Source organism: Ylistrum balloti, unplaced genomic scaffold (genome assembly GCF_031769215.1).
Source record: "Ylistrum balloti isolate Yb309-2 unplaced genomic scaffold, AGI_CSIRO_Ybal_v1 Utg369874, whole genome shotgun sequence".
NCBI lineage: Eukaryota > Metazoa > Mollusca > Bivalvia > Pectinida > Pectinidae > Ylistrum > Ylistrum balloti.
In genome coordinates this window covers 2075153-2147241 of record NW_026782015.1, presented here as the reverse complement: position 1 = coordinate 2147241, position 72089 = coordinate 2075153, and the positions used below count along the sequence as shown (strand labels likewise).

The following is a 72089-nucleotide window of genomic DNA, read 5'->3' as shown; positions in this document are numbered from 1 at the left end:
AACAGCAGTAAGAATAAATTGTGGAATGTACACAAAGGGAAACAATAAACTTCCTCTGCACCAAAATGACAACATGTAATTGTCTACATACATGGACAACATATACTACGCTGGAAGCAAAATGATCATCGTGCTGACAGGGGTAACACATATCATACTGGCAACAAATGGCAACAAATGACAACAATCATTGTAAAATAAAACACGTCAGAAGGTCTAATGTGACCTAAACCTTGTCCACTGAATAAGGCTTAATTAGATTGATTTAAGTCGTGAAACTTATCTGTCACATTATCATCAATGTTCTATGAAGTGTATGTCCAAAATGATGACGTGACATGGTTACTTTTCATGGAATTAATAGTGAGTATTGCCACTTTCGTGTCAGTTTTCTTTTCTGTTCGATATTGAGGTATCCCACCCATAACAATTACATGATGACCCTGTAAAGTATGGGAGTCTGGGGTTGACATGAGGGAATTCTTCTGTAATGACCATGCTATCACAGCAAAAATTTATCGCCGTTATGTCTACGATTCAAGGCCCTTTAAACACTGGGCCTACAAAACATACATGATAAGGCCAGCTGGGTTCGAGAGTAAAATATTCTTAGGATGAGAAGCTTCAAACAGTCGTCAATACAACATCAGCAACACTGACACCAAACTGACAACAGTGCAGACTGTCTACGAACAGGGACAGCATTGGTCATAACGACAAAAGGCAACAATGTAGACGGGATACACGCAACATATACTGTTAAATCGGAAGGGCAAAATCTAAAAATGGGTAGGAATGATATTGATAACATATATACCAGTGTCCTAACCAGATGAGAAAGACGTTTTGTTTTTAATTTTGAAGCCGTACACAATAACACACAGACATATATAAAATCTGGGGCCAAACAACAGAGAGGTAAAATGCGGTAAGGGCTGCGTACGGCCCCAACAAGTTGGTCAAAATAAGGTCAACCAGCTTTGTTGCTATTTTAAACCTCAGTGTAGACGAATTAAATGAAGATCATATCACAACTTCGCAACTTAATCGAATATGATGGAACAGGTTGAAATTAAACCAAAATACCAAATTACTCTATCTTACCCACCCAATCCAACCATACAACATGTTATTTAAAGACTTGACGTCATCAATAAACCTGAAAATAAAACGACAGGATTTTGGGCGGTCTTTATTACATTTTTTGAAAGATTCTCCGATAAATTCAGCCTCGTATGAAAACATAAATAAATCAATCGTCAACAGGATAGAGGTAGTTCTTATAGGTATGTCAAAAGTATTTTGTGAGATTTTACTCGACAAGGAAGATATTGCCGACCGGAGACTCATCAGTTTTAGGATTTCTTCCTCCATATATTTCTTTTTTTGTTTTGCTTTTTATCACGAAAAACGCTACATTATAGTACGCAGTCATATATTTTGTACTGCCATTTACCTTCCTATGCAAAAAGAAAGATCGAAGGTGTTCTTTTAGTTTAGAATGGGGTATGATGTTGTACAGAGTGGTTAAATCAAATGTACTTATTGAAGAATTGATTTGAGACGCGGGTGTTGGAAATTCTCTTAACGATCTTTGGAGTGCTTTTAAATCCCCATGCCATTTATTCCACTTGTTTGGTAAACAGTATCACAATAAGAAAAAACTCCAATTTAATAAAAGTAAGGCAAAATATAAACAAAAGAAAGATTTACACGTAGACGCCTGAAAACGTACCAGGATAATAAATTAAGATGTAACCAGACTGTAACCATGATTTGATAGTTATAAGAAGATTAGTAAGATGTTTAGACAAAGGTTTTGTTGAACAACTAGACGAGACGAGCCGGCAATAAAAGGGCAATGATTGTAATACCGAAACATGAACAACCCAGTATTTCTTCTATAGAAACATATGATTCCATAATGTAAAGGCGAGACTTTCTATTTTTTATCAAACAAACCCAGTTCTTTTTTGCAAGAAATGTAATAATGTCTGCAGACAAAGACCAATTTATTGGACGCCTTTTCTGCCGGCACAATAACATGCCTGTCATGTAAATCTTACAGTGTTTGAATTAATATCAGGATGGAGAAACAACAATTTGTTTTGAATCCAACGCAGCATGATCTCGTTTCACCCACTCTGTGGCATAGATTTAAAAAATGGATATTTTTTTTTATAACAATTGAAAGAAAACCAATTCCTTGTCATTATACTGAAGGTGATATATTAATACACATAGACATCATGGAAATTTTCGGTGGAAAGAGTTGACGTCCTGGTTATATACGACTAACATTAGTCAACTACGGGTTTCTCTCAGCACAGACGACACCTAGTACTAAAGTAGCAAAGGACTGTTAAAGATAAATGTTTTCTCAAATATAAACTTACGTAAATATTTTACCTGCAAAAAATATACTTAAGTTTTATATCAACGTGGATTTATTGGTTTAAGAGCCCTTGTGATAGAGATTAAAGAAGAATAAATCCTACAATATTACGGATCTATATTGCTGAACGCCTCATCCCGAATGTGCACTAGTCTAGAATAAAGTTGTGTCCTGTCAGGTTTACTACCGCCTTCTCCTGTGTGATTGACGACCTATCCATTGACAACACCCCTAGCTGTATTAAACACATCCTATTGCAATCTTAACAATTAAGCTACGGGCTCTGAAGTTTTGTGAGATTTGTGTTGATATATTTTTTTTTCTATTTTTCTATCCATATAAAGGAGTTGACTCTTTTATGGCTGAAATATGCAATATTTCAATGACATTCAGCAGGAACTCGTTTTGAAAGTTTATACAATATAGAAGTATGTTTGTTTTGACGATAAACAAATTGCTTTGTAGAAAGTAAACAAAATCAAACCAATATAACGTGGAGAGATTGCTGACAACGTTCCATGAAGGGAAAACATTAATTCCATGGGCTGGTATTAAGATAGCGCCATGTCGTCACCGTTGTCTGCAACATTTTTTATTTCGAAGCACAACATCGAATTTATTACATATTTGTTAAATATTGAATATTAACTACCACGATGTGATATTTGCTGTTTTATATTCATGCAGGACTCAAATTATCTTATGACATACTTACTGGTACTGGCAGTCTTTGAGTGAAGCGGGTTTTTAATCAAACCGAGAGAAAAAACTTTCATCAAATTTAGTTGTTTATATACATTTTATTTGAGAAATGCTTTTCTTTCGTTTCATTAAGCGTGTATGTTTAACACTACTACATAACATCCGTGACTATATTGAGGTACACGTTTCGAAAACGGAAAGCAAAGTTATAGATGCGCTCCTAAAGTCGAAATAATTGACTAAAATCGAGACATCAAACCATGTAAACACCAACACAACCTCAGAGATCAATAGCTCTATCAACCCCGATATCTAGACTTCTAATTTGTATACTATGAACATTAATATTATTGTAATCAGAAATCTGTTAAGTCAAGTATCCAACCGTACGTTATGTACAGAAATACCCCTGTGATTTCCTACTCCAAGACAATTCCATCAAAACTGTCGACTTCAAACAAAAGTCTGAGTAACAGAATGCAGATCACCAAAGAAAAGTCAGTTCATATTCTACCAATCCTTATAAGTAGGAGTAGAACAGAGGCAAGCTGATGGAGAGGTACTTCATAGGTTATCTACATTCAGTTGCTGTAGCGTTTGTTTGTAATAGAAAAGTTTGTATGCAATTGGCTTGAAGTAACTTCAGAAACCCACAGGGATATATGCTTTGAAATTATGATGGAACAGACTTCTGGTGTAAAAAATATTGCTGATGTTAATAATATCTTCTCCCTAACTTGCAGACTAAACCATCATAGATTGTTAACGATATATCTACATATCTAACCTAAGAAGACATTATCAAAATACGTGTTACAGGCTAACACGCACACCGAGAATAAGACCAGATGTGCCGCCAGGGTAAGCGTCTTCTACTTACTTCATCGACCGATAATCGTCATAAAAAAATCGATCAATCCAAGTACGTAATGTCATTTACAAATAAAAACATCTGTAGCAACATTGTAACGGGCATCAAACATGTCCAAGACCAGTTTGTACAAGGAAATCTCCTAATGACGTCATTATGTCGACAGTAAAACTTCCACGTAATCTTCATCAACCTGCATCTCTCTAAATGATGTATCGTGCATTTATCTGTCAACAACAAACCAACTGCGACTTGTTAAAGTACCACTAACTGTAAAACAGAAATTCGATCAAAGTAACATTGATTTGATTGTTTTTTTCCCTAATAGTTCGTAGTTGTCACAGTTGGGGTTAAACGCGAAGCAATAGCGAACAATTTACAGATTTCTCTGTTGAATTTATGAACTCGATAACTAAGCGAAATAAAATGTTAATACTTATGATTGCAATGTTTCAGCAAAATCACCGTTCAAAGTGTCAGGTACATATGTAAACAATATACAACGTCAGATTCATCCATAGGAAACGGCCATTCACAAAAATCATTGACCGATAGTCGAAACGCGCCCATTTTCTCAATGGCAACAACAGAAAAAAATTGTCCATATAAAATATCCATATTATAATTTTCACAATCTTTTTCTAATTGTATAATTAGGTTATGAAATAAATAATTCTATGTTGATATGAAATTGGTATTTGAGCAAAATACTAATTAGAAAACATGTTTGTTGGGTGATTTATTTCGCGCCATCTTTAATGACCATGAACATATGACGAAATAAAATCTGCCGTAATGTAACCAATTAGTAAACTGTATATAATCGCCATAGTGGCGTGACTTCACCACTTCATTAACAAAGTAACATAAGCCCAATGCATCGTAATACATACCTACATGTCCCAATTACAGTGACTGTATCAAATAAACACAACAATAAAATACGTACGTGTGTACGTAACTGGTATGACATGGATTAATGAACTCTATCGGTACACAATTGATTTATCGTCAGTTTAAACAAAATAGATCAAAACAATACATGGATAAACAAACAATGTATACATTACAAAAACTATCAATTAAATTCATGTGTTATTCTATCAATGCCAATTATAAAATAAAAAACGATTAATGCCGCGTAAAGCCTTGCTTCCACCTAAAAGCTATCAAAATTTTGAAACCTGATTTATTGCAAGGTTTTTTCACAACAACTGCGACGTTGGCACTTGTCAAATTTGAGACTCCTGAATGTTTTCATAAAGCCAACATGTAACGCGTTACAGGTATGCGCCGATAAGCTTATACTTTGAAAAAGAGTTCTTGTAAACGGTCTTAAAATATGAGGCCATGATAATCATAAACAATTGCCAAGTCATTAGGGGAGACCGCTTTGCTGGCTGATATACATTTGTTGTATTCCATAATAAATTACATGATAAAGCAGACGAAGTACAAAGGATTTGGAAACTAGAAATTATAATGTTTTATACAATATTATTTCTAATTAAATATCTCATTAATTTAGGCATGATGACTTAAATCCGTGAAAGAAAATATAAATATAGGTACATACATCATACACTAACTAATTTATGGAGTATGGAGGTAGTTTGAAGGAACAAGGCAAACACACTAAATATGGGTAATCGGTAGGAGGGAAGGGAATGGAAGATGTTTGTGCCAATCAGAATAGAACTAAAAAGGAAAGCCACATGGCTGTGTAATGAATCTTTTTACATTCCTTTACACGAATAAATCATTATGATTGGATGGGTTGCGTTAAAAATTCATAGACTAATTTGGAGGAAAAAGACAACTGAGCAATAAATAGTTGTCGTTGGTATCATCTACCTCATATAAGAACACAGAAGTCTATCAATAAGATTCCGTTGTTTCAGCGGTACCATAAAATCCCTTTACTTTAATTTAATTGCTCTGTTTTGTCGCCCTGGAAGTCTATTAAATTTTCGTAAGATTTTAAGTGGTCTGGGACCCCTAGTGTGAAAAAAGATTTCATAAAAAATTAATTTTGCCTATAATTTCAAATAATCCGATAAAAAGTATCACCGAAATGTAAAGTCTAAGAAACATTGTCAGGATACCTAGAAATGCTAAATATACGTTTTCCGATGTCAGTTATTGTTTGTGTCCCGATACTGTCTATATATCGAACTCTGAGTCAAAAACCAGGGATTGCATGTGCAACCGCACCTTTTACAGACACTTACGGACATTTGTACACATTTTTTTCTGTTGAATAGTCAAACTTATCTCCGTATTATTAAAATGTACAAGCAGAATAAACCATGTGTTCCAAAAGAATAAGAGACTTCTGCTTCGTCGATAGTCAATCCAAGAAAGTAATGTCACGTTCACAAATGAGAACAAGGTATACAACAACGGAGCCAACAGGCAAACTAACGAGCATCAAACACATCCAACTTCATATCGCACAAAAAATAGAATATCTCTGACCGAGGTCACTATAACCGTAAAACATTGTCATATTTTTTCATCACGTAAAACTTTTTTGTCCACATACATCTTTTGAAATCCTGTGTTTGTCCGTAAGTTGACGACTTTTTGAGCGAAAATTGTGATAATGGAACAGGCCATTGAATATCGAAATAAAAGGGAACTTGAGATCATCACACCTACCATAAAGCTGTCCATGGTGGTGTCATTGTAGGCAAAGAACGAGATAAGTGGCTGATGTAGAAGAGTATGTTTTGTCTTTGTTTTCCAGTTCTGTTGCCTATGTACGATGGACGTGGTCAATAAACTTCTTGTTATCTGAAGACAAGAAGTCATAAATCTGTGCAATTTTACAAGGTCTTAGTGACCTGTTTAGATAAGCTTTTCGATAAATTCAGCCTCAGATGTCGGTCATCAGAGGGGCGCAATAATTTCACATAGGTATGTCAATAGTCTGTGACCGCCTTATATTCCGAAGGCCCCTATAGTCCGATGGCCAAATAGTCCGAAGACCCGAGAGTCCGAAGGCCGTTTATATATTTTCAGACTATCGGGCCTTCGGAATATAAGGGTGTCACCCAATAGTCTGCTGGACTGTTAACTCCTCCGTATATTTCTTCTTTGAATTGGACGTATTTTCACGAAATACTCTTCAGTATAGTTCACAACAATAAATTTGTATCGCCGTTCATCCTTCTTAGCACAAAAAACTATCAAATTAGGAGAAAGAAAGTGTTCTTTCAGTTTAGAAAGGGGCATGGTGCTGTGCACATTGAAAAAATGAAATGTTTCTAAAGAAGAAATTATTTTAGAAGATGATGTTGAAGATTGTCAAAAACCTCTTTGAAGTTCTTTAAAATCCACATACTATTAATTCTTTCCTCTTCAATAAACAGTATCACAATAAGATTGTAAGCCAAATATGATAGTATAAAGAAAGGTGGTTTAGACAAACGCTTAGTTGAACAGCTACATGTATCTAAGTATGATAAGCCATTATTTCGTCTTTTAAAAGATTGCATAATGTTTATATACTGTGTCCTTTGTTATTAGGCCAACCTAGATTTTTTTTATTGGATCCAGCTGTTGGAGGCCTTACCTGCAGGCCAATAACATACCATTCGTGTAAATCAAGTGTGGATTTAACATCTAAATCGCGGAAAGCTTACATGTGTTTTATTTTCAGTTCAGACTTCAAACTGCAAAATATTTTAAGAATGATCGATCGAATAGATTTATCCCACTCAGAAAGATTGTTTGTGATCGACGCTGCTAGTGGACATTTTGCCTCTGCCATCCCGGTAAGGCCTTAAAATCGCATAACCGTAAGAGGCGGTTAAACATGCGATCTTTACATTTTCTCTCCTTACCAGTGTTTTTTCTTCTTCCTTACTGGAATACCTTACCTTTAGCATTTGGTTCAGCGTGTACTCATGTATGGAGGTTTTTTAGTTATGCCCCCTTGGCCATCCAGGGGGGACGAAGGGACATAATTCGGTAAGGATGGTCGCGGACTAAACGTGGAAGTTATCATTAAGCTTACTTGCTTCACGTTTAGAGGATTACAGAGACTGGTACACCCATTGTCAGTATGTGACCGGGTGTGATGTCTTGCAGGATGTTTTCAGCAATTTCAGTTTAACAGAAAATAAATCGTAATTCTTTGATATTCGCTACGGGACGGTCCGGGTTAGTCAAACATTGATACGACATCGCGAATTTGTAGGTATGGGTCAACCATACTCGTGTGTGAGGCATCCGTCGCGATAATAGCAGAACCATAATCTAGATATTTAGGTATATAATTCCTTGATCTACAACCAGATGTAGTAATAAACAATGATATAGATCGCCTTCACAGATATTACAACTTGAGACACCTGCATCTCTTTTTTCAAGGAGGAAGAATATGAAACCAGTCTATTGTGACATAATATTTCGTTAAAAACCATTGCTTATTTTGGCATGTTAATGTAATTTGTTCGATCCAGGATCTCGGTTAAATTTCATGGTAATGATTTATGCCATAAAAATGTTGTAGTTCTTTTCGCAATTAAAACTATTTCTCTGATAAAATGTCAACTTGCTCTAAAGAAATCCCTGTAAATCTCTTTTTCTAATGAGAAAGTCGTGAAGTATTGCGTTTCCAGTAAAATGCAACAAAAATCGACTCATTTGTCAGTTGATATCTGAAATGAAAAGACAGGCCTGATATTAAACAGAAATATTACCTTGATGATATATATAAATCTATGTTAGTTAGTACAAATCACTTAGTGTCAAGTAATACGTTTGTTTCCGTGTCATTAGGATAGTCCCAGAGGAGTCAGTAATTATTCATCAGCTGATCCCTCCGAGCTTTCAGTAGTGAAAGTTAATTCACGGATAAGACTACTTATGTTAAAACAATATATTTCCGTGTTTTACATGCTGAAATCATTCATAGGTTGCCTGAAAAATCACTTTAATCATCTTTACTTCTATCAAATCGATGCTGAGTATAATAACTCTTGGTCAATATGAGATATCAGCATTGCAAATCTGCACATGTCACCTGTCTTTATATGAGGACATGATTTTACCACGAGGAACGGGGAAGCACTGGTTGTTCTTATGATACTTTGTGTTCCAGCAGTCACTACCTTGTGTATTGGGCAAATAAAGAGCAGTTCCAGATTATTGAATCTCCTGCTCGTTCGAGTTGGAGTAGAATTCGGGAATGTCTACCGGATGGGGGTTTTCTGAAATATCAACAATTCGAAATGGGGGCCACACACAGAAAGCTGCGAACATTAATTTGTCACCAAGAGTCACAACGAAAATATTGCTGTATAATATGGCACTTCTCCTGCCATTGATAACACAGTTCGTGTATTATAAAACCTGTACTACAAAATCACCAGCATTTGAAACCGAGTAAAACACCAGATATTAGCGAACACTACAGATATGTGTGACAAACCCCTAATGTTTCTCTGCCTGATATAAGGACGGAACACCAGAAGACACTGAGGAACCACATAGTATGTAGTAAAAAGACTATCACTATATGGAGAATATTCATTGTTAGCTGAAACTGAGCATAAACTGAAATTTTATACCTTTTTTAGGGTCATTACTATAAAAACAAGTCATTTGATGTAGATGCGTTTAGAAATGCTGGTGTAGACAAGTTGTTTCCCGCCACCATCCCGAGAGTGTAATTTTCATCATTTCCACGGCTTACAATTTGTCGTCAAACGTGACTCTCGCTGGTGACCTTTTCGGGTTAGATGACTACACCATAAATCTGACATAGGTACATTTTATATCTCAAATGTAGCAAGTTTTGATGCCATTATAGATTCTCGAATCAAATCTTGGCTGCCGAATCTAAATTTTTTTATCTGTAATGGAGTTTGAGAATTACTTATGCATTTCAAATCAATCAGGTGTTCAACCGGAAATTGTCCATTGATCATACATAAGCTTGGCAGTTTTTTTGTAAAAAAAAAAATAAATAAAAATGAAAGGATTTATTAAACCTATTTTAATTTAGTAAATGTATAATCACCTTTGATAATACCACTGTCACCACGTGTACAGCTTCTATTGCATGTTAATATACAATCTAATTGAGGATCTATTTTAATATCAGCTATAAACACACCCTTCCTACATGTTATGATGGTTTATGGTGAGAAAGGTTTTTATTTTCTTATTTTCTTAAATGTGATAAAAAGAAGAAAAAAAGCCAAATAGTTACGGGTTGTGAACGAAAATACCATTGAGGAGTAGTACTCATATCGCAAAAACATTGCACCTTGAGCTAGATTCAAGAAACTTTATTTGGTGGCGTATATTTAAATTTAAAAACAACTTCACTTCAGCTAGAGTAAAAATCGTCTGAAAATAATCAGATGTTATCTTTTTAAGGCATGAATTAAATTTAGTTTTACATGAATTACTTTTATGCTAACACGACAAGAATCTTGTCATTCGTCCACCAGACTGCGCATCTTCCGTCGACGGGTAGTCGGCGCAATATGTAGTCCATTCAAGTAGCTTGCCCACTACTAATAGCAACCAATACTACCGGCTTATTCGCCGAAGGACGAGTCGAGCAGAATCGTTGTCAATGAAGTATGAACCTAGTGCATGAGAAACGTGAATCATTTCCTATTTGAATGTCAGGAGTGAAACAAGCCAAGGAGCTTTGGAGGCTATCCGGGAGATCGGACCGGAGCCATCGTCAATAAAAACCAAACTCTATATTGATGTATTCAGCCAGACATGGCAAGGACTTTTATAGATAAGAACAATAAAATATAGATGTTCGTTGGCTCTCCAGGCCCATATTAATGTAATACATTATAAATATTCAATGGTTTATGAAATAGAGAGTATCGATTTCACAGCGCCATATCTATATAACACTTAACAGTATTAGTGCCTGTTTCTGTGCACTTTATGGACTCCAGTCACACAGCGTCGTATACGTCATGCATAAATCATATCTATATATGTCATGTTTGTTACTTACATGGAGCGTTGATATGCGTCAGTTGACGACTTCTTGAACGAAAATCGTGATAATGGGAACAGGCAGTTGTATATCGAATCACTGTGACATGTAAATACCATAAGTTTGAGATGCAAGTATATTGTTACCCAGAGATGGAAAATTCACATTAGAGAAATTGAAATCATACAGTTTGATGGGAAAATGTCCATGTTGGTTTCGTTGTAGGGAAAGATCGAAATAAGCAGGTAATGTAGAACAGTCTGTTGTATCTTTGATTTCCAGTTGTGGTGGATGTATAAAATGGACGTAATCAACAAATGTCGTGTTATTTAAAGACAAGACGTCATCAATACATCTGAAGGTCAAATTAAATGACTTTGCAAGGTCTTTGTGACCTGTGACTTTAAACCACAAAATGGCCGGACTATTCGGTCTTAAGACATCGCTATCCCATTTGAAGATCTTAGATAGTAAGTTCAATATCACTATTTCAATATGGATTTACAGATACAGCATATATATTTCAACTATTTAAAATGACTGTCCCTCTTAACAAAATCTTCATTCCAGTTCAAAAAATAAAAATAAAACGAAGACAGATTTACATAGAGATCCCTGAAAAAGTTCAAGGAAATGAGAGCAACATTCTGCAGAAATAAGCGTCCTTTGCTTCATCCACGATGCCTGCAATGTGAATATTGATCAATCCGAAAAAGCTAAATCATTTTCTCATATGAGAATCTATAGCAACGAAACTACCAAGCATGCAACATAGCAACCACAGTGTAGTGAGAAATCGTAATGCCAGGAACAATCCTATATCGGATTGACTGCAAAGATTTTCGTAAACAGCAAAGGCTAGGGAAGCAGATTTGTTGCTAATAAGAAATGGAAAATCCACTCTCAAAAAAAAAATTACTGGAAAACTGTCCTTGCTAGCTGTGTCTGGGTAGTAACAGTATGTTCTGTCCTTGATTTCCAATCCTGGTAGATATGTATTTGTGTGTATGTTTAGATGAATTATGAAAGTCGTGTTACTTAAAGTATATAAAGGTTAAGCTACATGTCTTGGCACTCCCTGTTTTGATTGCCCTAGCCATATATTCAACTTCACATAGAAACAGAACCAAGTCGGCCTAGAGAGGGGTATATCAATTTGTCATAGGTATGCCAATAGTATGTTAAAAGCTCTTACCACCAACAAAAATGTTGTCAACAAGAAATTCGATCATTTTCGCTATTCGATCGTCGGTATTTTATGTACGTATATATACTTTCAAACATACGAAATACACTACAGTATATGCATGTACATGTAGGCAAAAAGCATACATATCATCATGTTTACAAGTAGAGACTGAATATCGTCCTATAGTTTGAAATGAGGTCAAACTTGTTTGAAGCTCTTTAAACATTGACCAATTCTACTGGTAATCTACTATACTGGATACTGAATAATTCTACTGATAATCTACTGTACCTACGATTGCATATGTCTTCTGAAGTTTTTCTTTATTTAACATTTAATAATTCTACAGAAACCCTACAACATTTTACACTGAATAATTCTACTGGTCATCTACTGTCGTAATAACTGCCTAATTCTACTGACAATCTACTTGACCAAATATTGACTATTTCTACTAAATACGATACTAAACATTTACAACGTATCTACTTAACAATATTTAATTCTACTGACCATCTGGCCCCACTTGTATAAAACATCTCAACTTGATATTTCCTCAAGTCGAGATTTTCCTCAGCTGATATCTCCTCAAAAACGGCTTGTATAAAATTTTCTCAAGGAACAGGAGGAAGGCATCGGCTAAGATGTCCTGAAATTCCTTGAGGAATTTTCATACAAGATATTTTCAAGGAGATATTAGCTGAGGAAAATCTGGGCTTGAGGAAATCTCAAGTTGAGATGTTTTATACAAGTGGGGCCTGATGTACTAAAATTGACAATCTACTGTACCAGGTAGGAAATTGACACTGGTGACCAGATACAAGGAGACATAATAAACATGAAAGGTGTCAACTGAATCCTCCGTCTCGATCAATACTACAATAATTAGTGATATTTTTTAATATATGATTTGCCTTGAATGTGGATCACTAATGATGGTTTGTGCGAAAACATATCCCTAATGAGGCGAAAAATTGTCACAGGGTTGACCTCAATGACAATTACTTTACATATAGCCGTAATACATATACAGTAATAACTGTTGATTTCTGTCTAATTATTGGAATATAGGACACTAGGATAATAGGGTGGAAATCCTATTATCAGTAGTTCATTGTGTTAAGAAAAGTGTCGTAGTGCCCATTAATTACCAATGTTCAACCAGGGTAATTATGAGACAGGTTCTCATGTAGTAGCAGTTCTGCTATTAATACCCGGCCCCTTCTGAACAAATTCGTAATATTGTCAGAACTACAAAAGTGCAGTTGTCCTTGCAATAGTTGTTGAATATTTCACTCAACAACATACGGAAGGCTCAATTTCTGTACAAGCTATATATATATTCCTTACCTGGTATAGATGAGGCATTGGACCAAATGGCTAAGTGTAGAGGTTCTCCAGCCTTGATTTGAACCCAGATTATTGGCAAGCAGAAGTTGAGCCAAAGGATGAGTAGAAAATGTCATTCTGCACTGCGACGAGCTTGCACTAGCCTTTTAGATTGAAATCAGATTCAGTTATATTCGAACGACTCTTAAAGACTCACAATAGTTCTATATAGCGTCAGAAAGACGAGTCATGCTGTCTCATTTCCGGAACAGAACACCAGAACACTTAAGGAATGCCAAATCTCTGAAGGGTTAGAAAAGTTAGTAAGGGCCAAATCTTCGAAGAGATATAAAGATTGTACAAGGTGATGACCTATGTAGTATACGGAAGAGCCCTCTGCAAACCAAACGCGTTCCAATACCAAAAGCGGAGAAAGGAGATTCCATGCGAACTTCCAGTTACAGCTCGGCAAGTTTCTGAGGATAAGCAAATCTCGCACTACCCTTTACCATCCGAAATCGGTTGAGATGGTAGAGACGCTCAACAAAACTATTGTAAATACGCTTGGCATGTTTGTCCACACTTACCGAACTAACAGGGAAAGTTATGATGGCAGATTACTCAATGGAGCATGAAACCAAGAACTCTCCTAATTGTCTAATGTTAGGGAGGAACGTGATCACTGCGTGATCAGAGGCAAGGGTATTGTGACGAGCAATGTCTGATCTATCAAGCATTTATACATACATAAGATGTAAAACTCAATTTTTTTTATTATACCTACAATATTACTTATTTTAATCTAGCCTAATATTTATCTCTTGTGTGAAGTATTACGTGCTAAGCAATGTATAATTTCAACAAACCACGTATCTCAAATAGCTCTAAAGAATGGGCTAACAGGTTCTACCACTAATGTAATCAAAAGCGAGATGCTGTCATCTTTAAAATATCATCATATTACACTCTCTAGAGATGTTGGTTTTGCTGTTAATCTTGCATAGAATGCTTTAAGAAGAAACAATCAATATGTTCATTCCCATTGTTAATACGGTGATGTATGACAATGTTGTCAAAAGAACCAAGCAAAAAAATATATAAAAAAAGTACTCATGTTAGGAAGTGTATTCAACTTGGCCAACAAATATCTGTTCTGAGCATAGAAAGTCATTGTTGTTCTTTGAAAGTATCTTTGTTATACCACTTAGTAACATATAGTCCTAGTAATAATTTGTAACTTTGTTGTACTACTAAGTAACATAGTCCCAGTAATTATTTGTTACTTTGTTGTACTACTAAATAACATACATAGTAATAATTTGTAACTTTGTTGTACTACTAAGTAACATAGTCCCAGTAATTATTTGTTACTTTGTTGTACTACTAAGAAACATACATAGTAATTATTTGTAACTTTGTTATACTAAGTAACATAGTCCTAGTAATTATTTGTTACTTCGTTGTACTAAGTAACATACATAGCAATTATTTGTAACTTTGTTATACTACTAAGTAACATACAGTCCTAGTAATTATTTGTTACTTTGTTGTACTAAGTAACATACATAGCAATTATTTGTAATTTTGTTACACTACTAAGTAACATACAGTCCTGGTAATTATTTGTTACTTCGTTGTACTAAGTAACATACATAGCAATTATTTGTAACTTTGTTGTACTACTAAGTAACATACATAGTAATTATTTGTAATTTTGTTGGACTACTAAGTTACATACAATAATAGTAATTATTTGTTACTTTGTTATGCTACTAACTAATTAAATATTAACCAATAAAGTGAACTAATTGCACCTGCTGACCAAGTTTCATCTAAATGGGATTATGTTTTGGGAAGTTAGAGCACGGAAATGAACCAACCAATGAAATTAAAGGATACCTCATTAGTATGCATAATTATTAACAGATGACACTGATAGTCAAACTCCGTCTTAATGACCCCAAGATGCATCTGCTGACCAAGTTTCACCCAAATTGGATGATATTTGGGAAGTTAGAACACGGAAACAGAAGTGTGACAGACGGCAGGACGAACAAACGGACGAACCCAAATTAATATCCAGTTTTGGTGAAAGCGGGGGATAAAAATCTTTCACACAGAAGGTGTTAACTTTTCAAGACATAGCCCTCCCTCTTCCAGTCAAAACGTAGTCATGAGACATTTTCTTTAGTCACAAATCCTTCACAGGACATTCCCAGCTAGTATTAGTTCAAACTCAATCTAATACCAAATGTAACACAACAAAAATATTTTTCAAATGAATGTACATTTTATTATCTTAAAACAGATGTATATATGTACAAGTTCATACACAATTATTAGAGTCAGACCTTGTTCACCTCTCATTTTCTCTATATGATTATCACATACTATTAATGAGCACACACCACTCTCCATATCATACAATAAATTCTCTTCCATCTCTCTCCATATCATATCACAAACATATCAGATTCTAACATTATACACAGAAACCTGGACAAACAAATAAAAAGGTATTTAGTACTTATTTTACATGTGTTGGCATTCTATACAAATCCCAACTGAAACATTCCTTGGGTTTCAAAAAAATTATTAGCACATTCAACCTCCATGTTTCCTGTACTGGAGGATCAACACCAAATCCCATCTTTTCTATTAAATAGCATAGCATTCAAGTAGCAATTTTATCTGTTAAATTGTTAATAATCAGTATGACAATTTATATTTCCTCTACTTGTACTGCCTTTTTAATGAAATTGTAAAAAAATACTTATAAAACATAAAAAGGATTAACAGTGAACTTGATTATGATCCAATAATTCCATTTTTGTTCTCAATGAAAGATTTTATTTTTTTTAATGCTTATTTTCTGTCATTGTGAAGATAGACAGAGCACAGATGGGTAGTAAAAGTGAAAGGTATGATTGAAAGAATGTTAGAATGAAACATTTGTTATCTCATTTTTCAAAGATCGGCAGTCATCTGACAAATTAATTATCATAGCAATACCAATTTTGCATGGTAATTATTACTCACAGGCCGAAGGGACGTAACTCTTAATACCCGTCGTCCTCACCCTTCAGTCAGATTGGATATTCACAATAATATAATCCGAGATTCCTTATATCTTATCAGCTTATTTATAAAATCAAGGGAAAGTAAGACATTATTTCATACATACAAATGCTGCCATAAGGGTTTTCTTTATGGTTGGTAAAGCCAAGCTTGCTTTGATGCAGAAAAAGAAATTAGAAAGTTTAAATGGCCATGTGCTCCACATCAAGGATGACTGATTCACAAATTTAATTGCTTTGCTTTGGAACAAAAATTAATGCAGTTGGAAAGTAAAATAAAGCAAGCCTGAAAAAGTATTCTGGAAGAGAAAAGCAAAATATACTTGCATTCCAAAAAACTTTATAAATCATAACAGGCAGAGTAACAACAATTCAAAATCAAAGTCAAAGTCCTTTACATATTTCTAGTTTCTCTTTGCTTTTAAATGTAGCATCAATATGCCATCCTTCCACTCACATTTCCTGTAAGTACCCTTGGTAAAAAAATTCCCAGAATTTATCAGTGTCCTCTCACAATAAGTATTGGTATCATTCACTCAGTGTCGCAGATGAGGCTTGTGTTTGGCCATGTACCTGGAATGAAGCACATATATATATCAGACACAATACTCTAAAACTTCCATGAACATCACTAATGTCGATTTAACTACAATGAAATATAACATTACTTACACTACTACTAGTTACACTATTATAGGTTACACAGGTAGAGTTAGTATATCCAAGACTAGTTGAAGAAAAGGGGAGATAACGTACTTATCAAGTATCTCCCAGACTTGCTGTAGGTTTGCACGGTCAAGATGGCGCTTGTTTCTGTCGAGGGCAACAACATAAACATCCCACTTCTTCACATTATTGTCAATTGGAAGTTCCGCCCACTTCAGATGGAAAGCTTTGACTGGAAAACGATTCGGTGATATTCAGTTAGATAACATCTCATAATACACACATACAACACTTAAACAGTAATTAATACAAGGTACCGGAGAAGTCAATGTCAAAAGCAGGCAAATATTATCTAAATCCCGATACCCTCCACATAAAATAAACCCAACTCATGACCTATCAATCGTTTCTTTTATCAGGCAGAAACTTGAAACATATTTTTGATTTGTTTTTTTTTTTTTTTTGCCCTTATCTAATTAATTACTGCATTTTAGTTTTGAATATTTCAACAATTCCAATCATTTGAACACTGACAGATGGTTATAAAGTTAATTTCTTGATAGGGCTATTGGCATTGCAAGCTGTCATTTCTTAACAGTCTATTATCATTTAAATTATATCAGATACAATAAATTTTGTCAATATTCAGAATGAAAAGCAGTCTTTATTGATCAATAATTTCATTCCTTGCTAGTACATATTTATTTGACCATGACACTTCAAATCTTTAAGTTTAATTACATAAGCATAATTGAATCACAAGTTTATCTCACTTTTTTGAGTAACTAATGGTATATGTGTTTTATACTGAAACTTACTCCTGGAGAAGATTTCTACTGGAACACCGTCCCAAGGCCACCCCTTGAACTGCCATGCTGGTCCTTGTACAAACACAGCTACCACTCGGTCCCTACAAAGTTAGATTAGATTATTAGCATATCTTTATCACCATACAATTCCTCACAGTAGTAGCCATAAGTACAGAGTAGATCATTGTTATTCATCAATATCTTTATCATCATATATCTTTTCATGGTTGTTCCAGTATGCAGGGGTAACAAAAGTTAGCTAGATTAAATATCATATGACCATCATTAAAAAAACTCTTACAAATTATACAGCTGCTCATTACTGAGGCTTCAAAAACTTAATTTTGCTTGTAGTACATAATGTAAATTTGTCTGCAGTATTTTAATTTAAAGAAAATTAAATTAGCGAAAATTATTAGAGTTATCAAGAGGAAATGCGGTATACCAGTCGTCCGGTGAAAGTTTGAGAGGGTTGTCTATGATTCTGTAGGGCACTGTCAAGTTACCAGCCTTGCGACGCTGAATCAGTACTTCATTGTCACGCTTAGTGCCCTGTGCTTTCTTCTCTTCTGTGCTGACAAACCTGTGATAGTAAAAAATTCCGCTATCAATACAAACTGTTCTGTAATTTCAGTAAAAAAGTCTCATTGGTTCCCATCTATTCCTTTCATCAGGAAAATTTGAACTGCTAATTACAAAACTTATTTTGAAAAAGAGGTACCTGTGATCCTGAAGGATATCTTTGGCGTTGAACATGGTGATGATAGAAGTTGTGGCAGCAGGTATAATAATGATGGGTGTCCGAGATCCTATCAGACAACAACACAGCATTAGTACAGTGATTCATTTCATGGCATTAAAAATATATCAAATATTTTAAGAGCATGTGTACAGAGAATTCATTAACTTCCTAGAGTTAAAAAATCAATAGGATATTATCAGTACAGATGTACATAGAAACTTATACAATCAATTGTGTTAAAATTTTCTAATGTATCATCCTTCTACCACTGACTTGCATTTCAATTAAAGGTGTAAAATAGTAAGGAATTTCCTCCCTTCAATATGTCACTATGATTATAAATGGCATTTGTGCCATAATCGTATAGAGCATCACACAAACTTCATTATGTCATTATGTATATAGACCAGGTTTTATCAGGCATACATACGCTACATTGTGAATACTTTAAGCTTTCATCATAATAAGAATTTCTACCATTTTCAGTACACAATAAAGGACAAATAAAGTCACATGATGGTAAATACACCACAGGGCTCTCACACCCCATTTTGGGACTGGGGCCCGGGGCCCTTAGAATTGGGAAAAATGGCGGCATTTTCCTTAGAATTGGGAAAACTTGGGGTCTAAATTGGGAAAAAAAGATACTATTTTGCATTGGGTATTCGGCCCCAAATCTGGCAGATCAAGAGCCCTGCACCAGTAGTGTACAATGATCATAATTTACACTGTGCCATCTTTGACATAACATTTTCGGACAGCTCTACATAAAACAGTACCTTTTTTCTGGTTGGGAGGTGGCCTGGCCTGGGATATTGGACGCGATCCTGGGGTGACAGGAGTGGAGGGTTGTACTTGGTGATGGGAGACATGGTTCTGTTGAGGTGGTGCATGTCTTCGTGGCTCTCTATCTTCCATTGGTTTCTTCTGGTTGGCTCCACCTCCTTCCGTCACAAACTTGAGCGTTTTTCCGTGATAGGTTCCCATAGTATCAATCTTGAAACCCTCAGTCTCTGAATAAGAAATAACTGTGATAAGATTTCCTGTTGCTTGTATGGCACTAGAACCATGACATTAAGATCTTCAAGTTTTTGATAATATATACCATTAAAATTATGACCAAACAGGGTTTTCCATAATTTTGTCAATAGTAGGCTGTGTAGTGAAAGTAGGAGGCTGTCCTGCCGTGTACGTGGTGCCGTGTACGGAACACTATTACGGAACTGGATTGGTGTAGGTGGCCAAATGATCAAAGTAGCCAGTCAAATTGGCTGGCGACCGGCTCTTATGGAAAACCCTGACCAAATAAGTTATCTAAATATCAAAATCATTATTTTTTTTGAAGAATCTATCACCTAACTTACCTTCTTTTCCTTTAAATCTTTCTTGGTCATATCTGCTGTAGGCAGCCACTGGGGGGACACGCTGCTGGGGCTATCAAATCACAAAGAGATAGTTGTTTACTAGACATTATTTGTATGACACGAACAATCTTATCCCTGCCTTGATGAAAATAGGAGCGTAACCCAATATCAATCTGTAAATATCTTCAAGCAAATTAGAAAAAAAAAAAACAAAATTTTACAATGTTACAGCAGCAGCAAATGTTTTTCTGAATTCATTCAGCACAAGATCACAACTTGAAAAAAAATCATCCTAAAATCAAACCGAAAGAAGAAAAAACACCTGAACATGGTGTCTAATGGTCTCAAAATGTAACTGGTCCAGTGGTGAACTGTACCCCTTGCCATTTTAAGCCTTGAATTCAATTTTGTGTAGTTATTACAACTGTATTTGAATTCCATGCTATGTTAAACATAATTGTGATTATTTCAGTCATCAGAATTGTATTTTAGAATTGGCCAAAGTGACGCAAATTAAGGAAATTTACACTCAAGTGATTCAAACATATTTGATCGTAAAATTACATCAAGTTGACCTGGTGAATCAGGATCTGATAAGTTGGCCACTCTAACTTGCAATTCAAAGTGAAAGTTCAGGGAAGTGTTATGTGTTAAATAATATCATTCCTAAATGCCACAGATGTACGTACCACCGAGGGTGTATGTGGTTCAGTATGGTGTTTCTCCTTCCCTTCCTCACGGGCTTTGATAGACTGTAGAATTCCAAACACATTGGCAGCAAAAGTCTGAAAATAACAGACAAATATCAGTTAAGTTCATCAACTACATTGAAACCTTTTTACTCTTAGTCTTTTGAAGAATACAGTACCAGTCTCTCTGTATCCCCAACAATTTACAGAATCTTATTCTGAAAATGAGTTGAGACAACGTATTGCCAGGAAATATGAAAATATCTGATATGTATACAATTTTCCTTGTATCACTGATATGAAAACATTGTCTCTTGTGTGTTCAAAAGTTCACTTTAATCTCAGGGAACTTTTGTACAGCCCCCTTTGTAAAATCCACATAGCTATAAACACTTGAAGTACTTCACTTTAAGTACTGACTGATTGACGTACCTTCCCATTGCTTTGCAGGATACTGGTGCGTGTACGCCACAGACGTTCCCTGCTGACAATATCACGTGTCACGTCCACTTCAGCCTCCACAAAGCTCCTCTGTTCCAGAGCACCAGGAGCCACCTCATCATCCACCTTAATCATTGTCCTCTTTTTAGCCAGACGTTTGGCTTTGATAGCTGCAATCTTCTCCAGGGGCATGGCTTCAGGCAAGGATGAACGTCTGGGCATCAAATAACATTTATTTGAAATAGGAAATAATTGTTGTTCTACAATGAATTTCCACACCTTTCACATACTGTCTTGTGTAAAATCTTTGCATGGAGAAGTTCCCCAAAATGAGTTCTTACAGTTCAAAACTATTTAAAATCATCTAATCATTTTAACAAAGTTCCTTCTTTTATTGAGTCCCTCCTCGTTGGATTCATGACTTAATATTCTCATTCTAGCACATTTTTTAAGCTTGCATTTGGAGACTTTGGTAAAAATAAAACTGATAGCATTACCACATTAACTGTACATGCCCTCCAATTTGTAATACAGACAACCTAAATGGTGAAATAAGACTTCATATTATTTACAAACTTACGATATCTGTTGTAAAACTGAGGTCTCTCGTGTAGCATCAATCTTGTGTATCCAGTTCAGTTTGGCCTGTTGAACTACCTCTTCCTATAAAGATATTTTGTAACAATGAATTTTTTTATCATCATTCTTAGTAAAAATCACTTTGACAAAGTAATGAAAGCTAAGCTTAATTGATGTTGTGATCTGTGATTTCACTATCATAATAGAAAAGCAACTCCATGGAATACAAACCTCCAAACGTGGTTTTTTCTTGTCTGCCTCCCTGCTGTCTTCTGCTCCTCTTTTGACTGCAAGATTTTAAAACAATCTGTACTAAAGATATTCATTATGAATTCAGCAAATATCTAACAGGGATAGAGTTGTGTTGCCACAAAGAATCCATGAATATGTGATAACCCACATCCCCAATCAAGACCTATGAGCTAACAAATTGACCTTTCAGTAAATATTGAATGAACTTACTCTGTGGAGGCCTCTGAAGAGGAATCTCCAAGGGTGCACTTTTGTCAATGCTAGCAGAGGATGTAGTTTCCCCATTGAGATAGCTGAGCAAGTCTTTTCTGTCTGGTCGACGTACAACAGGTACCTCAGCTGCCTAAAATCATTATATAGAAATAGCTTCATGAAATTCTATGAACAAATTTGCATTATAAAATTTAAAGCCATTTCTGAACAGGCTTACGATAAATTTGAATAATTTTCATTATTTTTGCAGTATTTAATCATAACATAAAGATGATATATGGATTAATCAAACGCTTGATTTCGAGCCCAAGGTAAAACTGTAATGGCAGTCTTAGAGCAAGTTTTGCAATCTGATGTTCAATCACCTATTATCAAATCATTTCACTTGAATGAAAAACAAGACATTTTGACATGATCAGGAAATTGCAATACATGGTATACAGCTATATATGCTGCTTAATTTGTCAAATGGAGCTTAGATCTTGTAAAATAAAAAAACGTAATTTCAATGAAATCAACCACAACAAGAACTATATATGGAATTGACCTTATAATACCATCACACAGAGGCAGCCTCCGTGATCAGTGAGTCTTTGTACTTACCGCTGCCTCTCTGACATAAAGTGGATGCTGTAGGTGAACATTTCTCAGCAGGAAAAGTATGCAGTCTAGTGTGTAATATTCTTTGACGATTCCATCTTTGCCAGTACTGGTAAAAAATTTTAAACATAATTTTGATTAAAGACTAAGAATTAAATGAACATTACATGTAAGGTCACGATCAAGAAAGAATTAAGTCACTACATCCAGGAATTATTTGTAAAAATTCCAATAAATTCGGTGTTGATGAGTCTGATGTCAACTTGAGGATGTGTTGTTAATTTTTGAAAGAAAATTACAAATGTACTTGTTTGAAATCAAGTTTTTCTACTTCACATTGAATTGATAAAGACATCATTTTGCAGCATGGTAACAATAGTGCTATTGTCAAAACATGGCTAATAATTCATGACCTGTGTGTAGATATTTTTCTTTTTAAATCACTCAGATTTCTGAACAGGAATATGTTACAGGTTTCTTCCGGCAAAGTAGATGAAAATCATATTTAGTATGGACAGTCACACTAACAACTGTATTGATAAACATGTTACATATTTGTGGTAAATGCTATGGCTGGTGCACAATATTCTGTTCAATAAGAAAAATCTGTCAATTGCTTGTCATGCTCGTCCTGTCTAGTAGTCAAAAGTAGTACATGGACACATTTAATCTTATCAATCTTACCACAAATGTTTTATATGTGAAATAAAACTATTATACTACTAAAAAAGCAGGAAATGTTTCATGTTTTTTTATATCGTCTTGACATTGGTTCTGGACCGTAATGTATTTTGGCATGGACATTTTGTCACTATCTGTTGACCTGCTTGACCTTGCACCCGGATAATTTTGGTTGTTGTAACATGTAACGCTTCAAGAAAAAATGAAAGCTTTTGATTAAAACCATTCACCATAAAATTATTGAACATTTTTTGGCAAATTTGTGAAATTTTTCTTAATATACATTTTCACATGTCAATCATCCTCCCAGATATGATGAAATAACCCATCAATACATCCTCAGATGCCAAAATTTTGTTGCCTTTTCTCAAATAATTGAAATTGACCATTAATAATAAAAGGTCATGCCTCCTGCAATTTTTGAACTTCAGAAATCCTTTCATGCACATCTTACATTCGGAAAATAATGATTTCTGAAAGACCACTTTTGATTACCTATTTCTGATTTTTATTTACTAGCGAGTTGAAGACTGACAGAGGAAAAATTAACTTTATATAAATAGTTTGTATTATAAAAAAAAAGAAGTTTAACAACAATAATGGCTAATTTGAAAAAGGGACCAAGCAAATCAAAATGCATTCAAATGATGATTTTTTTAAATATATATGTACTTCTGGGTAACTATGAGCTCACTCAAGCGTTTCTTTGATTTAGTGATGTCCTTAAAATGGAAGTACAGTCATTTGTCCGAAACACATGTCGGTCATTTCAGGTCAGCAAATTTTATATTGTTTCTGTAGATATTTAAAGAAAAATACTCGTTTCACCGGTCAGTTTTTTTTAAATAAATCTCACAGTACCAACATATTTCAGTTCATTTATTAATTTGTTTGGTGGCGATTCATTGACATAGCGTAGCTAGCGTGAAATGATTCATAAGTGGTCCGAAACTAATGCGCCATAGGTACGTAATTCCTGCCATTTTAGCAGTATAGTGTCATTGCGATATTTAGAATGTGCGATGTCATTTGACCTAACAGTGATCTAATTTTGCTTTCTGAAAAGCATTGACTAAACCCTTCGAGGCATGTATTGATATTGTTACATATAGTGCGCAAGTTTTCTCTTTCAAAATTTCGGAATTCATAAAAGAATTGGCCACTGTACTCGTTTTTGTTTAGCAAATACTGTTGATCGAGGTCTGATGCGCATATCAAATATATGCATCATTACGATATTTTGCATCCCTACTTACCCCCAGACGACATAGTTGGTCTTAACATTGCTTGGCCATGCGAGTTCACCAAAAATGACTTGATCGTCCTTCTCGATAATCTCCTTTTTGTTGATGTTGTACTGTCGAACTAAGCTCAGCACATCCGCCATGATGGTGGATTTACCGGAAATGATATCATAATCTTAAACCAAAAGTGACAGAAAACAACAAAACCCTGTCTTTTTCCTTTACATTACATCGTGTTCAGCAGGTTTGTGGTATTTCTCCTAATATTTCAGATTAAGTATGAAATATATTGATATGAATGTGATTATAAAATTCTAAAATAATTTCTTTTTTTACAGATTCAAAATGGCTGCGCCCATCAGAAATGTCGAAACCTCCGATATAGAGGTTGCAACAAAGTTGTGCAGTTTTGTGGTAGATACGGCAAACAAAGCAATCGAAGAAAATGGGGTGTTCACTGTGGGATTTTCAGGTAAAAGGCGTCAACATGACATGGAAACATGTCGTCTTTTCCTTATTTTCGTGCTAGTAATTGCTTCCCTTCTTACATTGCCCATCACAAGGGCAGATAACCGATAAAAACTAATGATAATACTTAAATTTTATTGCTAAAACCAATAGGCCCCACAATGTAAAATTGAAATATTTCCAGAAATACTTGTTGGCCTCGTGTATTGTAAATGATAATGGTCAATCAACACATGAAAATTGTTCTGGAACTACTCAGCTAATCGGCCTGATATAGTGGTAATGATGTTATGAGTTTTAGTAATTAGAAAACTAAATGACGGACATCTTGGAATTTGACAATTGATTTTAAAATGTGTCAGCCGCTGTTTCTTGCAGAGTATTGGAAGAATCTTTTATACAGTTTCTCATCGGTCATTATTTATGCCTGTTTCATTATTAATGTGATCCAAAGAACAAAATGGCAGACACATGGCCATGTTGGATCTAATTTTTGACATTTGAAGTTTGTTACCCCAGTATTGTTAATTTTTTAAAAGTGTAGGATATATAGGTAGTAAGGTATATGAAAAAGAGCATAGCTTTTGCTTACTTATCACTGAAATGGAGGAAGTGAACGCTATTTATGACAATTTCATTTGTGAGTTTAAAGAAAGGTTAATGTCCAAGTCAGGATGCTTTGGCAAAAATGTAAAGTTGAATTAAGTATTGATTGGTTGATGATTTTTACAGCTGTTTTTTTATTATTATTTTTTTTTGACCATCCAAAGATAAAGGCAACATATATGGAAAGAGAAATAACTTGGTCCAGTCACTGATTTTAACTCCAAAAACTACCAAGTCTTAGAAAAGCTTGCCTCGTGCACCACAGGCACCTGAGAGCTAGGTTGTTATAAAAGAATGTTTATGGTTTGTTATGATTGGACTTTTCTTTTTTGGCATTATGACTGTGCATAGAAGTATATATTTTCTGAATGTCAATGTTTATTAATCAGAAATGAGAAAAATGTATGATAAATGACAATATTTTAATGTCAATAGTTGAACAAAAAGGAGAACAAGTCCAGCTTTGTTAACTTCTAAACTGATTTGGTTAGGAATACATAGAGAGTATTATTGAATTGTTATAAAGTTACTTATAACTTATTATTTCAGAGTGGATCTGTAGTTGCACAATGGTTACTTCTTTTATTTTTAACTCCCTCATCTATCATCCTACATCATCTTTTCCCTTTAAACAACTCTTCTCAATAACAAGTGGACTAAATGTTTTTTAAATTTGGCTGGTATCTTTTTAGGAAGAAGCTTGACAATTATTGTGAAAAAAATAACCTTGATCTATATTCAAGGTCACAGGGATCAGATGTGTTTAAACATTTAAACTGTCTCTTCTCATGAACTAAAAGGCTGAAAGGCATGATGTTTGACTGGTGTGTCTTAGGATGAAGTCTGACTAATTTTTGTGAAAAAAAATGACCGTGATTTATGTTCAAGGTCACAGGGATCAGATTTGTTAATACCATTTAACAACTTCTCTTGAACTAAAAGGCCTTGATGCATGAAACCCGAGTAACTTTGTGAAAAGAAATGACCTTGATCAATGTTCTGGGTCACAGGGATCAGATTAGTTAAATCATTTAAACGATTTCTTCTCATGAACTATAAGGCCTAGTGGCATGATATTTGGCTGGCATGTTTCTAGGATGAAGCCTGACAAAGTTTGCGAAAAGAAGTGACCCTGACTTATATTCAAGATCACATGGTCAAATTTGTTAAAACGTTTAAACAGCTTCTTTTCATGGACTAAAAGCTCTAGAGACATGATATTTGGCTGGTATGTTCCCTGGTTTATATTCAAGGTCACAGGGATCAGATTTGTTAAAACCTTTTAACATCTTCTCATGAACTGAAAGGTCTAGATGCACGATATTTGGCTGGTATGTTCCTAGGATGAAGCCGGACAAAGTTTGCGAAAAGAAATGACCTTGATTTATAGTGGTATACAAAATCACATGGTCAAATTTGTGAAAATCCTCAAACAACTTCTCATGAACAAAGTTTGCACGATATTTGGCTGGTATGTTCCTAGGATGAAGAAATGACCTTGATTTATAGTGGTATACAAAATCACATGGTCAAATTTGTGAAAATCCTCAAACAACTTCTCATGAACTGAAACTCCTAGATGCATGATATTTGGCTGGTATGTTCCTAGGGTGAAGCGTGATAAAGTTTGTGATAAGAAATGACCTTGACCTGTGCTCATGCAAGGTCACAGGGGTCAGATTTATTAAAACCTTTAAAACAGTTTCTTGTCATAAACTAAAATGCCTAGAGGCATGAAATTTGCCTCTTGTTGAAGTATGGAACATAAAATCTGTTTGATAAAAGTCTATTATTTATTTATTAAGATATCCATGTGTCAATGTTGTGATAATTTTTCATTATTTTTGAACAGGTGGAAGTTTGGCCAAGTTTTTATGTAATGGTTTGCCAGGAAGAGAAACGGATTGGTCAAAATGGAGGATATTTTTCTGTGATGAGAGACATGTGCCCCATGATGATCCTGAATGTACCTACACAATCTACCTGACAGGCTTAGTAAAGAAAGTTAATATGGATGAAAAAAACATCTTCCCGCTCAATCCAGATATCTCGGGTAAATATAAATGTTGCATTTAAAAAATGTTTGCTACATTTTGAGGACCAAAAATAACCATTTTTTGTGTAGTCGTGAAGGAAACGAGTTTCTCACACAGTGAATTTTAATATTGCATGTACACATTGTTTCTGGGTACCATTTTTGTATTGGTGTCAGAACAGGCCTTACTGGGTCATTTTTAGCTCCTGTGGCACAAAGTGTCCATGTAGGATCTCTATTGCAGTAAAGCATCTATCTAATAGTAAACATTTTTCTTTAAACAGCTTCAATCTCGTTTTGAAGAAAAACTTAAAGTGACTTGATTTTGTTTTTGTTTTTTGTTTTTCTTTTTCCAGTTTTCCATGGTTTGGACTTTTCTCATAAAAATGGCCTTGACCTATTTAATTTCACAGGTTCAAATTTACATCAAAAGCACCAAAAGTAAAAAGTAAGGTTTTGAAGAACCACAAGGTCTAGATCTAGAGTGGTACCTGTCAATAAATACAGTAAATCTCTGTCTCTCTCTTATCATAATTTGGTTAGTTGGTCAACTCTGAGTGCTTACAATTAATTAAAACATAAAGGATTTTACTTCCAAGTTATATACTGGTATATATGTATAGCTACATGTTTGTGTATAAATGTTTGGCTGTCATTGTCATTGTAGTAATGTGGTTTGTATGTATATAAAATACAGTTATAATTACTTGTACATACAGAATATGACTGTAAGCATTACCCCAAATGGTAACATTAAGGCAATTTTCTAGTATGTTTAAATTCCAAATCACAGAAGTGGTCTAAGATGTTTCTTAATTTTCAAAAAAAGACTATCGAAGATGATTGACTTTTTTCTGTTCTTGAATTATTGCATCTTTTTATCATATTCTTTTGAATATATGAACAAATCAAGAAAATATTCCATTAATTATATGCTATGAGGCTTGCTGTGAAGTTATTGTGTGTATCTGTGTATAAATTAGTATAGTAATCATATAATAATACTTTTTACAGATATGATACTGAGCAACAACTGTCCTGCATTACATATCAATTATCCAGTTACAGCAACATATAAATTTCTATCCATATTTATCCCCTTCAAAATCCTTCAAATGTTGTTAACACACATTATTTTTCACTGTTTTTGCGGTGAAAACTTGAAAGAATTAGACCTCACTAAGTATTACACTAAATATCACACTATTTGGTGTAAATGATAAAAAATACTTGTAGATAAAGCCATACCTTGCCAGAACATCTGACTGTGTACCAAATGGAGACATATCATGTCACACCACTGTGATGATAGGGAGTATACTGATGCTATGTTGTATACCTTATCTAGTTGAGGAAGCAGCTGAAGACTATCTGAAAAAGATTCGGACTGTGTTCCCGGGAGATAGCATTCCAAGGTTTGACATGCTGTTGTTAGGGATGGGTCCAGATGGTCACACCTGTTCCTTGTTTCCTGGACACGCTTTATTAGAGGTATGAGTCTACTTCTACTAGGTCCACTGGACACCCTTTATTAGAGGTCCACTGGACACCCTTTATTAGAGGTATGAGTCTACTTCTACTAGGTCCACTGGACACCCTTTATTAGAGGTATGAGTCTACTTCTACTAGGTCCACTGGACACCCTTTATTAGAGGTATGAGTCTACTTCTACTAGGTCCACTGGACATCCTCTCCTGCATTGCCAGGGGTTTTTTTTCTGGGGGCTCTCTGGGGCCGACTGTAGACCTCATTCTGAATTTCGTTGATTTTTTAATCCAGAAATGTGAAGTTTACTCACATTAGATCAAGAGAATTAATTTTCAATTTTAAGTATTTCATTATATTTCATATTTAATTTGATTTAACTTGGTAACTTGTAGATACACATTGTCAAATTGTTATTCAGAAAAGGTGAAACTGCTGTACATAAAGAATTCAATCTGCAATAAATTGATAGTTCTGTTGGCTTTACTGTTTCAGGAATCGTCTAAAATCATTGTTCCAATTAAGGACTCGCCCAAACCACCTCCAAATCGTGTGACCATGACGTACCCTATCATTAATAACTGTTCCTGCGCTGTATTTGCCTCCTGTGGAGCTAGTAAAGCTGAAATGGTTCAGGTTTGTGACATTGTTCTTACTAGATGTTCAAAACTGTTACCATAGAAACACATTGAAAATTTTTGATTGGTCGAAATTAAGGTATTTTCTGATTAATTTGAAAATTGGTTTGAAAAGATTAAGGATGATAAACAGTTGCCATGGTGATCAGTTGAAGGCCCCTTGGAGGAATCTTGTTGGGTCAACCCATCCAAAACTATTGATGACTGGGGTGTATTAGTCTGCAGTCCTGGCAGTTCCAGTTTATTTTACTCTGTGGAATTTCTTTACTTATATGATTGCTATATATAGCAGCCATTACTGTCCTCTGTTGTATATAGTAAGTTTCTCCTCAGTACTTATTCAGAATATTGGGACATTTGGTAGGGGTCACTAAAACACTGGACAAATAAGACTTCTTCCTTTTGAATCTATCATGGAAGAATCTGTGGTATGAATGTTAAATATGGCTTTACTGGCGTAGATTAAAAAGCTTTTTGACAAAATTGTAATCTTTTATAATATAAGTATCTAGTCCGTTAACTGGGGGTGATTTTAAAACAATATTGTTGATGAAATATGTCACCTGCCCTTGAGACCAGGGGTATTGTACCACATAGAATAATATAAATGACTCTTTGTTTTCAAGCCATGACATATTAAATGTGGCATCACCCTGTGAACAATGGAATTCAAAAATGTATGATTAAAGGGTGTGGTCCTTCCTTGTACCATTGAAGTGGTACTGGGAAATGGAGTTAAATATTTCAAATACTACTTCTTAAGTACAGCTGAAAGGATTTTAACTGCATTTGTATAGTGCATCTCTGGGCACTGTGTATTCAGTGAACAGTGGGCACCTTTGGGTATGACAGTGTTAGGTCCCACTGATTTCCTACTTCATTTCTTGTACTGTATTTTTCGGGTTATAAATCACACTGGTCTATACACCACAGGGCCGATTTTTACTGATTTCTTCAATGTGATCTACATATTAGGAAATATTTGATATGATGATCAAAATTGATGAAAGTGACCATGACTATTTTCTTGATTTAATTAATTGCAAGAGCTTTAACAATGAATGTTTTTATCAACAGAGAGTACTAGAAGGCAAGGAGGAGAACCCCCTTCCTGCTGCTCGTGTACAGCCTACCAATGGCAAAGTGTACTGGTTCTTGGACACAGCAGCAGCATCCAGACTACAATCAAAATGACTAGTAAACAAACAAAGTCGGACATCAAACAAACTTTGATTCTGGATAAAGAATGTATTCTTATAAAATTCTTATAAGCAATCACGATAAAAAAGGTTTCTGATAATAATCATTGCCACGACAACATTGAGAGAATTAGAAAAACTTGAAAGCATGAAAGAACATTATACCTTTCCTAGCTGGCAGAGTATATATCCCAAAGTCATGTTCAGTCAGAACATTTTGACAGCCTGGATGGTTGTATTGTGTAGCTGTTAAGAGGTAGGGTTGTAACTTGTGATTTAATAATGCTTTTTAGGCCTCTCATGAATGTATAGATACTGTAGCAAGTCTTCCAGAGGCCCCTAAAAATGTAGACAAATCTACAGAATGACTCTTAGGGATACTGCACCAGGGCCCACAACTCTGTCATGCAAACTCTGAAAACATAATGACTAATTCACTAACTACTTAAAGTTATCAGGATAGGTATTGTTATGTTATATGACAAGTTATTAACCAGAAATTAAATAAGTTTCTCAGTTTGTAGAGACCATAGGTTTGTACAGTATATAATGTTGTTAATTGTAATGCAAGGCTATGTTGAAGGTATAATGCTGTCAAAGTTTCGCATGATGCTTGTATGAAACAAGTGATGATTAAATTCCATGATCCTGTTACGATGCTGTGAAAGTCCTCGTTAGTTATTCTTGTTATGGATTTGTTTATCATGTAAAATGCTTACAAATAAAAATGCTTTATTCCATTTGATAAATTTTACTTATGGGATTTTTGCTGTTCAAAGCTACCTTTGTGGTGGCAAATGGCAGATACCTTTGTAGTAGAGGTTTTGATATATGGGGATACCTTTGTAGTAGACTTTGATATGTGGGGATACCTTTGTAGGAGAGGTTTTGATATATGGGGATACCTTTGTAGTAGACTTTGATATATGGGGATACCTTTGTAGTAGACTTTGATATATGGGGATACCTTTGTAGTAGACTTTGATATGTGGGGATACCTTTGTAGGAGAGGTTTTGATATATGGGGATACCTTTGTAGTAGACTTTGATATGTGGGGATACCTTTGTAGGAGAGGTTTTGATATATGGGGATACCTTTGTAGTAGACTTTGATATGTGGGGATACCTTTGTAGTAGAGATTTTGATATATGGGGATACCTTTGTAGTAGACTTTGATATGTGGGGATACCTTTGTAGTAGAGATTTTGATATATGGGGATACCTTTGTAGTAGAGGCTTTGATATATGGGGATACCTTTGTAGGGGAGGTTTTGATATATGGGGATACCTTTGTAGGGGAGGTTTTGATATGTGGGGATACCTTTGTAGTAGAGGCTTTGATATGTGGGGATACCTTTGTAGTAGAGATTTTGATATGTGGGGATACCTTTGTAGTAGAGATTTTGATATATGCGGATACTTTTGTAGTAGAGGTTTTGATATATGGGGATACCTTTGTAGTAGAGGCTTTGATATATGGGGATACCTTTGTAGTCGAGGTTTTGATGTTGTGTACAGCACAAAAATATGCATACAAAATGTATACAAACATATTAACAACATCCCTCTGGGAGTTTTTGTTTTGTCATGTGACTGATATAATCAGTAAACTGTATAATATATAAAAATATATACCTGTACTTGATGTCCCTGTTACCATAACACAAATATGTTTTGGGTAAGTCTGTGGTGTAACATTATGTTTAAATTTAGATTTTATCTCATTTTGTGATATGAGGTTCTACTCCTTAACACACTAAATATAATGCGGTAGAAAAAAAATATATATATATTTGTAATAAAAATAAAAAAGTAAAGGAAAGGTCTTTACTCTCTTTGTTCTAATCATTATCTACTACTACACTTTATCTGTACCTGGACCTCTACAACAAGATATCGTCAATGTTCCTGTATGATATATTCCTAGGAAACGGGACATGTGTAATACTCAACAGGTGTTTCAAGAGGGAACACATGCCCAACATTATGTGTGATGTTAGTTACCTTTGGTGTTTACAAAGTTTTATCTTTGTTTTTAAAATCTATACCCCCTCATGTGCGCTTTCGCCTTTGTGCTTCGTAGTCCGTCCATTGACTGCATCATTTTCTTCCTAGGATCAGTAACTTCTGAATAACCAAATATTTCGAGCTCATGACATTTTGAATATCGGCTACAACAATCAAGTTTGGTCTAAGGAAATACCTTCACCCATTTTCAAGCAACAGGGTCACTGAAATGAGTTAAAATTTTTAAAAAATTTATCAGGAAAACAAAACTCATTCAACAAGAATCAACAGTTTTATTTATTATTTCTTGAACACAATTTTGCTCTCAAAAATATGAGCAGTGTTCATCTTCAATTCACAAATTTATTAACATAGACAATAAATAACTTCATTTTTCACATTATTAAATATGTACATGTTTTTCTATCATTGGCATTGATATTGCAGTTGAAGACAACAAAATGAAGTAAAACGTTACTAGATTCAGTGTGTCAACGAAAAAAGTATTTTTATGTGACATGAAGAATGAAGTACATAGTATGTGTCATAGGCATCAGAACTGTATCACATGAAACATGGAAATTAAGATTCCTGGTAGTTCCCATCAGAACTATACCAACTACCTAGTCCAAGACCTTTTGTCACAATGTTCAGTCCAGTAATTAGGCATTAAATGAAGATAATGCAGTTTAGTTGTAAAATGTTTGTGAAATTTGGTTTTAACTACTGGTCAGCAAAAGTCATGTTAGCAGGACACCTGCCACCAGTTAGTAGAACACTAACCACAACTTAGCAGAACACTAACCACAATTTAGCAGAACACTAATTTAACCACAACTTAGCAGAACACTAACCACAAGTCAGTAGAACACTAACCACAAGTCAACAGAACTAGTCAATGGAATTTTTCTTTTCATTGCTGAACAATAATTTGTGTGAATGACGAAACCAGGTATTGGAAATCAAAATTTTCATGTTGAACGAAATATATCCTAAAAATTGTTGAAATGTAGACATAAAAAAAAAATGACTAAATCAATTATTTAGAAAATGGCAATTAAATCCATATCCTTGGGTCATTGATAACCCTTATACAGTGGTCAAGTTAAATAAAAATAAATGGGGGAAAAAAATATAAAAGTTAATCTTCAATCATCAACTGGTACTTAAATAATTAAAATTCTGATTAATTAATGCCATTCAATATCTTAATATGTCAATGTTATACAATGTAAATAAATCATCAAAATCCTATAAATTATATTAACTATGAACAATTATTGAAATATAACTAACACTCAAATGAGGCACTTTTTCAATGTCATATTTTTCCAATCTCATTTTAATAGTCATATAGTTGATTACTTTTAACCAACAAATCATTTATTTCGAACTCTTCCATACATCATCTATGAAACACACTTTTTATGGATTATCATACTTATTTCCAGGCTATATCACAAAGATAACTTAATCACAAGGTTTTGGAATCAAATCTTACTTGGCGCAGGCTGGCGCAGAATCTACTGATGAACGCAGATATTGTCAGTGAGAACACACATTGAAATTACTTTGTGATCAACTTCTCATCTCAACACACTACACCCCACCTCACCCCTCTCAAATGCCAGAATATATAAAAAGAAACAGTGGTTGTTAGTCACAGATTACTGAACACCAACCACCCTATATATACAGCATTCACAGTGTTTACCTCCATCATCAATTCATTCTAATTTACATAAGGAATTTGTCACAGATGATAATAAGTTTATTTGCAGGTTACGAATAGTCATGCTACATATATTTGATAAATATATTAACTTCAGCTTTTATTTCTACACACTTGGAAATCAGTGAAGTAAATGAAAACGGTAATTTGATAAATCACATGTATTGAAAACACCATAGGATTTTTTTTTTTTTTTTCTGTTTTTCTGTTTTTTTTTTTTTTATATATATGAATTAAAGTTACGAACTTTCAATGTACATTTTCTGTCCACATCTAAGAAGAGAGACTACGGTAAGTTAGCATTGGAGAGGCTTAAAATGACTTTTTTCTGTAATAGTCTGAAGATAACTTTCTTACGTTAAACCAGTACTGACATTCCAGTGCTCAGTTAAAACGAGCCAGTATAGAAGAGTTCTCATTTTATAGGGTACAGCAATGTATCACCTGTACAATTACCAGTTATATATACAATAGGCTGCATTGCAGTTCATATCACAGATTCTATCTATATGTGTCAAGTGTCACGTCATTATATAGGCAAAAACACTCTGCAAACAGTGGAATATACAGTAGGTGAAAGTGAAATATCACCCCAGTGAAATCAAGGGGCTTTCCACACAAGTTATATACTTTAATATGTCTACTGCCAACCCAACCAACTCATCCCATGTTTTCCTAAGTAAACACTGGCAGTGATTGATTAAAATAAGGAAATGCTACCAGGATTTGAGTCTATCACCAGAGAAACTGTTTAAACAAATAAAACATTTTTTTAATGTGTATGTATAACTTTATATAGTAATGGGACAATAATGATACATCATGACTAAACATCCTGACTGTCAGCTGCACAGTGCCAAGATTCTAGAAAAGATCTTATATAGTACTCTAGTTTAAAAACCAAAAATAATAAATAGATAATGATAAACGTAATGGTATGGCAATTACAACAGCTTTTGGAGCAACCTATAGTTAATATCTATTTTTCACCAAAGGGGACTTTGAATTCATTCAACATATGTAAGAAGCAAAAAATATTTGATTCACTTCATACATAGATTTTGGTCAAGTTGATAATGATGAATATACATTTGTATATATACCATGCATATCTTTAACAGTTTTTTTAATGATAATGTAGAGAAAATTCTTAAGATTCAAAGAATAATTTACAGCATATTTATGGTAGTCATTCTATCTCAGTAAACACTACTTTTTGATCCACTCCAGGACTTGTGGCGTGTAGTAGGAGATAAGGATGTCGGCACCAGCTCTTCTCATACTGGTCAACACTTCCATCAGGGTTGTCTTCAGGTCAAATGCTCCGGCTTTAGCACCGTGATACAGCATAGCATATTCCCCGGAGACCTGGTATATCGCTAAAGGATGTGTAGGATACTGAAACAACATACATCCCGGTCAACATTTAATTAAATGAAATTTTTTTATCTTTAATTTTCATAGAAAAACATGTTAAAACGTTACATAAATTTTCATTGCCTCAATCAGTGAAATAGCTATTTCTGCTTTTAATGGATATAACAAAGGAAAAGAGGAAATCTGATATATTATCAACATCCATCCTTAAATTCACAATGACTATACACTAATATTCAACCTAATAGGCTGGTGATACCATGGTAACTGATAGGTCGGTTGACAGGTTTTCCGTCTCAATGACTCCTCCCATGTCCAGGTCTCGTCATGCTGAACATCAGTGTTCTAGTTACGTGTACCCCATGTACCAAAAATGAAGACAAGTTTGAAAAACAATTGCATGAATGAATCACAACACAAAACTATCTTACCTTAGCCTTGACCATTCTGACCACATCCAAATAGGCAAGACCGGGCTTCACCATCAACATGTCCGCTCCCTCAGCCACATCACGATCCTAATGTCAGACAAACAATGGGGTTTTTTTAGATGAATAATTAATACAATGTTAATACAAGTGTAGTGAACAGAATAATACAATGTTAATACAAGTCTGGTGAACAGAATAATACACTGTTAATACAAGTCTGGTGAACAGAATAATACACTGTTAATACAAGTCTGGTGAACAGAATAATACACTGTTAATACAAGTCTGGTGAACAGAATAATACACTGTTAATACAAGTCTGGTGAACAGAATAATAACAGAATAATACACTGTTAATACAAGTCTGGTGAACAGAATAATACACTGTTAATACAAGTCTGGTGAACAGAATAATACACTGTTAATACAAGTCTGGTGAACAGAATAATACACTGTTAATACAAGTCTAGTGAACAGAATAATACAATGTTAATACAAGTCTAGTGAACAGAATAATACATTGTTAATACAAGTCTGGTGAACAGAATAATACATTGTTAATACAAGTCTTGTGAACAGAATAATACACTGTTAATATAAGTCTAGTGAACAGAATAATACAATGTTAATACAAGTCTTGTGAACAGAATAATACAATGTTAATACAAGTCTTGTGAACAGAATAATACACTGGTAATACAAGTCTAGTGAACAGAATAATACACTGTTAATACAACAACAGTCCGTATACATCACTGGATACGTTCCATCAATACATCACATAGAAACAATTGTATGTGTGTAATTACCGTCTATCTCCTTATATTTTGATCAATTTCAATCTGAAGTTTTCAAAACTCTTTAGGAATAACATTGTTTCCTGGGAGATCATGCAGCCGATTAATGCCATTTCATAACAGCAATTTTTAAAAGTAAGATATTGACTAACAACGAAAATGTTACAATATTCTTCCGGTCAAGGGATTACCCATTACAATATATCCGAACATCAAGTTACATCGCAGAACATAATGAGAATATCCAATATTTTTACATTTGTGAATCACTATTTGGTCTAAAACATATACTGGTAACCATGAATTTGCCTGTTACTACATGTACATATGAAGTGGTACCCATCTGCCAAAATTTCATGATCAACAGGCAGAAAAAACTTTTGAATCTGTAAGTTGATAAATATAACAATTATTCAGTTTAACCGTGTTTTACAAAACATCATTACTTTTACTGCAGTATGTGACAGGTGATTTCAGTTTGATTCAAGAGACACCCTTCATATATACTGGACTACTCTTTGTAGTAAGTACTTCTGTAGTGTGTAACATCAAAACAATACAGTATATTCTACCCCACCAGACAGAAATATCCACACTTACGGTGTGATATCTCTTATCTTACCCAGGCAAGACAGCCTGCACACACAGGAAGTGACATTTCAGGTTCATGTAGTTGCTAATGACGTCATTTTTATGACATGTCGGGGTCATTGACATCATTGATAATTGTCATCAGGGCCTCAAATGCAAATGACTATACCGATGGTTATGCCGTGTGTATCAATTTATTTTTAAGAGGAAAAAGGGGTAGAAAAAGGATCATTCCCTACCATGAGGGTAGAACAGAGACCCTTGGAGAAGATTCCTGACAGTCTTATCTTCGGCAAAGCCTTGGGTTAGACAATCAAGAATCTCCCTCTCGGTTAGACATTTTTTTGTCCTACCCTCCAGCTAGCGAAACATCTTATTAATCTATCATTCTTAAGTTAATTCTCTACATACCACAGCTCTTTCTGCCAGACCAACAGATCCAGGTGGTAGTTGATAACATTTCCTATCCCCATAGGATGGGGCTGACTTGGCAGCATCCCTGAAGAAACCAATGTATTTATTGCTAGTGTCCTTTTTGGTGACAGATTTAATGATAACAATAAAGAGCATGGCATTTGAATCACAGTATTTGGTTGATAAATTATGTAAAAAGTAACAACTAACACAATTTCATTCGATTTGGTAGATTCAATATACCTGGTAATCAACAAATGGAAAACAATGGAGCAAAAATACAAAATTATGTTGTTTTGAGTCATTTCTGAAAGATATCATCAAAGCTGCTCTTAAAAACTATGAGCAATACACATAAATTTTTCGATCATAATGCTGTTTCTAACCTAAATGGTCCGTAGAAAGAAGAGGCAAACTTGGCACTGTAACTGAGGACGGACACACGGTTTCCCAATCCCTCCTTGTGAAGGAGCTTCTTTATTGATCCAACCCGACCATCCATCATGTCCGATGGGGCGATGATATGGCATCCTGTAAAAGTCATCAAGATTTTTGGTATATTTTCGATTCCTTTTGAATCACTTTTCAAAAATTCAGATGTCACTAATCATCATTAAGATATTAGGAACATGGAAATCGGGGTGATCTCAGAAATCAGGGTGATCTCAGAAATCGGGGTGATCTCAGAAATTGGGGTGATCTCAGAAATCAGGGTAATCTCAGAAATCGGGGTGATCTCAGAAATTGGGGTGATCTCAGAAATCAGGGTCAGAAATCGGGGTCAGAAATCAGGGTTGATCTCAGAAATCAGGGTGATCTCAGAAATAAACATCTTTCAATAATGTTGATATATTACCAGCTTCATCCTGCTGGCTTACATTGCTGTTACCTACTGACAATTATAGAAAAATATTTCCCTCTCTTGATGAAGAATTACAATAGAAATGATTCTTAAACATGGTTTTCTTTGTCTATAGGTTCACACCTGCTTTAGCATAGGCTAATGATATCTCTGCTAATCTCTTAATGCTGGCCTCATTATCCAGACTACCATCTTCCCTCATCACACCTGAAAAATAACAATCATTGATAGCAATTTCTCCACGGTGGAAAGAACCAACAAGATAAACCTATTACAATGACAGTACTACTTCACCATCATTAAATTAATCTTTTAGGAGGAAATAATTTTATCATTACACCATTTCCAAATATTTACATTCATTTACATAATTTTAACAAGATGTACATATCATGATATGCACATCTTAGTAGAAATTGTGTTGGAGTATCAGGGGAGATAATTTTAGGTCATATTATTTTCAGAAAAATTAATGATACTCCTCAATAATGTAACCAACTACAAGTATCTCACATTAATTATATATTGTAATGTTGTTGACATGCTATATACATGTATTAACATTGTTAACATATTGACTAAAAGTGACTGTGATGTTTACACACTATGTACATCATAATATAATGTGAACTTATATACTCACCACAGTGACCGTGACATGTGTAAGGACACAAACACACATCACATGCTATAAGTAGGTCTGGGAAAAGTTTCCTCAGCATGCGTGTGGCCACTATAGCTGGTGTACTCTGAGAATCAGCAGCCGTACCAACGTTATCCTGTAAAGGTTACCAGGCATCAATGATAAAAATTCAGTGAATAAAACCACTTTGTGATAACAAGTATTCCCAAATAAAATTATTTCACAAAAATAAAATTTAACAGTTTCGACACAATTGCATCAATGTGTAGATTTCTAATACATGCATATCTCATACACATTTTTGTAATATCTACAATTACTGTTGTGACCAACTCTGTAACCTTTGCAACGCTAATTATTATACTGATACACAAGTGCAGTGATTTGATCAAATGAATGAAAAGACTCTCGCCTAGGGTCATTGAATTACACACTAAGCTTGAATTTTGTGCCGTTTGAAATCCTTTGGCCAAATTCTCATAAGGAATAAAAACGGTACATTGCTGACAATGATTTTCTAAAAATAGTAACAGTGACTTTGACCCAGCAACTCTGAAACTCAAACCTGTTCAAGGTACAATGTATTTTAATGCCTTATAAGAGAATGAAGTTTGATGGTAATTCCTCAAGAACTGAAGTTACTACAGTACTGAAATTTTTTTTTTTTTTTCCTGCTTTTTATTTTTGAAAACAGCATGAGTGACCTTACTCAACAACCCTAAAATCTGACTTAGTCAAAAATATTTTGAATCTCCATAAGAGTGTAAAATCTGATGATAATTCCAAAAGGAATGAAGTCACTAAAGAGGTGACAAATTTTGTTACAGATACAATAATGGAGGAATAGACAGGCTGGTTTCACATGGTGGGGACTGATAAATAGAAACTGTAAATATCAAGATTAACTTTCTATTTCGTTAAGATTATTAGAGGACATCCTCAATACTAAAGGGGTTATGATCACTTTCACTCTCTGCACGTCTGGAACGTGTCATGGGAAATTAAAGGCACAAGCAAAGTAATTTGATTGGTTCCAGAAGAGAAAAACTGACCAATCACAGGCTGATTTGCTCCTTTTGAAGATTACAAAGGAGCAACATCCAACTTCAAAGTCATTACAATGTACCATTATGCAACCTCGGGATTCGTTTGATGTACATCAAAGGATCAAACTAGTCTTTTCGTCTTGTCCACAAGGTGTCACACATGGAACCTTCAGTTTTGCCATGACATGTTCCAGGGATGCAGAGAGTAAAAGTGATCATAACCTCTGGAGTATCGAGGATGGTTTGAGGATAACTAAAACTAAACTCTGTTAATTTTACATAACTGGCTTGGCCAGCCATTCAATTTGAGTTAAGTTGTAGTTATCTCCTGATAAACTAAACAAAGTAAATTCTCAGATATTTCACTGATGTTTTTCACACATTTGTTTTACATGCCTTTTTTATTTTGCCAGGTACCCCAAATATCAGAACAGTCTTCAATCCGTTCTTGACCATGGGTTCCAGTGCTTCCTGAAGCCGATTGACCCCATATCGAGCCTGACCTGGCATACTGGTGATTTCCTGAACATCATCATCTTCATCTCTACAATAAACACAATGCACATAAATAAAGAACACAATCAAGATCGGAGTCATTCGTCTGGTTTAGATAACATTCTCAGATCAGCTTGTTTTAACACAAATGTTGATTGAACACTGGAATGTGAACCTCTACATCCAATTGAAGGAGGTGAAAGTTCAAACTAACATTCATTCCTCTTTTCTGATTGGCTGCAGTATTGAACACTTTGAACACTACACTTTGAGCCTCAACATGCAATCTGATTAGTTGCAGTTAATAGGTTCTGTTTAGGCAAAATGCCTTGATTTGAAAATTTGATTTTAGTTCACTTTCAGCACAAAAAACATCATCATCACCATCATCACCATCATCATCATCATCATCATCATCATCATCATCATCATAATCATCATCATCATCATCTTTATCAACAATTGATGTCATTTAAAATCATGGCTTGACAAAGTAAACACACATTTTGGAAACCTTGCATTCTGGCATTCAAAATTTTCAATCACCTTTTGCCTTAAAAACATATAGATCAATATAAGAGGACCTGTTTTCAGTGTCTCTAAAGAACTGTAGAAAAAGTCAAAAGTATATGTATTGATTATCCCAATACGCATAGGTGAGGTAATCTTCATAAAAAAAATAACAATTTAAAAACTAGCGGTCTTTGCACATTCAAATTACAATGCTGAAATATTTAGCATCAACAGCTAAGTTTTAAGTTGATCAGTTTTCGATGAAAGAAATTCAGCTGGGAAGAAACAAATCTAGCAGCAAGATTTTAAAAAGTTGATTTTTATGCTGACTTAAAATGTTTATTATTTTTTTAATCATCAAAAAGCTGATGCTTAATGTCTTCTCTGTAATTATGATCCAATCCTAGGATTGTGTAATGTAAAATAGGATTTATGTCTTATATCACTATCAGCATGGAGGACCAAGTCTGTGTGTATGGCTAAATAACTTATGTATGTTTGGTGCACATAGTCCGTAAGTAAACATCACTACGCATAGTACTATATGTATAACAATACAAGGAAAAATATACAGAGCAATTAAAAGCTATTGGATTCATTTCTTCTATCTAAAATGTTTCAATAATATTAGTGCAACTAAGGCCAAACTAAAACCATTTCATGTTTCTGGTAACCACACCCACATCAATATTTTGTGCCTACCAAAAACTTTTTAAGGCAATTTTCAAAGAAGCACTGATCTAGTCAAGATCTCTCTCCTAAATAAACTGTAAGAAATTATCTGTGACATGTTGAAAATAAATATTTGCCTATATACCTACGCAAATGAGTTTTGCCACCATATTAGAGGAAATAATTTTTTTTGGTTAGGCCTTACTTCCAACACATTCCCAAGTTACAGGGTAGATTATATACAGTAATTTTCTTTAATCAAAATGTAAGCAAGCTATTGATAGTCGTAACAATAGTCAAACTTCTTTTTTCAAGAAATTTAAAAAGCTCCACGACTAAGCGTGACACAAAGTCTTCATTTATTCCAATATTGTGTTTTTTGACTTTTTACAAGTTATGATTAACTTGAAAACTCTTGATAACTTTCATCATACAGATAATAAAGTATGACTTTATCAATGTTTTGCCTTTTAGCAAATCCTACATATGGTTTTGAAAAACAGTGCTAGATGGTTTAATTAAGATATAAAAAATGTCAATCGTGAAATTGCTTGTGGCATAAATATCAGAACATACATATAAATATTTTCAAAGTTGACAAAGATTTTTTTGTTTGATAACCTCCAATCAAAAATCATTATTCTTTGTAAATAATAACTGATATGTTTTAGGAAGTAACTACAAGGCATGTTTAATTGTTTAAAAATACCGAAGATTGACTTTATTATCCTAATGACCTCCAGCAAAGTTTATGAATGCCTTACAGGTATACTTTTTGACACCACATAATGTCACTATATACTGGTGTTACAACAGCTTTAAGGTGTTTTTTATTCAAATAAAGCCTTATACTAGTAATCCTGACTCTCTCAGGCTGTTACTGAATATCAGTGACATGACAGGTTGCTACCAGCAGCAATTATTAACTACTACATATATGTATCCTTAAGATATCAAAGTCTTTCTCAGCAAAGTAATCAAAGCATGTAATGTGACAACACATCACGGAGGTCAATTCGGGTCTAGAGATATTAAACGTGGACCTTCCTGATTTGTTGGTTTACGAACATCCGGGAAATGTTATATTGCTAACATCTCAAGTGTAACGTTTTAACATTGAGAGACTGATAATTTTCCTCAATAATATCAAGACTAGTGTAAGAAATTGCACAGGTGAGTGACGTCTAGGACTTTATCGTGGGAAGAAATGTACGTCACAACAGGTTTAATATTGCCTGAAGATACATGACTAAGTAGATATATATATACACTGTAACATTATCAGTGTCACACATTACAACACTATCAGTGTCACTTCATAACACCCTACCATATTCATTTTGAGACTTATAAATAAACAACATTCTTCTATAGCCTTTTCGGTTTTTTCCTAGTTTAAATAATCTTATATGCAGCACAAAATAAATATGAAACATGTCATTATAAGTGTACTGAGGTATCAAACTTCAATTACTTGACTACAGATTGAGTTCCATATCATCATAAATATCATCTACATTAAAATTCAGAAGTAAATCATTCCATTTATGTTTCATGTTTTAATGTACTTTAAAAATGCCTGCAATTTAAATTTTCTGATAATAATGAATGGGTGATCAAACATGCCTTATGTCAAAATTTGAGGTAGTCTCCCAGGGTGTATCCATAATGGATTCAATTTATTTTCTCACTACTGAAGCACAAAAAAAAAAAGAGAAAAATGTGGCCAAAACATATATCGAAAAGTAAATTACAACAAATCTCCTTTGGATGTTGAAAATCATTAATTCTATTTCTAGTTTTTTAAAATTCTCCGACAGTGTTCCCACATCCGTGTGCAAGTCAATAAATACATACATCTGATGATGTGTGAATAAAGACGATCATTTGATGACAAATCATATAATTTCTGTCTGATCAACAGCCCAAGTATTTTACCTGAGGGCAGGCTGACACACTAGACAGTAGTTAACGTCATCACCTTGCAATCATTGACGTATACAAGGAAAAAATAACACTAAGATTACAGGTATAATACATCAGAAGGACATCAACTCTGAACATGTATGAGATATTTATCAACAGCCACAACATGTCTGCTAACATCCAGTGATAAACAAATTCAAAGATTCATAGTAAACATGAAAAATTCATACTAAACATGAAATGATAAACAATAGTTATAAAGATGTCAAGCTACTAATACTTTGTCATGAAGTCTTCCCCTCTGACAACAACCACAATTAAGTTTTCTTTTAACAGCTCCAATAAAATCACAATCCCTGATATCTCATAGTTTGAGTGGTCAATGGCACCTGATGTGTACTTTTAGGCTGGAGTACATGTAATGAAAGAAGTCCTGCTTAACTAGTGATCTTGTCATCTGATGTGTGGTCTGTAATTCTGTAAGCATATGTGTCCTTTACAAAGGAAATTTCCATCAGACCAAGCTAGCAAGGTGTCACCAATAGCCTAAATTCACACTCTATAATAAAATCTAAAAGTTTGCAACAAACTTAAACATTTATCTATGTGTGTACCAATATCTTTCATCATTATCATAAGGATTCAGCAAATTTTAGCCCCAGAGTGTCAAAGCAATAAATTGACAAAAGAAAAATAATATAGCTGAATATTTGTTACACCCAGGGTCATTTTGAAGCTGGCTGTCCTCGTAGTAACTGGTGGCTATCCCACCGAACAACAAGCAGAAGCTAAAACCTGCCACAATCGGCATGCTATCAAAAACGATTAGGCTAATGCGGCTTGCTCAAGGATACAATCATTGATCCCTGATCTCACCTTCATGAGACTCAAATCTTGCTGTATGGATCAAAGAACCACACACATACACACTTCTTACACCAAAATGTTACTCTTGATTTTAATTACCAGCTATTAAAATTATATGAAACAATACTTTTCATATAGTAACCACATGTTCCCAAGTTGTTTAGTTACCATGGTAACACAATTTCAGGTAATATTGTTGGGTCAACACCACCACTGTCAACTTAAATTATTTAATATCTGTTGTAGTAAAGGCTGAAGGAAACGGAAACTGAAGTGTTGAAATACATTCTGTACATGGTGACAAACACAGACACCTTAAAGTATCAAAGACATGTCACACTGGTAATAACAGGCTTTCTGCTGCTTTGATACCAACTTAATTTGCTAGATAGTTTCCCTGCAGCTCTGAATGACATTTATTATGTTTATGAAATCTAACTAGGTAAATCAAGGTAAAAGTGAGATCTCAAATAGTTGGCATTTATTTTTCCTGGAAATATCTATTTAACATGCATGTTATCTCATCTTCAAGACAATTTCTATTGTATAAACAAACACAATGAAATATCTAGTTAGGACGTACGATGGAAGATATAAGATTTTTATTCATTCAATCTATGGGCCACATGGGACATAAATATATTGCATTAAACTATAGAACGGATATAACTGTAGAATTCAAACTTATAATGGAAAAATGGTCAAACTATGTGCAATCGCAAAAAAAAAAGGAAAAAAATCTCCCCTCTCTCTGTCCTGTTCCTTAATAATACTGTCATCCTTATTTCCTGTACTAAGGTTAAACTGTGATTTTTAACGTTTACATGTATATGACATAATATTTAAATTTTATGCTCAAACACGGACTGATCTTTATCTAAGCCCGTGGTTTTAATAACACTAATATGAAATATCAAACCTTAACGCTAAATACCACGATATGAATCTTTGAAGGCATAACACTACGGATGAATGATGTAACGACAGTCACGTTCTGACCTACAAAACATATCTCTTGTTTTATAGTTATCTGAAGCAGAGAAAACGAAATATGCTATCTTACGTGACAAAGATGGGGTAGATGAGATTCTCCGCACTAATACTCGTGTTGGCCGTCTGCCATGAACGTAAAACAGGATGGTGGTAACCGCTGTGAAGAACTGTGTGGTTTGCCATGTTTCTTTGCAAAATAACCTTCACTATGAACTTTGCACTACGACCTGTCGTGGGGCCACGTGGTTCCGGTTACAGGGAAAGGTTATACGTTTACGGAAAAGGCCTAGATAAACACTTTAAATAGCACATTTCAACAGATATTAAGGATTAGATACATATAAATATATCTCAACAAATCAAGTTATTCCGTGTATTTGTAAAAGAAGGTCCTAATTTTGTTCGAGTCCGGCAGAGACGTCTCTGATTCTGGTTAGTTATAAAAAGTCGATGGGAGTATTTTATAATCTAGACGGGGAGGTGCACTTAGCCCATGATTGAATACAATTTCATAATTTTGATTAATACAATTTCAAAACATCAAATACATGGGTATATTCTGGACCATGCCACTATTGTGATTAACTCAAACTGATCATGCAGTTTACTTGTCCAAATATCGTTGACTGAAAGTCCAACAGTGACTATGCATGGTCCTAGTATGCAGAGTGTACGGGACGATTTTGGATTTTTTTCCCCCGGGATAACGGAGATAGAGGTTCTGAAATTGTTTTTCAGTATTCAGTAGGTTTGCGTATCGCCGACGGAATTTGGTATGCTCGTAGAATCATATTTCATCATTGATCTGTAATTTCAAATTCAAACAAACCACCGTTGAAAACCTGTCCTCGCTATTGTACTCCTTTTCATGTCAAGAACAATTTCTCGCTAGCTACGCGATGTCAACGAATTACCACCAAACAAATACATAAATGAATTATATTGTGTTCATACTATAAGATTTATTAAAAAGCTGATCGATGAAGTACCAGTATTTTTCCAGAAAATATCCACAGGTCCGTACTCCAACTGCTCAGCTGAAACGACCGACATGTGTATCGAACATGTGACTGCACTTCTGTGTCTGATGACATCACTAAATCATTAAGACGCTTGATTTAGCTTACAGTGATACAGAAGCACGCATGCATATCTTAAAATCATCAGTTGAATGGGAGTGACATTTTGATGAGAATAAAAATCAAAATAAATTCATGATACTAAAGTTGTGGATATCCGTGTTTATGTGTGCGCTTCTTCTAAAGGGCTAGATTCAAGGTTTTTTTGTTGGGTTTTTTCACATTAGCCATTTTTCTTAGTAAACTTTAAAACAAAAAACTATACAGAAATACAGTTATTAACCTTTCTCGGCTTACACACTCGCTAGTGAACAAAAATTAGAAATGAGTCATCTGAAGTGATATTTCAGAAATAATTTTTCTAGTATAAGTCGATCATGTTTGGACTTTCGCAGCCAAAAAATTGCAGAAAGGTGTGGCAGGCAAGGGGCAAGGGATTGGTTTCTTGTTCATAGTTTAGAACTACATGGGGCTGTCCCTATATATAGAACTAAGGTTTAGCCCTTCCCCTCATACCCACCACTGTGATGTTGTCCTCCTCACGCCTACCTTTGACCAACCGGTTAAATGCTATTAGGATAGATTCGAGTCTGGTGTAGTCGTGCTGACAGAGCAATCTCCCTTCAAGTTCAGACGAGTTACTTCCCTTATATCACAAATGAGATTAACGCAGACTTCCGATCAACATGGGATGTTAAACGAATGCTTTTATTAGGAAAGATACACGGAGAGTTTTGTTGTACCTGTTATTACCTGTGTCTCTGCTGATACTCTGAAAGAAGTTTTGGTATAACTACTTAAACACGTATTTGTTTGAACCTTTCACCAGCCAAAGAAGAGAGAGGGGAATTTGTAATCAGTGGACCCAGGGTAAGGTTCCGGGGTAGCTATATCATCAATGCTCAATTGTAAAACACTTTGAACTGGTCCTTATATATATATGTCAAATATTTGTATAAGCCAGATTGCCTATAAATTCTGAAACATCTTCAGCCATATCGCTGTTTTGTTTTGTTTTTCTCAAGACCAGCAGATTTAACAGAATAATAAAGTATGTAAATAAAAATATATTAGAGTGTCCATTCTTTATCCAGAATAGTTCCAAACAGTCTTGCAACTTAATCCTTATTTCCCTTTCAAATCCCCATTTTAAAAAAAGCGCATTTGATTTCATTGGATATTTTCTATAGGTTTCTGAAATGTGTTTTGACAAACTTGCACAAAGTGATCAGTGAAAGTATGCATTGAACTTTTAAGACTAAATTTCCATTGTAGTTAAAACTATATTGCATAATTCATACATGCCCTGACACTCTGCGTTCTATACATATAAAAAAGGGACGCTTGAATTCGAATATTTAATTACCGTAGTTTACCGTTTCATGTATCGTCCTTAAATGACCAATGCTGTTGTAAGGACGGTAAAGTAATATGAAACCTTTCCAGCATAGTCGTTATCATCTTCCAAATTAAGAAAGTTATGAATATCAAAAAGAGACATATATGTTGGTCGGATTTATCGCCCCATGAACAACGACCGTAGCCAGGGGCATTTCGAGACAGGCTCTCCTTATAGTAGCTGGTGGTTACCTCACTGAACATTGTGCGGGAGGTCAGTCGCATGTAATCAATATCAATCAGTATAAGATGTCTTGTCAATACTGGAGACAAGCATGACAGGGCGACAAAAGATGCCCTTCATCGCTTGGATTCGAACCTCGCGCCTTGAAGCTTCGTCTGAGGCTACATTAGTCTGACAGTTAGCTATTAATATATGGTCAGTGAAGACACACCAAACTCATTCTCGAATGAACACGTGTTTAATGTTTGAGAACTTACGGTAAAGAAGCACAATCTCGTGCGCTCTACACTGAAGTTAACGGCTTGACGGGAATGGATTTAATCATAGCTTTCAAATCGATGAACAAAACTAAGCTTTCAAAAAAAGTAGAACAAAAAAGTCGTTGCAATAGTGAAACAGGGAAGCTTGGTCACTTCAGGTCGATCATCCTGTCTACATGTCATTAAGTAAAAAAAAAAAACGCATTTTCGGTCAATGTGTGTTTTGTGATACAGGTATCGGCATTTGAATATATGACGATAGAGACCTTCAAGTATCTGTGTTTTGCGGTTCGCCTTAAAAAAAACAACACACACACACACACACACACACACACACGATAAATTAACATGTTGCTCAAAGGAAAAGAGCAAATAATGAAACCTATACGATATCACTCTCGATAAGCGAAAGTGATCGTAACCCCTGGAATGTCGAGGACGACAGGAGAATTAATAGGAGACGTAATGCTTATTAAAACAGCAGTACAATTCCAGCAAAAACATAATAATGAAAACAAATTTTGAGAATAATTGGAAAAATGGATGCCCATTTTGGAACTATAGTATGTATGCTAACAAGTCTGTTCCCAATGGCCATGGCCTTGACTTTACCAAACTGATTTTAAATTTATTGAATTTCCACAAAATTAATGCTATTTTTATTTAATAATGATTATAACCCTCTCTCTCTCTCTCTCTCTCTCTCTCTCTCTCTCTCTCTCTCTCTCTCTCTCTCTCTCTCTCTCTCTCTCTCTCTCTCTCTCTCTCTTGTTTAGGATGTATAATGTTTTATATATATATATATAAATGTATTCATGAGTGAGTATGTGTGTGTGAGAAAATATCTTTGATAAGTGTAAGTGATATGATATTGTATGTGTGTGAGTATTTTGTTAAGTACATGTAAGTTTGCTATGTGAGTGTAAGTGGGTGTGAATGTTGATGAGTGAGTTTGTGTGCAGTAAGTAGTAGATACATGTGCATGATGATAAAGATGATGATGATGATGATGATGATGATGATGCATGTATATGTGTAAGACATATTCAAGTAAGAGCACACAAGTGTGAGAGTGTGGGTGTATGTTTTTGTGCGGTTTCTCTTGTATATTGTGTATTATGTAAAAACTTGTCAAAAAATAAAAGAATTACAAAAAAAGGATATGTAAAAAAACAGCAAAACAAACCACTAAACGGCCGTGTTATTATTTCACCTAGTATTGTTGTGAAATTCTCATCATACCAAGCAAACAATGCATTATTAATAACAAGTATTCATGTCCCTATGGATCTAATTTCCCCTTTCTTACGCTCACACATCAGCCATATATGGTTGCCTTCATCCATTGTAATTTTACTTTTAATGATATACCACCAATTAATTCATATTCACAATTAGTTTAGTAACTTTAGTAAACGCTGTCCGTTTCTACTGGTCCTGTTGTCTGTGGATCGCATGCTATGGGCCTTCCGTGCGGCGGCAAGTAAGGTAACCACCAGCTTCTACTGAGAGACCCCGCCCCAAAATGGCACCAGCTGTTTACGAGGCGATAAATGAGCAATTGAGCTTGAGTTTTTTTAAAGACTAATTACTGTTTAAGACAATTAAATCAAAGTCCGTCTTAAGTAGGAAGATAGCACCAGGAGTGTCAACATACTCGTGTCTAAAGAAAGTGTTGTTTAGTTATAAATACACGACCAGGCTTTACCTGAAACCCTAGGGCAATATACTTGCCTCAGGGATGTTAGATAAAAACACCGCGTAAACGAGGTCTACGACATTGAACAGAAATATTTATAGGCAGAGTGTATAAGTCTATCGTAAGTTTTATTTTTATTTTGATCACGTGCTCCGTCCCGGTTGACTTCACAGGGGTTTTCCCGCGGCCAACTACAGGTAACTGATCCATTTTCGATTAGTTTTGACAACCCTAGTGCCACAGAAAATTCCCGGAGCACGCCAGATTTATTGTCAGAATGCCGATACGAGGGGGGAGCCGGGGAAGGCGAGGTCGCCGGGTGATGGACGAGGAACAACCACTCCCCGAGGAAGTGGAGATGGAGGAGAATTTGAGAAAAGAGTTAGAAAACGTAAGTAGTTTTAAAGCAGCGTTACTAGAATCAGGGTCGTAATCCCTAGTTGCAGACACGCCGTGTATAACCCCGCCTACCCGTACAGGTACAAGTTACACATATCTTATGCAGTAATCATTATTTGGGACCCCGGCGAAAATAGGTGCCGATGAAATTTACAAGGACGTCGGTATGAAATCGAAAGTTGGATTTACATAAACCATCGCCATGTCGTGTGGTGATTAATTCTACAAGTTTAGTCAGCTTTTAAAAATAGTACAGATCACATATCAGGATGAATCAGAAGTTATCTCTAAGAGTCAGCACACATAATAAAAGTATTTTAGATAAATTATCTATACACAATTGTAGATTTCCATGTATGGACGAAGCTAACTGATAACTCTTTATACTTAATGGAAATAATATATCTAATTGACCTCATTTAATGTATATACCAATGACGAAACAACCATTGTATTACTGTGATAAGATACACAATTTTTCATTTGATTATACCTGTCTGTTATTAATACCTCTCCTCCAAATAAAAATGAAAAGTATAAAATGCACATGTGTTGTCACTATACCAGTATGTCATGTTCTTAAGATTAAAAAGCTGAAGATAAAAAAAATACCATTTAAGATAGGTGTGGAATTAATAGATTTCAGTTATGTCCCTATGGTAACTGGTAAAGACTATTTGTAAATTATCATTTCATTGCCTGCTTACTTTGCACATAATTTTTAGTGTTAAATTTCTTGTACTGTCAACAACATCTCCATATGGTGCTACAACAGTGGGTAGCAGGCATTATCTTTAAACACAGGCTTTAAGCACTGGGATTAAAGTTTAATAACTTTACCTTAAAAGGCTTATTGTTTGTTAATCCCTGCCACTAGTTGGAGAACATTTAGACAATCAGAGCTTAGTAACAACAAATCAGACGGTCAGTTGGTCAAACCATCACAGTGTGTGCCACAGTTTATAACAAGTGATGTACACTGCATGTCTCACATTTTAGAAGAAATACTAAGCTATGTATAGAAATTCACCCACAAAATTTGGATATGTAATTTACAATACATTATTGCATTAAATGCAAAGTAGATTTATAAATCACAGATGATATTGCATATTGCTATTCCAGGTTGTTTTTTACTGCTGAATTTGTGGCCCCCATTCCCAATTTCAATTATAGCCTTATATTTTTTCCAGGCCAAGCGTTAACATTCCCAACAATCTTTGTCTGAATGAATTGTTGAAACATCAGGATTTTTCTTGTCCAGTGTATAATGTGTTGACAGTTAGCTCTGTACACAGATGGTCATGTATTTGCCCATCAAAGTATGTGAGCTATACAGAAGAGAATATAAAGCATTTTAAAATTTGATTAAATTTTAATATAGTTCTATATTGTTATTTTTTCCCAAAATTTGAGAATATGTCACATACTTTTTTGCAAGTTTCTGATAAATTTAGATTTTTAGAGGTCATATTAATTTGGGCCCTGTTTCCAAAGTTTTTTTATGCAGAAAATGATTTGAAAGCCGTTAATTTTATCATTGAAAGATATATCTAGAACTCTTATCACACAATTAACTTATATTGCTGATAAACAACTTTAGATTTTTAGAGGTCCTCCTGGTTTGGTTTAATTTGTTATTTAAATGTATTTATTCTGTTTGTTTACACTGCAGCATAAAATGTCTGCATGTCATTGACATCATGTCTGTTACATTGGCCACACACCATTTTGTAACAGTGTACTTGAACTGAAGTTCATAATTCTATTTTAAACTGCTTGGGTAAGATTTCACTATAAAATGTGTATTCATCGCTCAGTTGTGTGCTAGTTAAATACCTTTGTGTTAAGGTGAGTTAAGAAATCACATATCCTTCTGTTCAAGACATTGATTCATCTTTTTATCTGAACAGAAAATCTACATTTGTAATAGGAGAAGGTAAAAAGTTAGCACTGTGCTGATCGGTAGTGTGTAGCAAACTGTGTCCGCCCATCCGATACTATCGAGTTATACAACACTGCCAATGTGTTCAGTCAGTGGTACACATATGTTGTATTGTTAAAAACAAAGATGGAATTATCATGAAATCTCATTTTTATTTTGGTATACTATAGAGTAGTATTATACACAAATATTTATGTTTACCAGTTGAAAAACAATTCTCAAATATGATTTGAAAGAATTTGCTTAAATGATAATAATATCAATTTGAAAAAAAATTGTTAGAGCAATATATCTGTCTGAAAAGGACTTGACTTAAAATAAACAGCAATGTTGTGCTGTTCCATATAAGATTTAAGTACATATTAAATAAGGATTTTTTATCATCAACTAGTGATGCTCTCGAAATGGTGATTTGACAGACTTTAAATTCCCTACTGCCTCAATATTTATGCCTAGATGACAATACTGATTTATTAATGTTTTTGTTTTCATGTCTGATGCTGGTCACAGAAATTCAAGCCCATGTTTGAACAGGTAAGTTAAAATATTAATTTGCCTTGGCAAGATAATCAAATGTTTATTTTTATAAAACTAAAAGTTGACAAACAAAATTGTTTTCAAACAGAAATACAGTAACAGTGAAGTTTGTTTTCATGAAATCTCTTTGTTACAGATCAACCTTCTCAATTAATCTTAACCATAAAATTCCCTTAGATATAAGTAACCAAGAGCTTCAATGTTGCCTGGGAATATAGATTTTAAAAGTTCTGCAAAGTTATGTGAACTTGTGTTCTATTTCTCAGTTCAAGGGAAGTAATTCTCATTAAAGGAACTGCTTCAGAACTTTAACAGTCATTCTTCTGTGTAGACTAAGTATGTAGTGTATCGTCATTGTCGTTATCAATTGACTTTGTAGTACATAATACAGATCATTCACAGGTTATACGATTTCGTGTTCCCTGTGAGGATGTCAACACACCATGGGCATGTACAGGAAATATAGGACCCCCTTGTAGCTTGCCAAACACCTATAATTAGGCATTGTCTCTGCTCAGTTATAGTCTGTATGTTAATGCATGTGTACTAGAAAGGTTATTAGCTACAAACTGGAGTTATTACCTATGAAGTGACTAACCTTGTGTGTATAAGCTAAGTTATGATGGCCAGGTATATTATTCACAATTTTTTGACACATCTGTCAGTTTCTGGGTCTGTGTCACCATATCATCCAATACATTTGATTTTTGACAGCCTTTCGTTTGATATATTGGTCAACTTACATCAACTGACCAGCACAGTACTATCTGGGTCAGTGGTTTGATATGTACAGCCATGGGAAAAATGTATCAGTGAATACAATTCACAGACCAGTAATTGCATACCAGTAATATTGTAAATGATACCTAGTGAACAATATTTGGATATCATCCATTTCGATCGTGCTTTCGAGGTCCCGCCCCACCATCTCTCTCTCTCTCTGTTTTCTATCCTTATACAATTTTTGTGAACAATATTTCTTTGTTAAGCACAGGATCTTGTATGTAGGTTTCTGTTGTTCACTGGTTGTGCCCTTGTGATAAGGAATGGCTGACATGCAGCCATCTTGGATTTGGATTATGAAAGTTTCCTTACCTATCCTCATTTCTTAAGAAATGCTGATTGGATCATTCTAACATTACAGACACTACAGGTGAAGGATTACTTTGGTCCCTAGTTATGCTGTTTTGATTTTGAAACTTATCAGAAAAACAAAATGGTTGATAGGTTGTTAACCTTATTTCATAGGAAGTACTCAGGTGGATAGATATTTTTCATGTGATGTATGTTCACATTGGTCCTCAGCAACTTTGATACCCTTTTAAGTTTGAGACTTATTAAAAAAAAGATGGGGGGGAGGGAGTTGAGACATAGCCCTATTAAAGTTTTTTGTCATAGAGTTAAAGTGTTATTTGTTATCACCAATTTGACCACAAATTATTTTATGGTTTGCTCTACTGATTTGTATTTTAAATTCATATGTAGTTTACAAGTTGTTTATTGATGTTACCATTAAGTTACCTGTCAGTACAACATGTTATGTAATGGATAGCAAATAAGAGGAAAGAGGAGACATTGGTTTAACTTATAAAGAACCAATAATTATTGTACAATGGTGGACACCAAGACCCGAGATCTCTTGTTTGTCATAAGATAAAATAAACAGAAGGAATTAAGTCAGGATTCAGATACATCTGCAGTGATTGTATATATATATAGGTCTGTGTGAGAATTGGTGTGAAAATGTTTAGTTTCAAAAAAAATTGAAAGTGACATACATTATGCTGACTCAACCCCCAAATACAACACAAAATACTGTAATAGGAAATTCTCAATGTGCTGATAATGAGACAGATTTGATTTTTTTTCCATTGTTATTTTTGAGTACTGTTAGATTTTTTCAACAAATAAAAATTGATATTGTCTTTCAGGAATTATAATTTTTTTTTGGGTTGTGTTTCTAAGTTATATTACATTATGTAAACCTTATACTTGTGTATATAGTTTAATCTCTTGGTATGTAAATAGTCTGGTATGACAGAAATAGCTAGTATAGTTAATTGGCTATCATACAAGAAAAAAAATGTTTAGTTTAGTCACAGTCCAACATACCTACTCTACATTCCAACATTGCATCAGATACTGAATATGACAAAGGCAATATATAGGTGAAAGTATTTGAAATATTGTTGAAACTTATCGCTGAATTTCTGTATCAATTTTATGTTAATGAATAAACAGGTGAATTATATTTTTAGGCAATGAGAATGAAAACAACAGTTTGATTCATGCATAGAAAGTTATGTGAAGGTTTATGTAGAACAAGTTCATGTTTGACAAGTGTAACAAGACACGTCATTCAAACCAAAAGGATTTTTAACAGATAGAAATTTTCAGAAGGTAATATTTTGAGAATGAGTCAATATCAAAGCTGGAACACTATGTACACAGTGATATTTGCTTGGCCTTATAAATTCAGACTGTAATACGTTAATGTTTGTAATTACATAACTGTATTCTGGTCAATGTTTCAGTATAGACTATGATATATAACAGACATATACATACATTAAGACTGTCAGCGTCAATTACTTCAATGTTTGTAATGATATTTTATACAAGGGGTAGGCAATGCTGTTCCTTACACTACCTTGCGCCATGTGTTAGATGTTACCAGATATATCAGCCAGGTGTGAAACAAGCTCGATCAGCATTAACTAAGTACAATGTCTGTATATACCTCCATATTCAGACGACCCCTATGTTGATTGTTGTTTGGAACACTTAAGTAATAAGTTTTCTATTGATGTGTTTAATTGGATTTGGTCCTGGAGCTGTTACAGATATCAAAGGAAACATGAATTAAATGGCTAATTTATGTTCCATTACAAAGTCAATTTGTGACATTATTAACTGTCATGGTTTAAGAATGGAATAACATGTATGTTTACATGTATAATAAACCCCAGACATGGACACTTAAACAACTCTCTGTTAAGCAGAGCTAACGTGATCTTTTATATTCGTAGGTAGAATAGAGGATTCGTTTACATCTCCCCTTCTTCATATAAGATGTGACTGGTTCCTAAATGTTCAATTGATTTTCACAAATAACACACCAACAGCCATGATGTGGTACATATAAGAAGATACACTGTTATTCAAGTTAGGAAGTAAATTTTTTAATCGATGCCTTTTTAACGGTTACTGAGTAATTTGTCTTTCATATTAATTTGATTTATTACAAACTTTTAAAAGATCAGATTTTTAAATCAATGCTTTTTAACGGTTACTGAGTAATTTGTCTTTCATACTAACTTAGTTTATTACAAACTTTTAAAAGATCACTGTTGTTAAGAGCTACTTGACTGAAATTTTAAAAATCAAAACTTCGTTAGAAATTAATTTAGTAAATAAGACTGAAATTTAGGATAACAACAAAAAAAATATCATCTACTGTGGTTAAATGAACATAAGTGTGACATACAAGTGTCAATATTGCTAATTATAGACCTGTAAATAGTCTGTTATCCCATGTTTAAAGTTTCATAAAGAGAGATTAAACATTAGGCTCTGTGTATGACTTCTGTATATAAGATATATAGAATCTAGTAAGTAATACAGACAAATTGTTCATCAGCCAAAGGGATTATTGAGACACCTAAATTTAGACTACTGTTTTTTCGATTTTAGTTAATAACTTTGTATCTGTTTTATGTTCTCTGTATGTGATGTAATTTATGTAATATTTGAGTCTTGATAAAGTAGCAGATTGTCTAGAAAGTTTTGACAATTGTCCATACTGTCGTTATTACTTCATTTCACCTATATGTAATATATACATACACCAGTCTATTTGTGGCATAATTTTCTTGTTTGCCTGAATTCTGTTACTGTTTCTTTCAGCATGGACGCGAAGGGCTGCCCCTAAACAACCTACGGGATGAGCTCATAGATGAGGGAATCACAGAGAATATTCCTGACGAAAGAGTTCAGGAACTCCTGTTGAGGGCAGATGCTGATGGCGACGCCCACATAACTTACAAGGAGTTCATGGCAATGGTATGTTCCTTAACATAGGAAATGTATACTGCAATATATTCAGTTCTTGTAGCACTTGGGTGTTCATTTCATGACAGTGATCTGTTCCTGTAACAGGGACTTTGTGACAGTGATATGTTGCTTTAACATAAGGGAATTAATGATAGCGATATGTTCCTGTAACATTAGGGGGGATTCATGGTAGTGATATGTTCCTGTAACATTAGGGGGGATTCATGGTAGTGATATGTTCCTGTAACATTAGGGGGGATTCATGGTAGTGATATGTTCCTGTAACATTAGGGGGGATTCATGGTAGTGATATGTTCCTGTAACATTAGGGGGGATTCATGGTAGTGATATGTTCCTGTAACATTAGGGGGGATTCATGGTAGTGATATGTTCCTGTAACATTAGGGGGGATTCAACATTAGGGGGGATTCATGGTGTGATATGTTCCTGTAACATTAGGGAGTTCATGGTAGTGATATGTTCCTGTAACATTAGGGAGTTCATGGCAGTGATATGTTCCTGTAACATTAGGGAGTTCATGGCAGTGATATGTTCCTGTAACATTAGGGAGTTCATGGCAGTGATATGTTCCTGTAACATTAGGGAGTTCATGGCAGTGATATGTTCCTGTAACATTAGGGAGTTCATGGCAGTGATATGTTCCTGTAACATTAGGGAGTTCCTGTAACATTAGGGAGTTCATGGCAGTGATATGTTCCTGTAACATTAGGGAGTTCATGGCAGTGATATGTTCCTGTAACATTAGGGAGTTCATGGCAGTGATATGTTCCTGTAACATTAGGGAGTTCATGGCAGTGATATGTTCCTGTAACATTAGGGAGTTCATGGTAGTGATATGTTCCTGTAACATTAGGGGGGGATTCATGGCAGTGATATGTTCCTGTAACATTAGGGAGTTCATGGCAGTGATATGTTCCTGTAACATTAGGGGGGGATTCATGGCAGTGATATGTTCCTGTAACATTAGGGAGTTCATGGTAGTGATATGTTCCTGTAACATTAGGGAGTTCATGGCAGTGATATGTTCCTGTAACATTAGGGAGTTCATGGGTGATATGTTCCTGTAACATTTCATGGCAGTGATATGTTCCTGTAACATTAGGGAGTTCATGGCAGTGATATGTTCCTGTAACATTAGGGAGTTCATGGCAGTGATATGTTCCTGTAACATTAGGGTTCCTGTAACATTAGTTCATGGCAGTGATATGTTCCTGTAACATTAGGGAGTTCATGGCAGTGATATGTTCCTGTAACATTAGGGAGTTCATGGCAGTGATATGTTCCTGTAACATTAGGGAGTTCATGGCAGTGATATGTTCCTGTAACATTAGGGAGTTCATGGTAGTGATATGTTCCTGTAACATTAGGGAGTTCATGGTAGTGATATGTTCCTGTAACATTAGGGAGTTCATGGTAGTGATATGTTCCTGTAACATTAGGGAGTTCATGGTAGTGATATGTTCCTGTAACATTAGGGGGGGATTCATGGTAGTGATATGTTCCTGTAACATTAAGGAGTTCATGGTAGTGATATGTTCCTGTAACATTAGGGGGGGATTCATGGTAGTGATATGTTCCTGTAACATTAGGGGGGTAGTTATGTTCATGGTAGTGATATGTTCCTGTAACATTAGGGGGGATTCATGGTAGTGATATGTTCCTGTAACATTAGGGGGGATTCATGGTAGTGATATGTTCCTGTAACATTAGGGGGGATTCATGGTAGTGATATGTTCCTGTAACATTAGGGGGGGATTCATGGTAGTGATATGTTCCTGTAACATTAGGGGGGATTCATGGTAGTGATATGTTCCTGTAACATTAGGGGGGATTCATGGTAGTGATATGTTCCTGTAACATTAGGGGGGATTCATGGTAGTGATATGTTCCTGTAACATTAGGGGGGATTCATGGTAGTGATATGTTCCTGTAACATTAGGGGGGATTCATGGTAGTGATATGTTCCTGTAACATTAGGGGGGATTCATGGTAGTGATATGTTCCTGTAACATTAGGGGGGATTCATGGTAGTGATATGTTCCTGTAACATTAGGGGGGATTCATGGTAGTGATATTTCCTGTAACATGGGGGTGATATGTTCCTGTAACATTAGGGGGGGAGTTCATGGTTCATGGTAGTGATATGTTCCTGTAACATTAGGGGGGATTCATGGTAGTGATATGTTCCTGTAACATTAGGGGGGATTCATGGTAGTGATATGTTCCTGTAACATTAGGGGGGATTCATGGTAGTGATATGTTCCTGTAACATTAGGGGGGATTCATGGTAGTGATATGTTCCTGTAACATTAGGGAGTTCATGGTAGTGATATGTTCCTGTAACATTAGGGGGGATTCATGGTAGTGATATGTTCCTGTAACATTAGGGAGTTCATGGCAGTGATATGTTCCTGTAACATTAGGGAGTTCATGGTAGTGATATGTTCCTGTAACATTAGGGGGGATTCATGGTAGTGATATGTTCCTGTAACATTAGGGGGGATTCATGGTAGTGATATGTTCCTGTAACATTAGGGAGTTAATGGCAGTGATATGTTCCTGTAACATTAGGGAGTTCATGGTAGTGATATGTTCCTGTAACATTAGGGAGGTTCATGGTAGTGATATGTTCCTGTAACATTAGGGAGTTAATGGCAGTGATATGTTCCTGTAACATTAGGGAGTTCATGGTAGTGATATGTTCCTGTAACATTAGGGGGGATTCATGGTAGTGATATGTTCCTGTAACATTAGGGAGTTCATGGTAGTGATATGTTCCTGTAACATTAGGGAGTTCATGGTAGTGATATGTTCCTGTAACATTAGGGAGTTCATGGTAGTGATATGTTCCTGTAACATTAGGGAGTTAATGGCAGTGATATGTTCCTGTAACATTAGGGAGTTCATGGTAGTGATATGTTCCTGTAACATTAGGGGGGATTCATGGTAGTGATATGTTCCTGTAACATTAGGGGGGATTCATGGTAGTGATATGTTCCTGTAACATTAGGGAGTTCATGGTAGTGATATGTTCCTGTAACATTAGGGAGTTCATGGTAGTGATATGTTCCTGTAACATTAGGGAGTTCATGGCAGTGATATGTTCCTGTAACATTAGGGAGTTCATGGCAGTGATATGTTCCTGTAACATTAGGGGGGATTCATGGTAGTGATATGTTCCTGTAACAGGGAGTTCATGGCAGTGATATGTTCCTGTAACAACATGGAGTTTATGACTATATACAAAAGGGAGATAATGTATGTTATAAAGTAATGTTATGTGTCTGTATATGAAGAACATTGTGATGGTATGTTTTTAATATACACATACACACAGATCAGGATAAGTGTGTTGGCCTTGGGGAGCTTGTTCATTCTCATGGTAGATCCACATTTTGGTCATACTAGAAATCAGGGCTCTCACACCCCATTTTGGGACTGGGGCCCGGGGCCCTTAGAATTGGGAAAAATAATGGTGTTTTCCTTAGAATTAGGAAAACTTGGGGTCTAAATTGGGAAAAAAAGACACTATTTTGCATTGGGAATTCGGCCCCAAATCTGGCAGATCAAGAGCCCTGGAAATGAAAATGTTGATTTTATTGACACCAAATTTTTGATAATAGAAATCTTGAATACTCTCTCTAGAAAGAATCCAAGAGTATACTATCATTATTTTCTATAACCAGGGAGTAAAACGTATTAGGGATTAAATGAACAGCTGTGTTAGTCCTCATTTACTTTTAATCTCATGTTTCGATATTAACATTTTTTGTTACCTTTGACCTTCCACAGATGACCCGTGACTTGACCAAAGCTGAGCGATCTGCCTTCAGAAGTGTTCTAAGGGATGCCATCGCAGACATCTTGCCTAAACATATGCGAGAGGACTTCATAGCAAACTACACCTGTTGTCCCCCTCCCCTCTTCATGATTATCATCAGTATAGTCGAGGTCAGTGGTCTCTGAAAACTGGACGTTGTACAGTTTATGATTAACCCACTTAAGTGCTCCTTTTGAGTGAAGACTGGAATGTGTAGTGTTTATGACTAACATGCTTAGAATCGAAAAGTGGAGGTTGTGCAATTTACAATTAACATACTTACCAGTACTTCATACAGTCAATGAGAAATCGGAAAAAAATGATAAATAAAAGGTGAAATAAGGAAGAAATCATTTGTATAATAGGATTTTATTTGTTTTGGCAGATTGTAGTATTCGTTGTGTATGCGATGGAACTAAAAGACACGAAAACACCAGTCACTGCTACCTCAGGTGTTCCTACCTACAGCCCACTGATCTACTTACCAAAGCGCAGATATGAAGCTTGGAGATTCCTCACATACATGTTCATACACCAAGGGTATGTAACTCATCCAAAACTTTATTTTAATTGAGCTTAAAATACCTGTGTAAAAGGCAAGGCGATAAAATACCTGTGTAACTTGGCAAGTCAATAAAATACCTGTGTAACTGGCAAGGCGATAAAATACCTATGTAACTGGGCAAGTCAATAAAATACCTGTGTAACTGGCAAGGCGATAAAATACCTATGTAACTGGGCAAGTCAATAAAATACCTGTGTAACTGGGCAAGGTGATAAAATACCTGTGTAACTGGACCAGATAAAAAAATACCTGTGTAACTGGGCAAGGCGATAAAATAACTGTGTAACTGGGCAAGGTGATAAAATACCTGTGTAACTGGGCAAGGTGATAAAATACCTGTGTAACTGGGCAAGGTGATAAAATACCTGTGTAACTGGGCAAGGTGATAAAATACCTGTGTAACTGGACAAGGTGATAAAATACCTGTGTAACTGGACAAGGTGATAAAATACCTGTGTAACTGGGCCAGATAATAAAATACCAGTGTAACTGGGCCAGATAATAAAATACCTGTGTAACTGGGCCAGATAATGAAATACCTGTGTAACAAGGCTAGATCATAAGATGTAAATGGACTAGGAAATAAAATACTTTTTTGATATCAAGTCTTTCTACCAGTTGTTTTTAGAGGAACCCTTGTGTAGAATAATTAAAGAGGAAATCTTGTGTAGATTATTTGAAGAAGAACTCTTGTGTAGATTATTTGAAGAAGAACTCTTGTGTAGAATATTTGAAGAGGAACTCTTGTGTAGATTATTTGAAGAAGAACTCTTGTGTAGAATATTTGAATAGGAAATCTTGTGTAGAATATTTGAAGAAGAACTCTTGTGTAGATTATTTGAAGAAGAACTCTTGTGTAGAATATTTGAAGAGGAACCCTTGTGTAGAATATTTGAATAGGAAATCTTGTGTAGAATATTTGAAGAAGAACTCTTGTGTAGATTATTTGAAGAAGAACTCTTGTGTAGAATATTTGAATAGGAAATCTTGTGTAGAATATTTGAATAGGAAATCTTGTGTAGAATATTTGAAGAAGAACTCTTGTGTAGATTATTTGAAGAAGAACTCTTGTGTAGAATATTTGAAGAGGAACCCTTGTGTAGAATATTTGAAGAGGAACCCTTGTGTAGAATATTTGAATAGGAAATCTTGTGTAGAATATTTGAAGAAGAACTCTTGTGTAGAATATTTGAAGAGGAACTCTTGTGTAGAATATTTGAATAGGAAATCTTGTGTAGAATATTTGAAGAAGAACTCTTGTGTAGAATATTTGAAGAGGAACTCTTGTGTAGATTATTTGAAGAAGAACTCTTGTGTAGAATATTTGAAGAAGAACTCTTGTGTAGATTATTTGAAGAAGAACCCTTGTGTAGAATATTTGAAGAGGAACCCTTGTGTAGAATATTTGAAGAGGAACCCTTGTGTAGAATATTTGAAGAGGAACCCTTGTGTAGAATATTTGAAGAGGAACCCTTGTGTAGAATATTTGAAGAGGAACTCTTGTGTAGATTATTTGAAGAGGAACTCTTGTGTAGAATATTTGAATAGGAAATCTTGTGTAGAATATTTAAAGAGGAAATCTTGTGTAGATTATTTGAAGAAGAACACTTGTGTAGAATATTTGAAGAGGAACCCTTGTGTAGAATATTTGAAGAGGAACCCTTGTGTAGAATATTTGAAGAGGAACCCTTGTGTAGAATATTTGAAGAGGAACTCTTGTGTAGATTATTTGAAGAGGAACTCTTGTGTAGATTATTTGAAGAGGAACCCTTGTGTAGATTATTTGAAGAAGAACTCTTGTGTAGAATATTTGAAGAGGAAATCTTGTGTAGAATATTTAAAGAGGAAATCTTGTGTAGATTATTTGAAGAAGAACTCTTGTGTAGAATATTTGAAGAGGAACCCTTGTATAGAATATTTGAAGAGGAACCCTTGTGTAAAATATTTGAAGAAGAATGGAATGATTCGTTGCCCGCATATTTCTCTAATGAACACCTTTAAAGTTGTGATCTTTGTTTATCAAATTTAAAAAATTATGTAATATATTTAACATGCTGGTACAAGGTACATACAGGTATTTTCTAACAATCCAAATGTAACATCAGTTGTTTACCTTTGTGTATTTGTCCTAGGTATCTTCATATCATTTCTAATATGTTTACCTTTGTGTTTTTGTCCTAGGTATCTTCATATCATCTCTAATCTCATTTTTCAACTTTTACTTGGTCTGCCTTTGGAAATGGTCAACAAGTTCTGGAGAATTCTCGCCATTTATGTTTTGGGTGTCATAGCTGGTGAGTTTTTATGTTGGCAGCTGATGTGATAATTACAGTTACCCAGTAATAATTTCGAAAAAATTCTCCTGATTTGTTAGAATCTTCACTGGTGTGATTTGAAATCATTTTGACAGCTGAATATGTATTTTAATTTGCAAGGTCAGTTTGTCACAAATTAATGATTTAATCACTTTGCAAAATCATGTGCAAGGCTTGTATTTAGAAACGGGCATAGTGAATTTGACCTAAGATATGAATCATCACCTCATATATAGATAATAAAAGGAACAATTTTGATTTTTGAAGATTTCCATTGCTAAAGGTTTGAATATTTGCAGGATCTCTGGCCCACTCAGTGACAGATCATGATGTTGCTTTGGCTGGTGCTAGTGGAGGCTGTTATGCTTTGATAGGTGCCCACATAGCTTCTGTAATAGTGGTAAGTTATATACGATATTTATCAATATTGTTTTATTCTGCAATGCAGCATTTTCTATTAAAACTGAGAAAGAGATTCCAGCAAGATCTCTACCACCATAATTCACTGTCAAAATAAAGAAATCACAGATCTTAAAAATTAAAAATAACGTTTGTTATCCTGAAATGCCTTCATGAAGTTTTAAATTTTAATTACAGAACAAGTATTCAGTTTAAAATTTTCTTTTCAAAATTATGTTATGTTTTGTTAACTGTTGAAATAAAAATCAAAGGAAACATTCTAGTGAAATAAGGGAAGAAGAAAACATTTAGTACCTTCATTGCTTTATGAGAAAAGTGATAACAAGGCATAAAATATTTGTGATCTCTCTGCCACCGTCTTTGTTTTCTGATCCCAAAATCAAAGCTTGAACCTTGTTGACATGGACCAAATGGTTATTTACAAACTCTATGTCCAGGCTGTTAACAATTCTTTACATCTGATTCACGTCATATGAAGACGCTGTCAATACTTTTTGCTTTGAATTTCAGAACTGGAAGGAAATGAATTACAAGTGTTTTGAGGGGAATATTTGCCGGTTCCTTCTGAGTGCCCCTGTGAGATTGACGTTGCTGCTCACATTCTGTATGTGTAAAATTCTGTAATGCCTTCACTGAAAAGTTAGAACAGCGTTGTGAATATAAGACAGATTAGTGTTTGATTTACACTAATCAAATAACATTACTTCAGAAAACTACAATTAATGTTTTTTTGTGTAAAGAAACAAAGTCTTTAGCATTATATCATTATATCAGTATTTTTCATCAGTGCTCAGGTGTTATTCTTATACCATGGTCTTACAGGAAGGTGGGAGAATGAAAGGAGTTGTAATGTAATATATTTACATACATGTAAACTTCAAATGCATCATTTAGATAGAAAAAGGTGGGAAATTTGGTTATCTTTCTAGAAAAAGATGGGAAATTTTGGTTCTCTTTATGGAAAAGTGTGGGAAATTTGGGTTATCATCTAGAAAAAGGTCAGAAATTTGGGTTATCCTTCTAGATAAAGGTGGGAAATTTGGGTTATCGCTCTAAAAAAAGGTCAGAAATTTTAGTTATCTTTCTAGAAAATGGTGGGAAATTTTGGTTAACTAAAATATCCAAACAATGTCGCATTACTAATCCAACAGTGGCATTCACAAAATATTGTAATTTAAAAAAGAAATGACTGAGAGGACATATTGGGAAATTTAAGGAAATTTTCAGTTTCTTATTTGTACAAAATTCAAATAGAATTTAGAATTGTTTCGTTGGTTGTTAATATAAGTGTTTTGTTTTCACAGCCATCCTAGACACAGGCAATGCAGTGTACAGGAGATTCTTTGATAGCAGTGCTACTACAAAGATTGGGATTTCTGCACATATTGGTGGATTGTTGGCAGGTGAGTAAACAAGACATTCAAAACACATACATCTGATGGATAGGCTTTTAGCTCATGTCAGTTTTATTTAGATAGTCCCAGCTTTTCATGCAATGAAACATTGCAAATAACAGTCCATTTTCTCTGCATACAGAACTAATTTGCCTTTCAGCAAAGCATTTTTCTGAGGTCATTTTGAAAGCCTTGAAAAATATGCATATCGATTAATATGCAAACAAGATGTACATCTTGGAATCTTAGGATTAAGGAACTTGGTCATTGATCATAAATGACAAACATTTAACTTCTATGGTTTGTATGTGATAATACAAGAAATGAAATTTATTTGTTAAATATGTTAATTTTATCCTACTTTCAGGTCTTCTTCTTGGAATCCCAATTCTGAAGAACATCAAAGAACTGCCATGGGAGAAGACCCTGGGCTGGGTGACTTTAGCAGTATATCTTGTGTTTGTGTCCTTTGCCATGTTTTTCAATGGTTTATACCCAGGCTACCCCGAGACAGACTGGTCCTCTCTGTAGTACAGGGGAGATAATAAGGATTTTTTGGAGGAAAATAACCTTTAAATTGCTAGAAACTGTCCTTTTGTGAATGTGAAATGGTCCTAATAAATTGTCAAAACATCTTTTGTATGGAAAGAAAATGGCCTTAAAAATTGCCAAATACTGTACTTGTATGGTGTAGAAGTGTTAAATGAAGTAACATCAGCCTTATCAATTCCTTTTATAGCTGTTCTTGTCAAATTTTTGTCGCTTTGATATTTCCTATTTACGGATGGGAGTACATATATTGTTACTCATGTCTGTCCATCTCATCCATTGCATCACATCCCTATCCAAACCAGTGTCATACACATATCTTGAGAGACTCTCGACAGAATTGATCCATTTGCACAACAGTATCACAACATCACATGCTACATCTTATCATATTTCGTTGGTCAAGGTTAAACTGTCAAAGGTCACATTTGGTATATGTAAAACGAACAATTCTATTTTACACATGTACATTAGAGTTAGAGAATTCATGTCTTACAGATATACAGGTAAAGTAACCAAATCCTGTAAAAAATAGACATTGAAAGTTTTGTTCATTTGAAATATTTCTGTGTGAAATTAGACAAAAAAGTGAAATACTCGCACTATATATAAAGGTGATATTTTTAGATATCTAACTGTTCAGAAATTTGTGTAGAATGTATTGGGATTATTATTGGTGCTCTTAAGTACACCTGGATATAGATGTTACACAGCCACTGCTAGGTTATCGGCACATAGAATACAAAGAAGTCAGCCTTTTCTGAAAGATGACTCGGAGATTACTGTTGATTTTAAAACTGATTTGCATAGAATATTTTTTTAAAAGCTTGCACTTAATAGAATTTTGCATGTTTATTTAATTTTTAATTTGACTTATGTATTTTGGATGTTTCAATATTTTTTTACTTTAAATATGAAATATGGCATTAATCTCTAATGCTGAAGCTTATTATAATCATTGACCTCACCCTTACTGTACTCTGTATTTTACAAGAAATATGATTGTCGGGCCAATGTCCTTTGTTGTTACAGAAATACAATAGTCTAGTGTTGAGGTGGCAAATAAAGGGACCAGTGACTGTTTGGTGAGGTAACCTCTACATAAATATGAGGGACCAGTCAACTGGTAGGGGAGGTAACCTCTACATAAATATGAGGGACCAGTCAACTGGTAGGGGAGGTAACCTCTACATAAATTTGAAGGACGGGTCATCAGGTAGGGGAGGTAACCTCTATATAACTATGAGGGATCAGTCAACTGGTAGGGGAGGTAACCGCTATATGAATATGTGGGACCAGTCAAATGGTAGGGGAGGTAACCTCTTTACAAATATTAGGAACCAGAGGCCTGTTAAGGGAATCGCCTTTACATAAATATGCTGATCTATTGACCTATATGAGAAGGTGGCCTCTACACAGATATGAGAGACCAATGACTTGTATTGGAAGATGGCCCCAACATCAATATGAGGGATGGATGACCAACTTTGGAAAAAGACCCAATTCCTTTACTTTTAAATGGTGAGGTACCATGCTGTCATCTACATGTAAATTATTGATATTCCTGTATGTTGTACTTAAGGTCAATATAGCTAGAACAGTCATTCTGAAAACATTTATTGATTAGGAATATTGGAGAAACGTTTTATTTTATTTCCCTTCTGATTCTGTTAATTGTTTTTCAAGAGTGATCTGACTCCCAACATCATACTAATAACTAGGACCAGCCTATCTGTTGAAAGCTGTAATAACTACATGGATATTATTGTTTTACACAGTTACTGGCCTTGTCTGTTAATGCTCTCTTGTATCGGTATTAGTTAAGTGTATTGACACAGAAATTATGTACTAATATTAGTCCTTGAGTGTATAGGTAGATTGTGGTTAGTACCTGCGATTAACTTGGTAGCAGGTTCAGGTTTTTTCTTTAACACTACTTGTTGGATTTAATTTGAATTTAATTCTTAACAGACGATTAAAGTGTATTATTAACATTCCTGTAATTTACTAATTTATGTGTCGGGTCACAACTTGGTAAGCAAAACAATAACACTAACAATGTCTCATTGGTGTACGTTTTCATACATGGTTACCATCATCTAGACTCTGGTAATTTGCTTGAGGTAACAGATCAGAGGTTACTGACATTGATACGAAAATGTTACATTTATTTATTTCATTGTTCGATTTTCACAATATATATCACCAGCCATTCTCAATAGTTGTCGTAGCCTGTTCGTTTTTTCTTGCCAATGATTTTTGCATTCAGTGTTTAATTCTAACTGACCACACTTGCAAGTCAGTGTTGAACATATTATACTCTAAATTAATGCCAGAACAGAGAGCTTGTAATGTCCTGTCTATTAAAAAAGTTTAATTGGGTACCATCATGATATAGTACTTACATTTTATCATTTTTTTTCACAGTGATGTCATAAATTTTATAGATACCATTGCCTAGTTGTGTAAAATTGTCATTTTTTTTGTTTTTTGTTTTTTTTGTTTAAGATGCATTGTCTCACTTCCTTAAACCTATTTTCTAGTTGTATTCTAAGTCACTGTGTTAGAGGCTTCAATGCTTCCTTTTTGCCATTTTATTTACAGATCATGGTATATATAAGTATAACCTCGGATGGATACAATTTTTTTTTTTTTTTTTTATGTTTGCTTTGCACTTGTTTCACTTATTTAGGGTATGAATGAGGATAATTTTTGTCAAACATTTGTACATCTGTGTTATCTGTGTACATCTGTACTTTAGACTGGTCGGGTGTGACATGTCAAGCTGAGCCAATTTCTGTGTTTGATTTTAAGATGAATATGAATTGTAACCATTGAAATGTTGAGAATGAATGTGATGAATTTGGTTAATATTTAATATCATTTTGATTTCTTATGGAACTTTTACCTGATAATATCTCGCTATGTTTAATAGTGTATGAAATACTAGGTTATATGTGTTGGTAAAGCAGACTCTCAGGATTATGATAATGAAGTCAAATTTTGTATTAATTCTAGAATTTATACAATACCATACGAAATGTTTGAGCACTTGTTCAGTGCTACAATAGAAATGGTACATGTTGATGTACATGTATAAAAATTCATTATATAGTAATGAAATTGAATTTTAATATATACATGTATATTTAAAGAAGATAATTTTGATAATTTGATGTGGATTTCAACTTCCTACTAACGTCATTTTGACTAAAATAGAGATAAGTTATTGTTTTTCTATAATTTTTCCTATGATTTCCAGTTTTTTATTTTTCTGTAGAGAGAAAGGCTCTATAATGTGTTTATGTCCTCCTAAAGACCTGGTAGAATGATCGGGAGGGAATCTTCTGTTGTTAATGGGGTTTTATGGTGTAAAAAATTGTCATGTTATATTTTTTATGAAATTATGTTTTTAAATTTTATTGTCACTGCAATATCTACTATCACTTTATAATTTTACAAATCTTTTGTAATAAATGCTTCTATCACTTACCGTTGTACTGTTCTACATTAAGCATTGACGTTTCATTTTGAAGGACATCGGCTTCAATATTCAGCACATTGCAGGAAAATGTCAGCGTCTTTTTAAAACCTTAAAGTCCAACGCATGGTGTTGTTAAATTCACGTTTGAATATTGAAAGAGCTAAAATTATACATTTTTTGAAAACTGATTTGTTTTTATAAGTTATTTCCATCCTATTTGGAAATGTCGCTTGCGCAAACAATGCTGAAAAATGCCACTCATCCTGTCACCAAATGGTACATTCGAATAATAAAGAACTGAAATAAATTTCTCGTCCATTTAAATCGGGACCTAGAGCAATGGTGTGCATATGCATATATTTGGACAGGTATAAAGGTAAAAACAAGAGTTCCTCGGAACTGCATAAAGTGTCACGGTCACCCGGAAATTGAACTGGATGATCAACGATCAACCATAAAGTTGTAATACCAAATTTCATTTCTATAACTTGAAGCATAAAGGGAAAACTGCGAAAAGCAATATTCCTGAGAAATTTTCCAAGTTTAATGGGACATATCACTGCCAAGAAGCGAACTCGGTGCGTAACTTTTGACCAAGAACTCGTATACAAAATTGCATTTTCATAATTCGAAGAAAATTCCAGAAAACAATATTCCCAGAGAAGTTGAAAGGGGCATAACTCTGCCAAAAAGGGTCACAGACAGCCGGGAATGGAACTTAATCTGTACCTTTGCAACAAGAAGCCGTATACCAAATTCCATTTCGATAACTTAAAAGCATAAGCCAAAAAAGTACGGAAAACAATATTCCCAGGAAATTTTCTACGTTTAAAGGGGCATAACTCTGCCAAAAAAGGTCACAGACAGCCGGGAATCGAAGTTAATCTGAACCCTTGCAACAAAAAGCCATATGCCAAATTTCATTCTGATAACTCGAAAAGAGTCCGGTAAACTTTCGTACGGACGACGACGACGCGTGACGACGGACAAAGTGATCCCTAAGTGTCCGCCAGCTCTGCAGGCAACACAAAAATATGAATGACACGATCAAACTGGAGCAGCCATTTTGTTGCATTATTTTCAATTAATGACGTAACCTCATTGTCCATGTCATGACATCATAATTGATTTCTGTGTGCGCGCGGCCCATGAAAAACGCTCCAGATATTAAACTAGTGGCATATACGCAAAAATACTGCATTGGCAAATCTACTGGATAAGAGGTTATCTGATAAACAATTAAAATATTTGTCTCCGCTGTGAATATGTCCAGAATATCGGTATATTGACAACAGACTGGAAAGAGTGACCATTCAATTCATGATAAACGGCAGCAAAAATTAC

General features: G+C 34.7%; 4 protein-coding genes across 4 annotated transcripts; 2 read left to right on the top strand and 2 right to left on the bottom strand.

Moving 5' to 3' along the window:
- Positions 1-15738: 15738 nt before the first annotated feature.
- Positions 15739-24968, bottom strand: LOC132546026 (parafibromin-like). Its single transcript, XM_060209721.1, has 14 exons — positions 24838-24968; positions 22904-23009; positions 22298-22430; positions 22067-22122; positions 21837-21919; positions 21248-21470; positions 20816-20911; positions 20127-20196; positions 19542-19775; positions 18742-18829; positions 18466-18603; positions 18030-18121; positions 17302-17443; positions 15739-17118 (listed from the first exon to the last, which is right to left on the bottom strand). Exons 1-14 carry the CDS (start codon positions 24966-24968, stop codon positions 17082-17084), a joined length of 1629 nt encoding a protein of 542 aa, XP_060065704.1. The 3' UTR covers positions 15739-17081.
- Positions 24969-25170: 202 nt separating this feature from the next.
- Positions 25171-32005, top strand: LOC132546037 (6-phosphogluconolactonase-like). The gene is made up of 5 exons (XM_060209733.1): positions 25171-25297; positions 27752-27952; positions 29283-29425; positions 29915-30055; positions 31135-32005. Exons 1-5 carry the CDS (start codon positions 25171-25173, stop codon positions 31249-31251), a joined length of 729 nt encoding a protein of 242 aa, XP_060065716.1. The 3' UTR covers positions 31252-32005.
- Positions 32006-33543: 1538 nt separating this feature from the next.
- LOC132546046 (delta-aminolevulinic acid dehydratase-like) lies at positions 33544-46806 on the bottom strand. The gene is made up of 8 exons (XM_060209740.1): positions 46694-46806; positions 41554-41701; positions 40112-40247; positions 39592-39675; positions 38993-39137; positions 38604-38691; positions 36805-36891; positions 33544-36394 (listed from the first exon to the last, which is right to left on the bottom strand). The coding sequence occupies exons 1-8, from the start codon at positions 46804-46806 to the stop codon at positions 36206-36208; spliced, it is 990 nt and encodes a 329-aa protein (XP_060065723.1). The 3' UTR covers positions 33544-36205.
- A 4714-nt stretch (positions 46807-51520) lies between these two features.
- On the top strand, positions 51521-67243 carry LOC132546126 (rhomboid-related protein 2-like). The gene is made up of 10 exons (XM_060209823.1): positions 51521-51634; positions 54098-54121; positions 58031-58186; positions 61991-62149; positions 62404-62558; positions 64765-64877; positions 65198-65298; positions 65829-65922; positions 66623-66721; positions 67080-67243. The coding sequence occupies exons 1-10, from the start codon at positions 51521-51523 to the stop codon at positions 67241-67243; spliced, it is 1179 nt and encodes a 392-aa protein (XP_060065806.1).
- Positions 67244-72089: the final 4846 nt, after the last annotated feature.

Coding starts and splice junctions, on each gene's coding strand:
- LOC132546026 (XM_060209721.1), bottom strand. CDS start 24,968: ATGGCGGATGTGCTGAGCTTAGTTCGACAGTACAACATCAACAAAAAG. Junction 21,471..21,836: donor TCAGTTTTACAACAGATATC/GTAAGTTTGTAA, acceptor TTTGATGCCCAG/ACGTTCATCCTTGCCTGAAG. Junction 19,776..20,126: donor AAGATTTAAAGGAAAAGAAG/GTAAGTTAGGTG, acceptor TTTCTTATTCAG/AGACTGAGGGTTTCAAGATT.
- LOC132546037 (XM_060209733.1), top strand. CDS start 25,171: ATGGCTGCGCCCATCAGAAATGTCGAAACCTCCGATATAGAGGTTGCA. Junction 27,953..29,282: donor GCTCAATCCAGATATCTCGG/GTAAATATAAAT, acceptor TACCTTATCTAG/TTGAGGAAGCAGCTGAAGAC. Junction 30,056..31,134: donor GTAAAGCTGAAATGGTTCAG/GTTTGTGACATT, acceptor TTTTATCAACAG/AGAGTACTAGAAGGCAAGGA.
- LOC132546046 (XM_060209740.1), bottom strand. CDS start 46,806: ATGGCAAACCACACAGTTCTTCACAGCGGTTACCACCATCCTGTTTTA. Junction 39,676..40,111: donor CACATGTCACGGTCACTGTG/GTGAGTATATAA, acceptor GTTATTTTTCAG/GTGTGATGAGGGAAGATGGT. Junction 38,692..38,992: donor TCTTTCTACGGACCATTTAG/GTTAGAAACAGC, acceptor TGGTTTCTTCAG/GGATGCTGCCAAGTCAGCCC.
- LOC132546126 (XM_060209823.1), top strand. CDS start 51,521: ATGCCGATACGAGGGGGGAGCCGGGGAAGGCGAGGTCGCCGGGTGATG. Junction 54,122..58,030: donor TCAAGCCCATGTTTGAACAG/GTAAGTTAAAAT, acceptor TGTTTCTTTCAG/CATGGACGCGAAGGGCTGCC. Junction 62,150..62,403: donor TTATCATCAGTATAGTCGAG/GTCAGTGGTCTC, acceptor TTGTTTTGGCAG/ATTGTAGTATTCGTTGTGTA.